Source organism: Ylistrum balloti, unplaced genomic scaffold (assembly GCF_031769215.1).
Source record: "Ylistrum balloti isolate Yb309-2 unplaced genomic scaffold, AGI_CSIRO_Ybal_v1 Utg369972, whole genome shotgun sequence".
NCBI classification, from domain to species: Eukaryota; Metazoa; Mollusca; class Bivalvia; order Pectinida; family Pectinidae; genus Ylistrum; species Ylistrum balloti.
Window position 1 is genome coordinate 605437 of NW_026782064.1, and position 64711 is coordinate 670147.

Below are 64711 nucleotides of genomic sequence, written 5' to 3' on the forward strand. Positions count from 1 at the left end.
AACATAAACGTGAAAAGCTTACAATCCCAGTTATAATGTATATACAATATCATCATATTATTTAATAAAAATATTGTATAAATTGACCATTGTAAAAGATTATTCTTTGGTGAATATGGTGCTTAAAATCCTTTTCTGTTACTGTTTGACATCAGTCAACCATAAAAATATTCAAAAAGTATTCATTTTACTTAACAGTCCCCCCAATCATTGATTTTAATCATTACTAAACAGGAATATCAGAAAAACAATATCAGTTTTAACACAAAAATAACTTGAATATACATGAACCCATCATTGACTGGGTTCAGTTCACTTCACTTTTTTTAAAATTCATCATTTATTTCACTAAAACTACCATATTTAGTGACAGTAAGCTCAGGGACTGGCTTATGACTTCATACTCCAAGTCAGAAATAATTGAATGGGGGTACTTTATCTGTTAAATAACATTTTATAGACAAAGAAATACACTTTAAAATGTTTTTAAGCATTTTTTATTTTAACAATTTTTTTTTTCGTTCATTTCATACATTGTATATAAATAGATATACATTTTTATCAATATAAAAAAGATAAACAATTTCTGATTTACGATAATCAGATCAGAAAACAGGTTTATGGTCCGGATGAAATGATGTCAAATGTAAATTGATCATTCAATATCACAAGTCTTTTAAATCACACTGCTTCACAGACAGTTCTAAATGTATGCTCTATGTATTTTTACAAAACATTAGCACTGATAGTAAATAAACTATGTATCTCACAATCCAGGTAAGATTCTAATATTTTGTTTTAAAATATTGTTATCAATTTAGATAATTTGAAATTTGTCTGCAATAAATACATGAGCACTTCTTTACCTCTGAAATCTGCCCGGAGGGAGACATTTTTTCTCCGTCATGATTTAAAAACTTCAGTCTCTTTAATTTGAAGTCATACTGTCTTCTTCCACTGAATGTGACCTCAATCATTACAACTATTTGCAAGAATCTCTCATATTATTTATTTTTGTTCTACATTTAAACGTTAGTTTATTTTTTGGTGTCTGATTTCTCCTCATTTTCCGTTGGTTTTTCCTCTTCCCCTTCCTCTGCTATCGGAGACTGTTTCCCTGTGTCTGCCTTGTCTGTGTCCGTCTGATCTGCTTGTTTCTTTTCCAGATTTTTCTTTTCTTTCTCAATGACATCATAGAATTCCTTTTCTGCCTTGGCATACAGATCTTCCTCCTCCATATCATTGTCTTTGTCTTCATCCTCCTGTAAGTCAAGAGAGTTTAAAATCAACATTTGTAACAAAAAATACAAAATTTTTGCTCAATATATGAAAGAAACCATGAACATTTTTACTTGGAAACAGCAAATGGTATAAACTTAGATCCATCCAATTTTAGAAAAAATATTTTAATGAAATAGGATTTAATTGCAGTGTCATATAGGGCTATTTCACTAAAACATGTCTCCCACCTGGACTTTAGAAAACAATACAAAAACATAGAGAAATTTCATTCTGTTCCCATTTACATTTTTAGGTCATCTGACCGAAGGGTCTAATGACCTATTGCGATCGTCTTTTGTCTGGTGTCGTCCGTTGTAAACATTTTCAACTTCTTCTCAAGTTCTACATGTCTCATTGAGCTGAAACTTACCTGAAATGATTGTGACATGATTCTGACCAAAGTTTGTTAATTTCGGGTTGGTCTGAAATCCAACATGGCCGCCATGGCTGCCATCTTGAAAACACATTTTCCACTTCTTCTCATGTTTGAAATCTAGTATTTTATGTCAGATGACCGTTAAGGCCCATGGGCCTCTTGTTGGGGTTAAACTTTGTCTTCTATCTTTATACATTCTTCAAAATGCTGTCTGTGATTGAAATAATATTCATTCTAAGTATTTTGAGAAAATTTGGACATCAATTTATAGGGAAAGCCTTTTATATGGTTACCTTGTCTTTGTCAGCTGAGCTCTTAGATCGTTCCTTAAGTTTCATCTCTCTGTGGCGTGAGTCAAGAATCTTTTCCCTCCTTGTCTCTCTCTCAAACATCTGTATAAAGATAAAATATAGCATGTCAGTGGGTTATGAAAAAAACTGAAAGATAAATTATGAAAATCATGACAACTGTAAAAATTTTCTGTTCAATTTAATTTTTAACATTACAATTTTGTTGATATAAATTATATCATATTTACACAAGGTAAATTCATAATTTTTTTTATATGGATATATTGATATGACAGTCATGAAAACTTGCAAACTTCAAAATCATAAAAGTATGCAAGTATCTTTAAGAAAGAAACACATTTACAGATAAGGAGAATACATACTGCTGTGACCAAGTTCTTCTCATTTCTCTGTAGCGTACATAGGCCCTCAGAGAGTTCTAGTAGTGTTGTGGTACCAGTGTGTGACCCACATGCAATCAGACGTCCTGACTCCTGTACTCGTAAACTGTGAAGAGGCTCATCACAAACCTGAAACAAGCATCCAATGCTTCAATAACATGAAATTTAAGAATCACAAGACAATAGCGTTTTAAAAAATTCTGCTCTGAAAATCTCGTTTTAAAGGCATTTCCTGACTTCCCAATAGTCTAAAACTTGTTTTCTTCAAAGCTTTAAGTATATTTCATTATTGTTTTCATTTTTATCAAAGATATTAAATACTTCATTTGGAAACCAAATTGACATTGGTTTATTTTCTTCTTTATTGTTTTATGCAGTATTTATGCCCTCATAGTCAAAATTAACTCTGCCTTCATCAATTCTCGTCCTTAAACAACAACCCAATCTAAATGAGATATTGTGATATGAGAAACAAGAGTTTAGTTTCATATGGCTTAAGTATATGACTTGTACCTGTAGACTGAGTGTCGGGTCGCTCTGTTTGAAGATGATATCCCAAACATCCAATGTACCATCCATTTTGGTAACAAAGAACACGGAGGGCCTAACAGGACTCCATGAGCCGTCCGACAGGTAGGAGGAGTATTGTCTACAATATAAATGCACAACATAAATTTGAATACTTCAAGAAGTGTTGAACCATTTTTGCTGAAATTGAATGACTATCATAAGCTGCTACTTTTAGAAATTATGCATAAGATAAGCAATTTTAATGATTTGAACAAAATCACAAGCAAAATCTTTTATATTTTCTTTGGTTTTTTTTTTAAAGAGTTAGAGATGTGTTTAATTTGGTTCATCTAAAATTAATTATAAAAAGAACTAATTATGTAGATAAATCAGATGAAGATTTCTTTTTAAGCCCAGGAATTATGAAACTGTAAAAAAAAAAGTTATAAAGACGATTAGATAAACAAGAATTTGCTTTATATTAAGAAATACTGCCATTGATGAGATTCTTACCGTGTCCACATGATTGATGATTCCCTGATGTCTTCAGACCAGATCTACAACGCAATGCCAACAATCAATATACAGAGACTAATATAGGCCTGGCTGCTGTGTGTTCTTTGATGTTGTAAACTGGTTTTATTTTCATGGTTTTGACATTATTATAACAGCCACCTCCACATGAGATGGGTGTCAAAAGAGACACAAAGAGTGGAAAATATCTAACTATTGAAAAACCTTATTAAAATAATCTTGTTATCATATTAAGAGCAAGAAATTAACCAGTAACCACATTTAGATAACAAATTTAAGTAATTTAAATGCTGGATTTTTCATTTCTGTTGTCATACAAATCACACTAGTAACTAATTACAAAGTTGTAAAAGTATTTTCTTACCCTTGCTTTCCAGTCACCCACGCTAAGGAAGTTTTTGGGGAAAAATGGATTCCTTTGTAAAGAGTACACTGGTCCTAAGTGACCATGATATAATGCTACAATTTTTTCTGCTGGTGTCTTGGCTTTTCTGTTACATGACATTATTGTTCCTGTTTCACATCCAACCATAAATTTTGTTGGCTGAAATGATTAGAAAAGATGATAATTAAAACGGTGAAATCCAAAATTGTAAACTAGAAACAAATTCAGGTGAAAAATTTTTCAAAAGAAACACTTACAAAATTTCTATATAATTAAGTGTGTAATCATTTCAGATAACTGAACATATTACTCAAAACATATTACATAGTATTAAGACTGACAACAAAATTAATTTGTTACTTAAAAATAACATCATTTTTATTTCATTTGATGAATTCATTACTCTTCATAATTTTATTCAAATGTATATTGCTGATGTGACCTACCATTGTGGGTTCATATTCCAGTGCCATGGCACCTTGAGCTTTTGTTGGGTCTTGCTTCTTTGTTGGATCCAGGTAAAGTTTCTCAGTGGGTTCACCCATTTTACGAGTATCCCACCAAAGCACCTGACCATCGGAGGATGTGGAGAAGCACTCTGTGCCTGTCTTGGATTGGATCCAGATGGCTTTGTAAGCTGGATCTCTGTGACTGTGCTCTATGGGTGACATTTCCACTGGCTGTGAGCCTTTTCTTGTATCCCAGTAAGCTAAGTACATATAGATACAAAAGTTATTACATAAAATCCTCATTTTCAGATTCAAGAAATACTTGAACCACTGCTTTTTCCTAATTTTATTAGCATTAGTCAGATTATTTTTGTCCTTCTTATGTCTTGTTTATAGAATTGATAGAATCATGGAAATTTGAAGTATTCTGGTATTTTTCTCTGGGTAACTGGTGTAGTTAAAACAATATGGCAGGTGGGGGTGATTCTCATATAAACACACCATTATATTAACAAAACCATCGATATGGTCTGTTTCTTAAATCAGAAAAAAAAATCAGTGATTTAATAGTAAAAGGGAGATAATTACATAACACAGCAGACAAAAAATAAATAAATAAATAAATAAATAAATAAATAATAAAAAAAAACAACCTGAAAGCTTATTGTAGAGATTCTCCTACATCATTCTCTATATTTGCAGAGAATTAAGAAAAAACTTAATCCTTAACTCTGATATGATAAACTCACCGATTTGACCATTGTAACAGCCGCCAAGCAAGACATGGGAGTCTTTAGGATTGTATTCTAAACACACTAATGGGGACACTGGTTTTAGTGTCATCTCTGGTTTGTTTGGATTCTCTGTAAAAGTAAACATTTATCAAGATTAAAAATGAATTATCACTAAAAGAACAGTAATAAAAAGTTATTTAAATCAAACAAGAACAAATCATTATTTCTATAATTCTCAACTGAACTTTGGAGGTTAAGATAACTGCGTCAATATTTTAGGATTCCAACCAATGTTTGAGGAGCTGTAGTATTTTCAATTGAACCTGAGTATGAGGAATATTTTTTTTTTAAATTCCAATGACACAAGAAAGAAAAGCACCAAATTACATATAAAGCAATCTTATACTGATATGATTAACTTCTCTTTCAAATGAGATATAAAACATCATCATCTATCTTGAGTGAGATACCATGGTACCTTTTCTTGATGAGCAATGATAAACAAACAAGAAAGATATAAAGGCAACATACCAACATCCCAGATGTAGGACTCCATACTGGTGTCTGGACTGGAGCCCTGAAACTCCATATTACAGTAGGCTACTGCTAGTTTCCTTGGACCATCTGGGAACCAGGAAAGGTTTGTTGCTGTTCTTTTGATCTCATTGGGATCCCTTAAAACACATATATATTCTCAGAATATTTCATAGAAAATTGTATTATAATTTTAAACCTCAAATATCTCAAAACATTGAATGAACATTAATTTCATTATTGTTGTCAGCTGTTTGTCAATTATTTCTTATGTTCAGCAAAATGTCTACAATGTAATATAATGATACATGTATGTTCTCATTTTAATGAAGCCCTGTCAAAGCTGACACATGTATATTGCCCTATGGGGTGTGCAAAGAACAGGTTCCTTTATGAATAAGGTGCTGTAAGCTTACCTGAATACATTTATAGTTTTGGCTGATGGAACTTCGTCCACAGTGTCTATTTCAATATCATCAAAATATTCCTCATAGATATCAATGGCATTGTTTTGCTTAATGCAGTGTTCCATAACCTAAAAAAATAAAAAAAAAATCACAATAAAAATGTTTTAGTAGAAGAGGGAGTACTAACTCAAAATTTGATGTAAATACATGTAGAACAGAAATTTTCTTTCAAACTTGAGATTCTAAACTCATTTTTGGGAGTCAAAACATGCTCATAAGGGTTACTGAGTGCTCTGGGTTGTGTTAAAAATAACTTACTGTTGCAAGTTGCTGAATTGTGTTAATGTACATTTCATCTTTCTCAACTTTCTTCCTGTATCTGGTGACTTGTTCCACTTCTTGTGAGTTGACATCTTTGGGCCAGCCACCTTCTGTATGGTTCACTCCACGTGTGCTTGTTTCAAATCTTTCTGTGTTGACCTGTTGAAACGATTATCTAAAGATTATCCAAAACTGAGGTTATTTCAAAATAAAACAGAACAAAAAATGTGTTTGAACATACTTGTGTAATGTGATTTCTTACCAATTATTGAAATAAAATAACCATGACAGTATTTATATTTCATGATAGTGAGGATTAGATTAGACAATGTAAGAAAATAGCAGTCATCAGGGTTTTCCATAAGAGCCGGTTGCCGGCCCATTTGACCGCCTACTTTGATCATTTGGCCGCCTACACCAATCCAGTTCCGTAATAATGTTCCGTACACGACTACACGTACACGGCAGGCCAGCCTCCTACTTTCACTACACAGCCTACTACTAACAAAATTATGGAAAACCCTGAGTCATGTTCAGAAATACTATAGAACCATCTTACTTCTGTAGTGTTGTGATGAGAACGAACATAAAAACATTATCACTCACTGAAGTACTTATTCTATCTGGTATCTACTGAAGAATCAAGAAAATAGGACCGACCAAGGAAGATATATAATGAATTTTCATTTTTAGCACTGGCCTAGAATATATCAACTTCAGTACATGTGGTGGGCACAAAGTGAATGTTTATAGAGGTGCATTTTGTGAATATGCATGTCAAATACCTCATGCTCGGACATCTCTTGTACATGTTGAAGTCCATTGTCAACAGGATTCCTCTCAATGAAATTTTCTGCCTGTGATGAATCTGGTATGATATCAACATGAAGTTCAGCTGGTCTGTCACTAAAGTTGCACTGGCGACCAAACTCACTTCTCTTCTTTGTATATACATATACTATCTCCATGATGGCGACTTATCTGTTAAAGATAAACATAACAAATATTTAAAAACGATTAATTTAACTTCTCCATCAAAAACTGTGCATGGTGACTTTAATTGAAATCAAACTCGAGCTCTCTTTTACACATATGTAATCTTACTTTTTCTATTTCTTTAATTTTCTACTTAATGCAATATGCTCACAAACTACAACGTCTGGCGGATCCGTACACTTGATAACCTGCATAATACATTTGTCCTACAGTATACCTTTACATCGGAGCATCCACTTTACAAATTTGTAACATTGTAACCAAGGAGGATTCATACAAAAATACTCTTTCTCGTTAAAAAATTCAGAGTGAAATTCATGTTTCTTAATCTTAAAAAGTTCTTAGTGTAATTCTTTAAATCTATATATGCATGATAACGATATATTGTTACGATGACCGAAGAAAATATTCGGCCACAAAACTAGCGTTTATATTTTGCACGTTGTCAGTGACATGAGTTCAATGAGTATTTTAAAAAGAAAATAAAGCATATATCAACATATTGATGAGTGACGTAAATAAAATATAGTTAAACGTAAATATCAGTATGAGTGTTATGTGTAAAAGACAAATAATAATGCACTTACCCCGTTAAACAACTACACAAATTTTGTTTTTATCTGCTTCATGGAGGCAGGGATAGCGTAAAGTTGTCAATGGATACGAGTCTGCGCACAGACAATTTCCGGTGTATAGTAAATACATTTTACATTTCAAAACTATGGCAAACTGCGATAATTATTTACCGTTAAGAATTTGTACAAGTTACACCTATAGCAAGGAAATAATTTATATTAAATATGTTTTTACTTAGAACGTCAGAAAATCGGACAGATTTATAGATATCAACGAAACAATAAATTTTGTTTCGCTTCTCGTAAGACAGGAACTGTTTCGATTTTTGTAGATAACAAAATGGCGACGTCCATCATTCAGATGATTGATAATATTTTTCATCAAGCAAAGTAAGAATGGTGTTTTCTCCCTCACAGCAAGCTTGACAATTCTTTCAAATGAATCATTTACGTGTAACCTTTTATTCTGTTGGATGTTTTTCTGTGAATTTCAAGCATCATACGTTTATACACTTGCACCAAAAAGTGGGTGGGTCCCAATAGATACGAAGATGAGAGGCTAAGGACGGTGGAGCACCAACACTTCTTCTTCTTCAACCTAGATCGACACCTTTCATCAAACTGAAGAAAGTGTTGATGTATTGATTTGTCCTTTGCGAAGCCAATTTTTTTATGACACACCTGCATACAAAGGATTCAAAAAGTCTGTGTTCAAAAGAGAAAAAAATCTTCAGTAATGATATCTAAGACGTGTTGGATATGCAGTGCATCGTCTCAAGTCCAGTGGTGTTTCCAGCACTCTTGAATGTAATATGAGTCAGGCAGTGCAAATAAAAAGAGCAAAACTGTATTGTTACAATGACGGTCTCGGTTGAAAATGTTGAAAACAAAACACCAATAGATTTTGGTTTACTGGTTAGTGCTTCAAGAAATGAAGAAAACTTGGTGCACTACAGTCAGTGATCAGTCATGCAGTTATTGTGGCGTTGACATTTTGTGAACTCGCATATATTTTATACGTTAGTAGTGGGAGGAATGGTGAAATTTTAATTCATGCTAACTTCATTTGTGTAAGATCATCTTTATGTTTAGTAGAAATCGAAAGTAAGTCGAGCAATTTCTGGAATGCAAAAATACTGCCATGTTATTTTTTATTAACATTAGCTAGCGATAAAATGTAGAGCACCTATGCTCCATGCCTTTCACTTCCAGAAGAATTTTTCTTTGATGGATCAAGCCCTGGGATCTAGGCCTTGAACAAATGTAGTCGTGCACACGTTACTGATATAGAGCTTTACTAAGGCACCTTTGGTACCCAAAGTAGTCTCTATCACATGTTCTTTCCTTATCTGTCAATACACCTACATATGTTGTATGATAATATATGTAATTGGTGTTTATTGACATACAAGGCAAGTACCTACGGACTTGACTCCAGGAGGCAGCATTAAAACAGATCTAGAGCCCATCATATGAAATGAATATTGGTATCTTTTGAAATACTAATAATTTGGTAATAATATTAACTGTGCAGACAGAAAGTGGTTTGATACAAATTTAGGGAAATAAAAACTTCACAATATAGTTCATTTCTGTTGGAAAGATGATTAGATTAATCACAAGCATTTGTATCTGGTATTGAAAATTCAAGTGAAAATCCCAAATAAATCACAACCACTTGTATCTGGTATTGAAGAATACTGAATAAGAATATTGAAGAAAGTGAAAATCCTAAATGCACATGATATATAAGATACAAGTGACCAAGAATGTAAAAAACCTGAAGAAAACAGTTGAACATGAATTTATTGACCTACATTGCAAGAAAGTTTGCATTGGAAATAGCATATCTATCTCTTTGAGCATGTACAAATGTACTTGTGTACATACATGTTTTTCTGTTATATTCTGTTTGATGAAAAATGTTTATCATATTACTTAATGAATTATTATGAAACTTTGTATATTCTTTTATGCATCTTATTATTGAACCAATTTTTTTAAGTGTAACTATCAGAGAAATATGCTTTGGAAAAGTTGGCATCACTGTTCATAGAGGACTTGTTTGTGCTAAATGGAGATTTAATTGCAGAATACAATATGTGCATGTAATTGTGTTTTCTTTTGTTATACCAATATTTTCCTCCTTAAATTTGCTAATAAGTGTATTACTTTTTGTTCTTTCTTTTAGAGACACTACTCAAGAAGAAATTGATAGTATTTGTTCAAGGATCCTCAACAATCTCTATGTTCCAGAGCAGTCTGGAGAAAGCTTGAATCTTTTACGACAACTTTTTCTTATCCTGCATGTATCACTGACAGAGCCATGGTAAGCAATCATGAATATATAGTTCATACATTTTTATCTCATGTTTTTGTCACTATTGTCACCTTGGTAAATTTCTAGTTGCTTCCATCTGGTAAAGCTATAGAGATCTTTCAGTAGATAATTAGTCTTGTATATCAGAGGCCACTGGTTTCAAAAGTTAGTAGCAAATTGAAAAAATAATGACTTCTGTTGCATTTTTTTGTTTTCCTATGTGAAATATAATTTCATGGGGTGCTGCAAAGTTTACATGCATATGATATAGCTTGATGAGTAATTATGATTTTTTTTCAAGATAACCTTTCAAAAAATAAAGTTATACTAGGGTACATGTATTGTGTTTTCTGTGAAACTACACTTATTAAAGTACCACATATTTGAAGTACACTGCAGTACATTGTCTCAGTATGTAGCGATATACTAATTGTACTAATGAAGACTGGTAATTTTTTTCTTGGCAGAATGATATTGTTTTAGAAATAAGCAACATTACTCTAGGACTCATCATTCAATTTCTTTATATACATATTGATGTAATAGGTCATCTTCTCATTTGCTGGAATGTTAAGTTTTAAACACACTTAGAATACCACACTTGTCATAAATTGATTTGAAAATTATGCACAGTAGTCAGCTCAATCAACTTTATACAAGGCCTATAGTTTTAACAAGGAGTGAGTGAAACTTCTGGATTTCAAAATTTTTGTACAGGAAATAAATGAAGAGTGAAAATATTTTAAAAAGAAACAAATAATTTGTTTATCATTTTTTTAAATTTTAATTTTTTCTCAGCTTACCAAAAAAGTTCATTGCAACAATGGTGAACATGGTGAGTTCTATGGACAGAGAAAAAACCAAGGAATGTTTATTGTGTGAACAAATGATGACAGAACTGTTACCAAGGGATAGAGAGGAACTTGGAGCAGATTTCTACACAGAGGACGAGCGTGTTGACCCTAAGTCTGTGGCCAACTCATTTACTGTGTACCGAATCCAGGTGAGTGTACATCTTCATTGATTTTAGATCAAAGTAATTGTGTAGTACCAATTATGATCTCAGGAAATGAAACACGACACTATGACAGTAAAGAAAAATGTTTTATTCATCACTGATTTAATTTTGCTTAATTTCTTTTGTGTGATTTATTTTAGGGAAACAAAAACAGATGCATTGAAAAACTGATACCACAAGCTGTCAGGTAATATAAATTTATTTACCAATAAGAGATGTTAGATCTTTGTTTGAGATGCTTCAGAAATTTGTATACATATAATGTGAAAAATTGTAAAACACTTTGAATATGTATACATCATTTTATTATAAATGAGCATTCATGTCTTGATATATAGTTGTAAAAGGATTTTTGTTGAGGCTGAATCATTATTCGCAGAATAAAGATAATCTGCATTACATATATGTACCTGTATGTCTGTCTGGCATATGCAAGTTTCATTTCCAATCATTATTGGTGGTAAAATTGTCTATAGTAATAAATGTTTCTGTAAAATAATGAATGGTGTTGATGTGTTAATAAAATGTCTTCCATATGTTGAACTTACCTGATGAAACCTGATGTAAAATTGGATGAAACCTTTAACTATCAAAACCTGTGATTTGTAATAATCTACAATTTATGTTCTTACCTGTAGGTGGATGTGTGGTGAGAATGTGGAGCCCATCGTACAGAGACAGACATTCTCCTTCCTAGTGGCAGTGTCTCTCCAGCATCGACTTCTCCTAACTGAAGGTACAAGATAAATTTGGCACTATGTCCATGCCTGGAAATAAGTCCAGTTGTATTTATATTCTTGTTCTGTAGAATAAACAACTACCAAATGTCCTTTAAATGTCCAATAATAAGCCCACCCATGCCTTTGAATTTGGAGTCAGAGATAATGAGTTGGCCCCAAGTTTTACTGCAGAATATGGATATGTTATGTGGACTGACATGATAAATAATATACAAGATCATATTTAGATATTTGTTTCCTCTGTGTTGAAGTAGTGACAAAAGATTAACATTTCCTCTATCAAAGAAGTTATAAATAAAGTCTTTCTTCTATGTAGGAGCAGTGATAAAATTATGTTTCTCAGTGTAGAGGCAGATATACAGATATGTTTCTCAGTGTAGAGGCAGATATACAGATATGTTTCTCAGTGTAGAGGCAGATACACAGATATGTTTCTCAGTGTAGAGGCAGATACACAGATATGATTCTCAGTGTAGAGGCAGATATACAGATATGTTTCTCAAGGCAGATATACAGATATGTTTCTCAGTGTAGAGGCAGATATACAGATATGTTTCTCAGTGTAGAGGCAGATATACAGATATGTTTCTCAGTGTAGAGGCAGATATACAGATATGTTTCTCAGTGTAGAGGCAGATATACAGATATGTTTCTCAGTGTAGAGGTAGATATACAGATATGTTTCTCAAGGCAGATATACAGATATGTTTCTCAAGGCAGATATACAGATATGTTTCTCAGTGTAGAGGCAGATATACAGATATGTTTCTCAGTGTAGAGGCAGATATACAGATATGTTTCTCAGTGTAGAGGCAGATATACAGATATGTTTCTCAGTGTAGAGGCAGATATACAGATATGTTTCTCAGTGTAGAGGCAGATATACAGATATGTTTCTCAGTGTAGAGGCAGATATACAGATATGTTTCTCAGTGTAGAGGCAGATATACAGATATGTTTCTCAGTGTAGAGGCAGATATACAGATATGTTTCTCAGTGTAGAGGCAGATATACAGATATGTTTCTCAAGGCAGATATACAGATATGTTTCTCAGTGTAGAGGTAGATATACAGATATGTTTCTCAGTGTAGAGGCAGATATACAGATATGTTTCTCAGTGTAGAGGCAGATATACAGATATGTTTCTCAAGGCAGATATACAGATATGTTTCTCAGTGTAGAGGCAGATACACAGATATGTTTCTCAGTGTAGAGGCAGATACACAGATATGTTTCTCAAGGCAGATATACAGATATGTTTCTCAGTGTAGAGGCAGATACACAGATATGTTTCTCAGTGTAGAGGCAGATATACAGATATGTTTCTCAGTGTAGAGGCAGATATACAGATATGTTTCTCAGTGTAGAGGCAGATATACAGATATGTTTCTCAGTGTAGAGGCAGATATACAGATATGTTTCTCAGTGTAGATGCAGATATAAAGATATGTTTCTCAGTGTCAGAGGCAGATATACAGATATGTTTCTCAGTGTAGAGGCAGATATACAGATATGTTTCTCAGTGTAGAGGCAGATATACAGATATGTTTCTAGGCAGATATACAGATATGTTTCTCAGTGTAGAGGCAGATATACAGATATGTTTCTCAGTGTAGAGGCAGATATACAGATATGTTTCTCAGTGTAGAGGCAGATATACAGATATGTTTCTCAGTGTAGAGGCAGATATACAGATATGTTTCTCAGTGTAGGAGCAGATACAGATATGTTTCTCAGTGTAGAGGCAGATATACAGATATGTTTCTCAGTGTAGAGGCAGATATACAGATATGTTTCTCAGTGTAGAGGCAGATATACAGATATGTTTCTCAGTGTAGAGGTAGATATACAGATATGTTTCTCAGTGTAGAGGCAGATATACAGATATGTTTCTCAGTGTAGAGGCAGATATACAGATATGTTTCTCAGTGTAGAGGTAGATATACAGATACAGATACACAGATATGTAGAGGCAGATATACAGATATGTTTCTCAGTGTAGAGGCAGATATACAGATATGTTTCTCAGTGTAGAGGCAGATATACACATATGTTTCTCATTGTAGATTTAGATATACAGATATGTTTCTCAGTGTAGAGGCAGATACACAGATATGTTTCTCAGTGTAGAGGTAGATATACAGATATGTTTCTCAGTGTAGAGGCAGATATACAGATATGTTTCTCAGTGTAGAGGCAGATATACAGATATGTTTCTCAGTGTAGAGGCAGATATACAGATATGTTTCTCAAGGCAGATATACAGATATGTTTCTCAGTGTAGAGGCAGATACACAGATATGTTTCTCAAGGCAGATATACAGATATGTTTCTCAAGGCAGATACACCGATATGTTTCTCAGTGTAGAGGCAGATACACAGATATGTTTCTCAAGGCAGATATACAGATATGTTTCTCAAGGCAGATATACAGATATGTTTCTCAGATATGTTTCTCAGTGTAGAGGCAGATATACAGATATGTCAGTGTAGAGGCAGTTTCTCAGTGTAGAGGTAGATATACAGATATGTTTCTCAAGGCAGATATACAGATATGTTTCTCAGTGTAGAGGCAGATACACAGATATGTTTCTCAGTGTAGAGGCAGATATACAGATATGTTCAGTGTAGAGGCAGATATACAGATATGTTTCTCAGTGTAGAGGCAGATATACAGATATGTTTCTCAGTGTAGAGGCAGATATACAGATATGTTTCTCAGTGTAGAAGCAGATCAAGGCAGATATACAGATATGTTTCTCAGTGTAGAGGCAGATATACAGATATGTTTCTCAGTAGAGGTAGTAGGCAGATATACAGATATGTTTCTCAAGGCAGATAGACAGATATGTTTCTCAGTATATGTTTCTCAGTGTAGAGGCAGATATACAGATATGTTTCTCAGTGTAGAGGCAGATATACAGATATGTTTCTCAGTGTAGAGGCAGATATACAGATATGTTTCTCAGTGTAGAGGTAGATATACAGATATGTTTCTCAAGGCAGATATACAGATATGTTTCTCAGTGTAGAGGTAGATATACAGATATGTTTCTCAAGGCAGATATACAGATATGTTTCTCAGTGTAGAGGTAGATATACAGATATGTTTCTCAGTGTAGAGGCAGATATACAGATATGTTTCTCAGTGTAGAAGCAGATATGTTTCTCAGTGTAGAGGCAGATGATACAGATATGTTTCTCAGTGTAGAGGCAGATATAGATATGTTTCTCAGATGTAGATATGCAGTGATGATACAGATATGTTTTTCTCAGTGTAGAAGATATACAGATATGTTTCTCAAGGCAGATATACAGATATGTTTCTCAGTGTAGAGGTAGATATACAGATATGTTTCTCAGTGTAGAGGTAGATATACAGATATGTTTCTCAAGGCAGATATACAGATATGTTTCTCAGTATAGAAGCAGTGATGAGAGTGTGTTTCTCAGTGTAGAAGCAGTGATGAGAGTGTGTTTCTCAGTGTAGAAGCAGTGATGAGAGTGTGTTTTTCAGTGTAGAAGCAGTGATGAAAGTGTTTTTCTCAGTGTAGAAGCAGTGATGAAAGTGTGTTTCTCAGTGTAGAAGCAGTGATGAAAGTGTTTTTCTCGATGTAGAAGCAGTGATGAAAGTGTTTTTCTCTATGTAGAAGCATTGGTTAATGTGTGTGTCTCAGTGTAGAAGCATTGATGAAAGTGTTTTTCTCGATGTAGAAGCAGTGATGAAAGTGTGTTTCTCAGTGTAGAAGCAGTGATGAAAGTGTGTTTCTCGGTATATAAGCAGTGATGAAAGTGTTTTTCTCAGTGTAGAAGCAGTGATGAAAGTGTGTTTCTCAGTGTAGAAGCAGTGATGAAAGTGTGTTTCTCAGTGTAGAAGTAGTGATTAAAGTGTGTTTCTCAGTGTAGAAGCAGTGATGAAAGTGTGTTTCTCAGTGTAGAAGCAGTGACGAAAGTGTGTTTCAGTGTAGAAGCAGTGATGAAAGTGTTTTTCTCGATGTAGAAGCAGTGATGAAAGTGTTTTTCTCGATGTAGAAGCATTGGTGAATGTGTGTTTCTCAGTGTAGAAGCAGTGATGAAAGTGTGTTTCTCAGTGTAGAAGCAGTGATGAAAGTGTGTTTCTCAGTGTAGAAGCAGTGATGAAAGTGTTTTTCTCAGTGTAGAAGCAGTGATGAAAGTGTTTTTCTCGATGTAGAAGCATTGGTGAATGTGTGTTTCTCAGTGTAGAAGCAGTGATGAAAGTGTTTTTCTCAGTGTAGAAGCAGTGATGAAAGTGTTTTTCTCAGTGTAGAAGCAGTGATGAAAGTGTTTTTCTCAGTGTAGAAGCAGTGATGAAAGTGTTTTTCTCGATGTAGAAGCAGTGATGAAAGTGTTTTTCTCGATGTAGAAGCATTGGTGAATGTGTGTTTCTCAGTGTAGAAGCAGTGATGAAAGTGTGTTTCTCAGTGTAGAAGCAGTGATGAAAGTGTTTTTCTCGATGTAGAAGCATTGATGAAAGTGTTTTTCTCGATGTAGAAGCATTGATGAAAGTGTTTTTCTCGATGTAGAAGCATTGATGAAAGTGTTTTTCTCAGTTTAGAAGCAGTGATGAAAGTGTTTTTCTCAGTGTAGAAGCAGTGATGAAAGTGTTTTTCTCGATGTAGAAACATTGGTGAAAGTGTTTTTCTCAGTGTAGAAGCAGTGATGAAAGTGTTTTTCTCGATGTAGAAGCAGTGATGAAAGTGTTTTTCTCGATTTAGAAGCATTGATGAAAGTGTTTTTCTCGATGTAGAAGCATTGGTGAATGTGTGTTTCTCAGTGTAGAAGCAGTGATGAAAGTGTTTTTCTCGATGTAGAAGCAGTGATGAAAGTGTTTTTCTCGATGTAGAAGCATTGATGAAAGTGTTTTTCTCGATGTAGAAGCATTGGTGAATGTGTGTTTCTCAGTGTAGAAGCAGTGATGAAAGTGTTTTTCTCGATGTAGAAGCAGTGATGAAAGTGTTTTTCTCGATGTAGAAGCAGTGATGAAAGTGTTTTTCTCGATGTAGAAGCAGTGATGAAAGTGTTTTTCTCGATGTAGAAGCAGTGATGAAAGTGTTTTTCTCGATGTAGAAGCATTGATGAAAGTGTTTTTCTCGATGTAGAAGCATTGATGAAAGTGTTTTTCTCGATGTAGAAGCAGTGATGAAAGTGTTTTTCTCGATGTAGAAGCATTGGTGAATGTGTGTTTCTCAGTGTATAAGCAGCATTAGAAAATGTGTTTCCTGTGTCTTTTTGAAAGTAGCCATAATTTAACATATTTTGGCTACTTTCATGAGCTGATTGAGATGATTGCGATTACAAAAAAGTATCTTTATGTTTGTTTTTCTTTCCTGAAATATCCATTTACATTTGCCTTGTTTTATTCTGAAATTCTGCTGACTAGCATTAGTCAGCCATTAATTGTGAACAGACACTGCAAGACCTTACACTCTGACCCTGCCCTTGCATGACATCAGTCTCCTGTCCCAATCCTTACTTGTCCTTGTCATCCAACATTTAAACTGCATCATCCCACAAGTTATATGAAAGTAGCTGAAATCTGCCATGCTAAAAATTAGTTTTAGCTGTACTCGTAGACCATACTTATACCTCAGTCATAGACTTCCTGTGTCCTCGTTTTGCAGGCAATATAAAAGACTGTAGTAGAAGCATTTCAAAATGGATGATGTTGGCCAGTTTACAACAGGCCCCCAACCCATACAAAATGAAAATATTCAAGAAGGACCAGAACAGTGTGGTAACGGAGGTTGATGGCACACCAAGCCGAAATTTCTTCACTGTTCTCAATATTGGTAAATTTATGTTAAATCATTAAGAATTGGTAGTTTATGAAATACCTACTTCATTTCACCTATATATTTTACCTACTTCATTTTACCTATATATTTTACCTATATATTTTACCTATATTTTTTACCTGTATATTTGATGAATTTGCGACACCAATATCACTATTTGATTGAAATATAATGAAATACTATATATAACTGATGAAATGTGCTAAATATTAAAATATTTAAAACAAGAATCCACATTACTGGAATTTTACATGATTTATAATTCTAAACATAATAGATTTATTAAAATTATTGTTCTGGTTGCAATTTGTTTTTTTTTAATTTAATATTTTAATGGTTTTTCATTGTTTATATTCACAAATTTTAATTTTCCTTGTTCATTGGTAGTAGTCAACACTATACATCTGTTTAATAATGGTTTCCCATAATCCAATCTGTTTTTTTCTTTGCTTTGTTGATATGAACACAATCATATCCATGACAACTGTTGAGACGTTGTTTATATATACCACAGGTCAGTATTACACAGAGGACCAATTCCTGAATATCTACAGTTTTTCTTTACTGTATAAATGGTTACACCAATGTTTTACTGTGGAGGCCTCGTCGTCAGCTGCAGAGAGTGACCGCTCTCATGTAAGCTCTACTTCATCACCAGCACACAGAGTATTTGATGTCCTGGTCAACAAGTCCATTGACTACTGCTTCAGAATCCTTGACCAGTGTGACAGAAGTAAGCCAACTCGTGCTATAAGCATAACAAGAAATCACACTTTTAGTTTTCAGTGTAAATGCAAATTTTTCTGTTGAATGTCATTTTTTTATGCTAACTTAGAGCTCAAGAAGAAGTGTGAATAACAGGTTACCAGTAAGTCACCACTGGGGTTTGTATGTATGAGTATATATACAGTAAAAAGTGTAAAAGACCATTTCTCTTACAGAACCTAAAGTTCAGTCTGACCAGGATTTACAGAATGCTGTAAGTAAAATTTTGTATTCTTAAAGTCAAAAATATACTGTCAAGGTCAAATGGAATCAATACTCAGTTAAGAACAGTGATAGGTAGTCCCATGTCAATTGTTTGTTTATAATCTTTATTTATACATAGAGATCACTGAAGGGTAACATTGTTTGTGTACTCATTAATGAAGTTAAACAAACTTGAACATCTATTTAATTTCAGACAAAATAAAAATCAGCTGTATGATAATGGTAGGTCATCACATCATAAATCACAGAGTACTTATATTCACATCATACATTTTAAACATGGGATATTGATTAACCTTTGTGAGACTGTAAGTTGCATATCAAAAGTAGGTCACTCTGATCTATGTTTTGACCTCTGACCTACATAAAAAAAAAAGCTTGTTTGGGCCCAATCTTCTGTACAACTAATCAATGGGATCTTGATCCATTATTATGTTATCTTTAAGTAATTGATTTATTTGGAAAAGCTAATAAAAATATTTCTAATCAGTATATTAGAAGTAAAGGCCCTTTGGCTATATAGCTTATATTTGGCTGGAAGGTTCCTTTGATGGAGCCCAACAAAGTTTGTAAAAAGAAATGACCTTGACCCATATTCAAGGTCAAAGATGTCAAATGTGTTAAAACCTTTAAATGACTTCTTCCAAACTACTGGAAGGCCTAGAATCATTATATTTGGCAGGAAGGTTCTTGTGATGAATCAGAACAAAGTTCGCAAAAAAAAATAACCTTGACCTATATTCAAGGTCACAGAGGTCAAATGTGTTAAAACCTTTAAACGACTTTCCCCAAATATTGGAAGGCCTAGTATCATTATATATGGCTGGAAGGTTCCTTTGATGAAGTCGAACAAAGTTTGCGAATAGAAATGACATTGTCTCATATTCCAGGTCACAGAGGTCAAATATGGTAAAACATTTAAACGACTTTTTTCAAAATACTGGAAGGCCTAGAATCATTATATTTGGCTGGAAGGTTCCTTTGATGAAGCCCAACAAAGTTTGCAAAAAAAAAAAATAACCTTGACCTATATTCAAGGTCACAGAGGTCAAATGTGTTAAAACCTTTAAGCAACTTCTCCTCAAATACCGGAAGGCCTAGAATCATTATATTAGGCTACCATGTTCCTCTTCTGGTGTCCTACAAAGTTTGCTAAAAGAAATGACCTTTACCAATCTTCAAGATCACAGGGGTCAAATGTGTTTAAACCTTTAAACATCTTTTTCTGACTAACCAAATATCTAGGATAGGTTCTCAATGATGCCCAATAATATTTGAGAAATTAAATGACCTTGACCCATATTCAAGGTCTCAATGGTCTAATGCATTAAACCTTTGAACAACTTCTGCTTAACCAAAAGGCCTAAAATCATAATAGTTGGCCAAAGGTTCCCTTTATAATGCCCACATAGTGTGTGAAAAAATAGCTTGACCCATGAAAATATTTAAGGTCACTGGGGTTAAATTTGGTAAAATCATTAACAACTTCTAATTGACCAAAGGCTGTCATATTTGGCCAGTTAAAAGTTTCACAAAGGCTTGTGTACAAATATGTAGAACCTTCCAATTACTTATTAAAGGGATATATTTGGCTGGAAATTTTCTTGGCATAATTTTGAATAAATTATAAATACCTTTCACAGTGATGTCACACTGTTCCGTCCAGCTATAACTAAGAGTTTTTCTGCTATATTATTTGACCATCTTCTTTCCTTGATTTAAAAGAAAGCTGTCAGTTATATTTAAATGGAAACAGCGTAAGAAAGTCTCAATTCAACATTGCACAGGTGAGGGGGCTGACTACTAAGTGACAGAACCCATATGCAGTAATTTGTCATATTGCTTTAAGCATCTAAGGTGGAACATATGCACAGATATAGTACTGTTGGTCATAAAGATTCATATGAGCGATACAGGCCCTCTGGACCTCTTGGTTAACATCTAAGTACACAGAGAGATCAAGAGAGTCTGCCTGAGTTAGCACAACTCTTCACCTGAACTTTAGCATTGTAAAGGCCTGGTTACTGTAAATGCTTACCACACTGTTTACATGTTTAGTATATAATTTACATGTGTATTGTATAAATAGATACATATATCAAAAATTTTAATTCTTCAAACAAGGACTAGACTTCATCATCAACTCTACTTTCAACATATTTATAAAAAGACTGGATTTCAATCATACTTTCATCACAGACTTTCAACATATTCAAACTTTATCAAACAAGATTTTTAACATAATTGATTTTTGATTATAAACTTAATACTTGAATGTCCTTGATTTTATTATACTGTCAGATTTAGTATGTGAATGTCCTTGACCTTATTTCAGCATGTACTTGAGACTTTGACTGTCCTTGACCTTATTTCAGTGTTTACTTGAGACAGTGAATGTCCTTGACCTTGTTTGTAAGATTGACACGGGTCAGATATCCAAGGTATTCCAGGAAATGCGTCACCTATACAACAGACTTTCCCAAGACTTAGGCAAGTCTCGCCTATTGCTACCCATCTTACAATTCTATATGAACCATAGTAAGTGTACTTATAGTTTTTTATTTGTGTATTTCATTTTTGTAAGACTTATTAAAAGTTATTCAATAAATGATTTAGAAATCTAGGCTTTTTCCACATTTTTGTTATTAACGCTTGTGAAATTATAACTTATAAAGATAAATTGCCTTTCAAATTTGCATTTTTGTGTGAATTGAGGTCATAAACAAACCCCTCTCAGCTTAATTGAAAAGAGCAATTTGTATAAGTGAAGTAACAAAGATTAAACATTAAGGATACAGGAACATATTTTTTGAGGACAGTTGTTGACAAAACTTACCAACTGGTGTGTTTTTGTTAAAGGTAAGGCAGTGCTACATGACCCTCAGGAAGCCTACAGGCTCATCTTTCACACAGTGCTCTCTCAGAGTTTCATGGACAATGCTTTGATGTTTGACATGGTCATGTTCCTGCGACAGAATCTAGAGGCTTTGTGTCACAACACTCAAATCCTCACCACTTTCTTCCCCAACATCTTTAAGGTTTGGTTGAGAGTCATATTCAACATAGTTCACAGAAAAAGTATTGATTGGTTGTGATAGATATATATATATAATATGTATATCATCATCATTGTCATTTAATACGATTTGGTATGATATTTATCTTTGTGGTATAACATGATATATATCAATATAATATTATCTTTATCTTTGTGGTATAACATGATATATATCAATATAATATTATCTTTATCTTTGTGGTATAACATGATATATATCATTATAATATTATCTTTATCTTTGTGGTATAACGTGATATATATCAATATAATATTATCTTTATCTTTGTGGTATAACATGATATATATCAATATAATATTATCTTTATCTTTGTGGTATAACATGATATATATCATTATAATATTATCTTTATCTTTGTGGTATAACATGATATATATAAATGTAGTATTACTTGATATTTGTCTTTTCCTTCATCATATATCATGATTAGTAACTGTATACCAATATGATATGGTGATATTAAGCATCATTATATTAAGCAGCATGACAGTAAATGCAAGAGTATGGATTGTAAAAGACATTGGAAGTTATTTTATGTTTTTATTGAATGTCAGATTCTAGCATGGAACCCAAGGACCTATTTGAGTGAGTTTGAAGAACTACTACCAGCTCTGATGTCATCTTCTACAGCACTAGAGGTAAAGCATTGGTCTCCAAGAATATTTTTAGGTCATCTGGACCCGAAGGGTCCGATGACCTATAGTCATCATGCTTCGTCCGTCGTCGTCCGCCGTGCGCCGTGCGCCGTCCGCCGTGCGCCGTGCGCCGTCCGTAAACTTTTCATTCAAACGACTTCTTCTCAAATACTAGAAGGTCTAGGGGGCTAATACTTGGCACAGAGGATACTGGCATGGAGCTCTACCAAGTTTGTTCAAATGAATGACCTTGACCCACTTTAAAGGTCACAGGGGTCAAATATGTTAAAATCTTTAAACAACTTCTTCTCATTAACCAAAAGGCTCAGAGTGTAGATATTGGGCCTGTGACATGCTGGGATGAAGGACTACCAAGTTTGTTCAAATGAATGACCTTGACCCACTTTAAAGGTCACAGGGGTCAAATATGTTAAAATCTTTAAACAACTTCTTCTCATTAACCAAAAGGCTCAGAGTGTAGATATTGGGCCTGTGACATGCTGGGATGAAGGACTACCAAGTTTGTTCAAATGAATGACCTTGAACCACTTTAAAGGTCACAGGGGTCAAATATGTTAAAATCTTTAAACAACTTCTTCTCAATAACCAAAAGGCTCAGATTGCTGATATTGTGCCTGTGGCATGCTGGGATGAAGGGCTATCAAGTTTGTTTAAATGAATGACCTTGAACAACTTTCAAGGTCACAGGGGTCAAATATGTCAAAATCTTTAAATAACTTCTTCTCAAATACTAGAAGGCCTAGGGGGCTAATACTTGGCCCATAGCATGCTGGCATGGAGCCCTACAATGTTTGTTCAAATGAATGACCTTGGCCCACTTTCAAGGTCACAGGGGTCAAATATGTTAAAATATACAAAGGACTTCATCTCAATAAGCAAAAGTCTATGAGTGCCGATATTGGGTCTGTAGCATGCTGGGAGGAAAGGCTACCAAGTTTATTTAAATGAATGACCTTGAACAACTTTCAAGGTCGCAGGGGTCAAATATGTCAAAATCTTTAAATAACTTCTTCTCAAATACTAGAAGGCCTAGGGGGCTAATACTTGGCCCATAGCATGCTGGCATGGAGCCCTACAAAGTTTGTTCAAATGAATGACCTAGGCCCACTTTCAAGGTCACAGGGGTCAAATATGTTAAAATATACAAAGGACTTCATCTCAATAAGCAAAAGTCTATGAGTGCCGATATTGGGTCTGTAGCATGCTGGGAGGAAAGGCTACCAAGTTTCTTCAAATGAATGACCTTGAACAACTTTCAAGGTCACAGGGGTCAAATATGTCAAAATCTTTAAATAACTTCTTCTCAAATACTAGAAGGCCTAGGGGGCTAATACTTGGCCCATAGCATGCTGGCATGGAGCCCTACAAAGTTTGTTCAAATGAATGACCTTGGCCCACTTTCAAGGTCACAGGGGTCAAATATGTTAAAATATTTAAACAACTTCTTCTCAATAACCAAAAGGCTCAGATTGCTGATATTGTGCCTGTGGCATGCTGGGATGAAGGGCTATCAAGTTTGTTTAAATGAATGACCTTGAACAACTTTCAAGGTCACAGGGGTCAAATATGTCAAAATCTTTAAATAACTTCTTCTCAAATACTAGAAGGCCTAGGGGGCTAATACTTGGCCCATAGCATGCTGGCATGGAGCCCTACAAAGTTTGTTCAAATGAATGACCTTGGCCTACATTCAAGGTCACAGGGGTCAAATATGTTAAAATATACAAAGGACTTCATCTCAATAAGCAAAAGTCTATGAGTGCCGATATTGGGTCTGTAGCATGCTGGGAGGAAAGGTTACCAAGTTTATTTAAATGAATGACCTTGAACAACTTTCAAGGTCGCAGGGGTCAAATATGTCAAAATCTTTAAATAACTTCTTCTCAAATACTAGAAGGCCTAGGGGGCTAATACTTGGCCCATAGCATGCGGGCATGGAGCCCTACAAAGTTTGTTCAAATGAATGACCTTGGCCCACTTTCAAGGTCACAGGGGTCAAATATGTTAAAATATACAAAGGACTTCATCTCAATAAGCAAAAGTCTATGAGTGCCGATATTGGGTCTGTAGCATGCTGGGAGGAAAGGCTACCAAGTTTATTCAAATGAATAACCTCAACCCACTTTCAAGGTCACAGGGGTCAAATATGTTAAAATATACAAACGACTTCTTCTCAACAAGCGCCTCTTGTTTCTTTTATATGATACTGAAAGACTCTAATGCTTAGATATCAGAGGATCATGTGTCAAGCTTTTTTTACATAAGTACTATGTATAGGTACTGTTGTTCTTTATAACTTTGGTTTTAAAGGGTTTTTTATTTCTGTGTCTTTTCAGACTCTGCACAACCTCCTCCCCAGATTCCCAAGCAGGAATCAGGCGGTCAAAATTACAAGGGTAAGTCTGGTTGTGATCGGTCAAGTTCTGGCTTTGATCTTTTACATAGATGGGTCACAATACCAGAGGTCTTTGAACAATTTTTTCATCTGCGAGAAGACACAAATCTTGCGTGTTTTTGTTTAAAAATTTGTGGAGAAAATTTTAATAGCACTTATGATTCAGATGAAAAGAACTCTGGAATGAATCATAGCTTTCATAAGTATTTTAAGAATGCTTTAAGGAGGAAAATGTTCACTAAAATAGAAAATCCATTGAACACTTATTATACTATGGAATTATGATGATTATGTCCGGACATGTTCCAGGGGTGCAGAGAGCAAAATTGTTTGTGACTGCTGGAGTATTTTTAGGATGATACAGATCTAAACTGGCAATAATCACTCTACTTACCTTTCTATGATGTCACAGTGCTAGGGTTGGAAATAGGACATCACAATCTTCGCCTAATCACAGTTTGTTTTGTAAAACTTGTATCAAAGTTATCACTCTTATAATGGTATCCTATGTGGTCCATGTATATTCTGCTGAACATAAACTTCTGTACAAGCAAGAAGTATTGTGCAGAAAACATATCTTCATTGGACCATGTTTACAACCTAATGAAACATTTTTGTTTGTGCATCAGGTATTGGGAATCAGAAGCCAAACACCATCAAGCAGTCACCACCAGCAAACCCATACAAAGGTACTGAAAGAAGAATGATTATCCTGTATAAAACCATGTAACATATATAGTCACTGGTACTTTACACAGAAATAGTAGGGAATGCATTCGAGTAACCAGGCTGTCCAGCTATCAATAGATATATATTGACATAAGTAAGTCTGGTATCTACACAGTAGGATACTGACTTTATGATACGATATTGATGTGATACAATGAACAGAGAAGGAAACATTAAGTTTTGGAAGCAATATCACTTACTTGTCAAATAAAAGGTTCACGGTATCATCCATAGTCAATATTACAGGAAAAATTAAAAAGAATTATCAGGCAGTATGGCTACCAAAAAGTAACCTGAATTTAGGAAATTTGTCTGTTAATAATGCTGAGGAATTGCAGTAGAAGATATAGGAATGTAGTTATAATTCTCTAGTGTCCTAAAGTAATTGTTTAGAATTGATGCTATATTGGCTGACAGACATTGTGACATTATGCTAATGATAAATATAGATAAAGCACTGTCTTCATGATTGGCTTTTACATAATAAGTTTAAAAACAGACTGATATTCCCTGCAGGAAACGCCAACAAAGGAGGTAACTACAGTATGAAGGGGTCTTCTACACCATCAACACCTGGCAGCAATCGTGTTCACACCATCTCATCCCTCACACCCTATCAGAACAGGTAAAGCACATTTCTTAGAACTTTCTTTTTTTTTATTACTTGGATATTTATTGTAACGAAGACAATTGTTCAAATGCATTATGAAGAAGCAAACAAATTGCACATTTTATTTATTCTGTTGTATAAAAAGAACTCTTGTAAGGGACACAAGTACAAAACTGTTCATTTGATCAAATTAATTTTTGTTAATTTTATTTTAATTTTGACATTTGTCTTGATGAATTAATGTTAAGTATGTAAAGGTGTTTGACTTAACAGTATAAACATCCGGGATCCTATATTAACTTGTTTCTTTTTTTATAAAAGTTTAAGACTGGATTACTGTGACTTGTAGATGGAGAATCAGGGCGAGAATAACACAGAAAGGTAGCATACGGACATGGAGTAATTCACGGGGTGAGGGAAAGCTGTTCAGTGTGAATTTCACAGATGAGTCTGGAGAAATACGAGCAACAGGTTTCAATGAGGCTGTAGACAAATACTATGAAATGCTGGAAATGAATAAGGTATGGTCTTCACAAACAAGATGTAGTGTTTGTTGGATAATTTATTTAGATATGAGTTCAATTTAAATGTGCAAGTTTTAAAATAGTAGGTATTGGTAAATGTTATGAATCTCAAAGTTCCTGTTAATTTACATATGACTGAATACTGTTACTAGTATTATATATCTACTGGTGTTTGGGGAGGGTTTGTGGTATGACTTCCATAATGATATGAGAAGAGGTTTAATAAAATAATATCACATCGAACAGTGAAGAGTAGGTAGGACTTTTAATGATGAATCGTAATTACTATTGAAGGTTTACTATGTGAGCAGAGGAACACTCAAGACAGCCAATAAACAGTACAGCAATGTACAGAATGACTATGAGATGACCTTTAATCAGGACACAGTGATAGAGCCTTGTACAGAGGAAGTAGATCTACCTGGCATTAAATTTCAATTTGTTGCTCTCAATGAACTTGATAGTAAAGCAGCTAACTCCTTAGTGGGTAAGTTATTCAATGACTCATTGTAGGGAAATCTTGGAACAGGAAGTCATTATTTTGTCTGATTTTGATGTGAGATTTAATTGTCAAACAATTTAGAAAGTCAGAATGACTAACTACACTTTAATAAAACATCTGATACTACAAGTGATTGTGCTTTGTTAGAACATGAATTCTATGCTTTTGGTGTTGTTCTGTGGACCTGTAGATGTGATAGGAGTAGTAAAGAGCTGCAATGAGGTAGGAACAGTGACTGGGAGACAGAGTCAGAAGGAAATCACAAAGAGGGACATATCCATAGTCGACCAGTCTGGCATGGCTGTCAACTTGACACTGTGGGGAAATGATGTAAGTCATCACATTGTACTTCATACCTCAGATTGTTTGATCCAATGAATTATTCTGTTATAAACAACCACACATATGTCAGATTTGATAATAAGGCATAGCTAGGTTTATTGTTGATTAATCTGTTGTAAAATAGTTATCAGTTGGATGGTCACTTAAACACTTACTGTTATAAACAACCACACTGATGTCAGATAAGGTAATAAGGCATAGCTAGGTTTATTGTTGATTAATCTGTTGTAAAATAGTTATCAGTTGGATGGTCACTTAAACACTTATTGGTTGGATCATTAATTACCAAGAATTTCCGTAACTTTGTTAGTGTTCAAATATTGGTTTTAAGTTATTAAGCAGTCTAGAGGCAATGGGTCATAACATTTTTTCTGCAGCATGCTAGGATGAAAGTCTATCAGATGCTACCTGTCTCTCAATTAAGAATTGTAATTTTCTGTAACTTTTATGTTGCCATAGCCATTATATTCTTTTGCCATAGCTATCATATTATGTTGTCATAGCTATCATATTATGTTGTCATAGCTTTCATATTATGTTGCCATAGCTATCATATTATGTTGCCATAGCTATCATATTATGTTGCCATAGCTATCATATTATGTTGTCATAGCTATCATATTATGTTGCCATAGCTATCATATTATGTTGTCATAGCTATCATATTATGTTGCCATAGCTATCATATTATGTTGTCATAGCTATCATATTATGTTGCCATAGCTATCATATTATGTTGTCATAGCTATCATATTATGACAGGATCACTTGAAAAAGTTCTGAAGTATTAAATCCATTGAAATGCTTTCTTCAAAAATGTATTGTGAGGGCAAGTAACTTTTTAGGTACATGGGAAAAGATTCCATAGGGGGAAAAACAACTTGAAAATCTAGTATCATGCTTTCTAAAATGAAATTATTTTCTGTATCAGGCTGTGACATTTAGTGGTGATGGTCACCCAATCATGGCTGTGAAGGGAGCACGTCTGTCAGACTTCGGAGGAAGGTCATTATCTGTATTAGCCAGTAGTCAGGTGGTAATGAACCCCACTGACCTCAAGGTTGCCTTTCAACTGAGGAGTTGGTTTGACTCAGAGGGACAAGGAATGGAGTTCCAGAGCTTCCGGGGTGAAGGTGGCAGTGGATCAGGTGAACAAAATTAAAACATTTTCCCATTTTCAATAAAATAATTTTCAAAATTTAACGAATTACCAATAAGTTGTTGATTTCGACTGCATTACAAAAGGTATTAAAATCCTCAGGGAAGTGTGATCCTATAGCCTATTGTATTCTTGTTTAACTTATTTGTTTGATCCTTAAAATCTTTCTATTATCATTTAAGTCTTTTTGGCTTTTATAGAGATTAATATATAAATTTTAAAGTAGATCAAATTGATTTAGCTTTCTTATTACTGTCAGGCTATCTCTAAGTCATATCTAGATTTACATGGACAACTTCAAAAGATATGTACATGTAAAAGAGCTTGTGGTGATATGTCTTTAATGTGTTCCCTGGCAGAGGATATCTGAGTAAGGAGTAGGGTGTCAACTCAGTAGTGAAAACCATGGTTAGACATAATACACCAGCTTATGTTGTGAAATTCCATATACAAATCTGTTTCTGCAGCCTTTTGCTCATATCTGTTTAATTAAATACACAGGAAGCGGTACTAATTGGATGACATTTGCTGATGTCAAGTCTCAGAATATTGGTGGTGGGGAGAAGGCAGACTACTTCACTTCTAAAGGAACTGTGATATTCCTCAGGAAGGAGAACTGCATGTACAAGGTGTGAAAACGAACTTGTCTGCCAAATGAATGGCAAAAAAAAGGAAACAATATTAATTAGATTATATACAGTGGAAATAATGTAGGAGTTTATTTTGTGTTAGATATTTGTATGTATACAATATTTATCCCAATCTTTGCAACCTTTTTATTACTTCTTATAGAATTTAATACAAAGTAAAGTTACTTTTATGATGTGAACTTTTCAATGCAGAAATATATTACAAAGGGTAATGACTGCCATAGGTCTTATAGATGTATGTTTGAATCAGGGCAATCCTACAGTATCATCATTTTAACTGGAAGTTTCAAAACTTGTAGCAAAGTTTGTATGTGACTTCAGATTTGTTCTGTTTTTAGGCCTGTCCAACAGAAAGCTGCAATAAAAAACTGATTGACCAAGGCAATGGCATGTTCAGGTGTGAAAAATGTTCCAGAGAATTCCCAAATTTCAAGTGGAGGATGATTTTGTCTGTAAGTTCATGACGGTCAAATATTGGATTTCCTCATTTGTCCTTGCTTTAAGATTGACTAAGGACAATCTGTATAGATAAGATTTGTGTATACATTTGCCTTATACTCTTTTTCCTAGATAGTTTCTTTGAGTATAGTTTAGTATGGTTTGTGATATGCCCTCCGTATAATCAGACAAAAGTTTAGGATGCTCTCATGCTTCACATCTTTGTCCTTGACTTTTTTACTTCAATAATAGGACTCAACTTCTGCTCCTATATGCAGAAGAAGCAATGTCATATGTAAGTAAGGCTTGTTCACAATCTAGCTGCTTTTCAACTCCCAGTAAACCATTTCACCAGATAGGAATGAGATTTGACTGTGAAAACAGCTCTTTTCTACCATGTACTCCACCATGATAATGACTCTCCAAATGTGCTTTCACACAGCTCTGTTCACATAGATTGCCAAATCATCTGATATGTGAACACAAAAGAGGTCTATGAATCTGGTTTATTTGTTTATGCTAGGCTAAGACATGATTATGTTCTGTTGGAAAAACTAAACATTTAGGCATTGATAACTGTTTAATGGAGTGAAGAACCTTCTGTTTAATGGAGTGAAGAATGTCTACCTTCATGTTAATCTTATTCCAGGCCAACCTTGCTGACTTCTCTGACAACCAGTGGGTGACATGTTTCCAAGAATCTGCTGAGCTATTGTTGGGGAAAAATGCTCAGGAACTGGGTGACATGAAGGACTCGGTGAGTGTCTAAGAATCAAGGTATCACACAAAATTTTAGGTGCTTACATAAAGAGATGCAGGTTTGTCATTTATATTGGACAAATATAACACTTCTGTGGCATACAAATATGGCAGACAATAAACACAGGAGGAATGATTGGATTTTGTTCAAATTTGGTCTGAAGCATCGTTGGGTGAAGGGAAATTTATTTTTATAAATATGGGTTCAGCCCACTTGGGGCCTGAGGGGTGAGTGAGGCACAATAGGAAAAATCATATTGTTGGAATAAATGGATTTTGCCCAAATTTGGTTTGAAGCATTCTTGAGCAAAGGGGAATCAGTCTTGTCTAACAGGGTTTCAATGCTGCCATGAAAATGGGGAAATCTTTTGAAAATGGCAAAAGTACTTTCTGGTCTTCAAGCATGATTCAAACACTGCACTGACACAGATCTGGTAAATCATGTACTTGCTGGTAGAACTATCCAGAAGAGAAATTGGAAATAGTACTGTTTTGATTATTCCAGGGATAGACATAACTATAACAATATATCACTCTCCAGGTCATGTGGATTCCCTCAGTATCAGAATGATAGCCATCACCCCAATCTGTGCTTGTATCCATTTTCTTAAGAACTGTGTGGTTAAGCCCTGAACAATTAAGTTTAATTATTGCATCATGTCTGACATTTGAAAATTCCTCGTTCAGCCCCTCATGACATCCGAAATGGGTTGCCTGGATCACCGTTTTTCAAAAGAACAATGAAATAGCTCCAACCGACTTTCACACTCTAATGATCTCATAAAATATAACACATAACGAATGATGATAATATGTACTATATTCCATCCACCTTGATAAATATTCAGTCTTTAAATTTTGTTTTTCCAAGTCTGAGATGGTTTCATATTTAATGTGTGCCCTTACTGACAATTTGATATAAACCAGGAAAATTCTTTTGAAAAACAGGACATGACCTGGAAAAAGCCTTAAATTTTGCGTGTTGAAAAGTGTGGGAGCCCTGGTATAAACGTTAGGCCTCTGTGCCTTGAGGCAGGAGTAGGGGGGCCAAATAGGGAAAATAGAGTCAATTCATTAAAATACTTCTCCTGTAGGAAGGAATGTGATATTGCCCAAATTGAGTCTGAAGCATTTTTGAATGAAAGGGAATTAATCTTGTATAGATGTTAGGTTGCGTCCCTCTGGGGTTGGAGGAGCATGGTGTAATAATGGACATGATGGGAATGATTAAGGTTGTGACCCCCTGGGGTGGGAGGAGCATGGTGCAATAATGGACATGATGGGAATGATTACCACTTTCTAGAACTATAAGGCTTTGTGAGCTACTCCCTGAAGATGATCTGGCTTATCAAATGTTTCTATTTTCAGGATGAAGCTTCTTTTGATCAAGTGTTTCAAGATGCCATGTTTAAGCCCTACATATTTAAGCTAAGGGCAAAAATGGAAACATACAATGTAAGTTACCAATTTCTGAAATAAATTTGTCACAATCTCTGAGTTATATGTTAGAAAATTTTCAGTTATTGTTACTGAAGGCTTCTCAAGTAAAATACATTTTCAGTTATTGTTACTGAAAGCTTCTCAAGTAAAATACATACCCTGTTACTGTAGATCGTCCATTATTTTATCTTGCCATGATACATGAGTGGAAAGGAGACAATCATAACATTTTCATAGCTTGTGAGGATCTCCTTCAACAATGTTCAAAATGACCTTATGATATGATATAATTTTGCATTCATTGTACACTGTCAGATGTAATGGGTATTGATTGGGGGGGGGGAGGGTTTTTGTCCAGTTAACCATATCACCAACTAAATGACAGGAAGACATTTTGTATATGCAGCCTCTTGCGTTTCAATATAATTAAATGAATGATTTAATTTCATTTTCTTATCATTAGGATGAAACCAGATTGAAGACGATATGTGTGAATGCCAACCCCATCAACTGGAAAGAATACGGCCACCGATTAGTGGAAGAAATTAACAAACTTGCAGTATGAACATGGACCTACGATATTGTGATGATTGTAATCAAATGGAACATAAACTTGTCATTTGGTGGAATATTTAGATGGTGACTTGCTTTTTAATATGTGTTAATATAAGTTAAAAAAAAAGACAACAGAACAGAAAGCAAGAACCGTTAGGTATACTACACAGTGATATAAACCAACAAATGATCTCTGGATTGTTTTGATTGGTTATTGTGACAGATGCCAGCCCTTGTATCGTAGTCCGTATTTAAAGAAGCGTGGTTTTGATTGGTTACTGTGACAGATGCCAGCCCTTGTATCGTAGTCCGTATTTAAAGAAGCGTGGTATAATACAGTGATATTCTGAGGTATTTGTAATGAATGTGTCTGTATACAAAATGTATATAGAAGAAACATATAATATTCATTTGTTGGTAGTATTGAAAAAAAAATCCTGGAATTTGGTCTTATAATGTTTACTTTAGCTTTCAGGAATTCTTGGGCATTTTCAACCTGGCAAGAAAATATTTTTCGTTCTGGAGGGTTGTACAGTAATATCTTATTTGCATGTTAGTCATTTCATATGAAGCCTTTGTTATTGAGGATGATAAATTTTGTGTTGGGATTTTATACTTCATATTTTGTTCAAAATGGCTTCCAATGTAGCCAGTTAGTGCTGTAGATTATATTGTTTGCTAATCTCAAGTAGATCCAAAGATGTTTCTATTTCCTAAAACTGCTCATTGATTCCAGGTGTCAGTATATAGCTAAAATAAATATCTGAATACAGCTAAAGTGTTCTGGTTTGTTTAATTCAATGAAGATTAGTGAATTTTACCAGAACTTCTCAGAAAGTTTTATGAAAGAATCCAAAATTATACCACTTTGACATGAACATAAAGAACTACATATCCCCCATCAAAATTTTAAACTTGATGTATCTCTTCCGCCTTTCTTCCTCCTCCTCTCCCTCTTCACCTTCTCTCCCTCCTCCTCCTCTCCCTCTTCACCTTCTCTCCCTCCTCCTCCTCCTCTCCCTCTTCACCTTCTCTCCCTCCTCCTCCTCTCCCTCTTCCTCTCCCTCTTCTCTTCCTCCTCTCTTTATCAAAAATAGTTAACACCTAACATTTTTCTCAGTAACTTGAAACAATTTTCTGTATTGAAAAGAAAAAAGAAATTAGATTAGATCAAGTCATAACAATGTGAAATATGAAGAACATTCACTCCAAAGGCAACTAAGAAAGGATTTTTTTTAATGGAAAACTAGGTGATGCAAACAATATTGAGTTATGAAAAAGTCTTCTTGGATTAAAACTCGTGAACTGGAAAAGAATTGGGTCAAGGATATGTCTGAAGTATTGATAAGGACATTGTAGTGGAAAATGTAAAAAAGAAACTATATTGAAAAGTCTTAACGAAATAAGGTTTTTGTATTTGGGACAAGGGATTTGCAAAGAGTACAGATATTGGTCATGATGTTTAAACCTGATATTTAGATGTAAAAGTATGGCGATTTGAACAGCAATACGTAACTATACTGTACTTCACTCCATGCATGATACCAGGGTCACCCGCTGGAAAGAGTAATTCGTTCTAGCACAGTTTAAAATATGTCATTCGGAATTTTATACCGAAAGATACTAAGACATAAAAATAAATCAAATTTTGAGTCGATTTAGAGGGAGAGAAAAGTAGATTTTATATAGGAGTTATCTTTCTTCGTATTATGGCCTAACAACGCGTACAGCTTCCCACCTGGCAGAAACGTATAACTGTCCATTTCCTTATTTGGCACCTTTGATGATTTCTGTATAGTGATGGCTGTCCATTCATGTGTTCGTTAACGACATCGTGATTTTCGTGCTGTATTTTGACTAGTATGGCGGTATTTTGATCACCGTCACCGCAATCTCATCCGGAAATATTCCATTTCCTTGTGCGATAAGAAGTTAAATATGTCAAGTGCTTGTTCAAGGTTTCGTTGTTGTTAACTCTGTTATGACTTGAGAAGGTGAAGTTAATCTCATCTACCGAGGTTGGAATGACAGATGTTGATAAGCAGAAGACACTTGCCCAGTACGCCTGGTCTTGTGTTTATACTTTTCGTTGACATGAGAATGGTTTCGTTGAGTTTGAAGTAAGATTCTATGGGTATGACGAAAGGGTCTTGTTGTTTTAATGATATAACAACACTCAAAACCTATTTCACATTTATCCCAATAGCTTTTGGCAAAGTGGATGTTCAGCGATGTCTGGCAACGACATAGCCTCCGAGTAATAAAACCATTCCCAGATCCACTGGCCATTTTGATGATTCTTTTCCAGTGTTTTCTCGGTGATGTGATTGGCTGGAGTACTATTGTACGTCCGTCTTCATCCGCTTATTTTTATATCTTAAGATTATGTTTTGGAACGATCTCTTTGAAACTTGGTAGGTTTATTTATGATGACGTCAGATTTGTGCTGTTCTTGTTTTCAAATTTTTTTTTTTAATTTAATAAAACATGGCACTGTAAAGTGTAAAGTTGCCTGGAGGTTGAACAATGTCAAATGTTTCCATGCACAAGATGTATTGACAGAGCAGGAATACTTGCAGCAACCAGAAATTACAACGTAGGCGTGTTGGTTATACGAAGGTCTCGTTAACAGGTATAAAATTCACTCTGTTACTGGAGTCCGTATGTACCTGAACATCACGTGATATACATTGGTAACATATCTGTCAAATCAGGCAGAAAATTGACCGATGAAAACCAAGAATAGGCTTTTGTATGCCTGCAATACGTTGTATAGTGCTCTCTGTGAAATCGATAGCTCTGTGTTAGCTGGGCGCTGCACTGTAACTGTTACAAAAGTTAGTAAGTAAAACTTCGACGTGTCAATTATTACAGATATTCAGCAATTGTGAAATAATTTATTTCTTTAAAAATCGTTACCTTTCACTATATGACTTTCGTAACCGAACCGTTTACAAGAGTTCAAACGGAGCGGTCTTCATAAATGCCAACTTAATCATTAAAACTTGACCTGCAGCGTCAGGGGTCAGTTGAGGCGGCATTGCAATGACTTGTTATTGAAACGGTTTGTTTCGTTTTTCTATCGATACGTCAGAAATAAGCATTCAAGTATTTAAAAAAAACGAAATCGCTTCTGACTTATTGCTGAGTACGTAAAAGTCAATTATAGATCTTTTTTCTTTCTGAACTTTGAAATTACTCTTTGAGGGCATACTAACATTTCTTTACCTTTAAAAAGAAGTTTCCGTGGAGATGAGAGTTCTCCGTACAAGACAAAAACTTTTGATGGAAGACCAAAGACTACCTTTAGAAAAATAAAATAAAATTCGTTCATAATTTTACGCAGTTGGTTTTTTTTTAACAGCAAAATTTAACCTCGAAGTCGCATGTTCTCTGCGATTGCCGAACTGATGGAATATTACTTTTTATGAAATACATATATTTGTGCATGTATGTTGTTTTGTCGTTACAAGTGAAACTGTTTATTGTAAAATTCATGACTAATGTATTACGTGATTTGGCAAACATCCAGAAATTGTCGTTATTATTATTACGGCTTTTAACGACGAAGACGTCGTCCAATTCCTCGAATTTATTTTATACGTTTTGGCATATTATAAACTGACTGTGGATAACCATGAGTTTGAAATCACTTCAGATGACTCTGTTTTTCCTGCCTCCGTCCCCGGAACATACGAGCCTTACGGGTACAACAACACAACTATTTTGATAGTTTTCTGTCTGTCTATTACATTTTAGTGTGTTAGGGCGTAGTGCCCTCACCATGTAAGAGTTATTCCCCCGCCTTTAGATGAAATCACTGCATTGATACGAGGTCTATGAAAGGTCATGGTATCTGACTTGTTCACGTAAGAGAGAAAAAAAATCCTTGAAATTCAAAACTCCAGAAAATGAGAATAACAAAACTCTTGTATTTTAAACAAACTTCATTTACTTATAGAATATCGGGGACAGATATCGGTACCGGCTTGTTCACAAAAGTTGACAGTCAGGAACAAACTCGATGAAAATCGTACCGTATCACGAATCTTGAGGCTAAATGGATTAGCACATGTAAGTCTATGTGAGGGTGTCGCCAGTTTGACTCGCCAGCCACACCCCCATTAAATCCATCTCTGGGTGGATACCTACATACTTCAGACAATGCACCAGTTATATATAGTGAATGTAATCAAGTTAGTTGTCGGTGGAACATCCCGTGGTAGTCATGTTTCCTTAGTATCAATTTACTGTTACTCGTCGTTTTACTTTTGTTTCGTGAACATCTCTTGCCGAAGTTACGGTCGCATTTTGGACACTATCATTTTTTATTCTGTCCTGCAGAATAAACTTTGTATCGTTAATTTTATAGCGGACACAAGAATGATAAAAAATGTATATTAAATTTCAAATATTGATATTTTTTAGTGACATGAGTTAACGTTTTACAAATACTGATCAGATAACACTTCTAGTCATTTATAGGCCACAGTTCCAGATTACAAATCACATGCTCTGGTTAGGTCAATTGATGCTAAGGAGCACTTCCGCGCTGTATTGCGCGTGATAACATTGTATAACTGGAATGCTATTGGTAGTAATCAGATTAACTCCACTTATATGGATTCTGTGTGTCATTTTTTATCCGTTACTTTATCGTCAGGTATAAAATTGATGCATTAAGTTAGAAGTTAGTGCCTAATAATTACACTATAACACAACAGTAGTCATTATTTATTTTAATGCCTCTGCTAGGATTCGAACCCAGAACACCAGGCTTACTAGCTTGACGCTCAACTGATCCAGATAAAGAGAAGTCCTCTCTTGCCGAGTAGTATATCGCGGCTGGTATTTTACCTAGGTTACTTTAATAAAGAACAATATGTTGTGGCAGTCAAGAATTACACACTCCATTCGAGACAATGGTCATTTTAAGGAAATATATGATATTTACACAGCTATGTTGTTTAATTTCTCCTTCTAAACAGTTAAACCATCTTTATATGATAAATTTTCTTCACGATTATTCTATTTCTGGATAACTACCATGCATGAAGTTGATTCGATATTCAAGGGCTTGTTCTTTTTATCACGATTACGTGTAAGATGCTGGCCATTGACAAACAAGCTTACAAACACAGGGTTTCAGGAGATGCAGGTTGATAAAGGTTGAAACTTTACGGTCACCATAAGATTCTTATTGGGAAATGATTTATTTCCTTGGCGTGTTTGATGCTCGTCACTTTGCCTGAAGGCTCCGTTGTCGCTTACCTTGTTCTCATTTGGGAACATGACATTATTAACTTGGGTTGACCAAGATTTAAATGGCGGGTGTCGTCGAAGAAGGAGAGACTTACCCTTAAGGAATCACCTTGCGCTTTTTTATGAGTCTCCATGTAAAACTTTCTTTCGTTCATATTTTGCCCTAGTTCCATCAAATTTGCATTCAAATTAAAATTATGTTAACATGTCGGTTTTTCTTGTGTGTGTTTCTTGTTAAATTAATAATATACTCACGATTACTGTACCGGAGATACCAGTACTCACGATTACTGTACCGGAGATACCAGCACTCACGATTACTGGACTAGAGGTATCCATACTCACGATTACTGTACTAGAGGTATCCATACTCACGATTACTGGACTAGAGGTATCCATACTCACGATTACTTGACTAGAGGTATATATACTCACGATTACTGTACCGGAGATACCAGCACCCACGATTACTGGACTAGAGGTATCCATACTCACGATTACTGAACTAGAGGTATCCATACTCACGATTACTGGACTGGAGATACCAGCACCCACGATTACTGAACTAGAGGTATCCATACTCACGATTACTGTACCGGAGTTACCAGCACCCACGATTACTGAACTAGAGGTATCCATACTCACGATTACTTGACTAGAGGTATCCGTACTCACGATTACTGTACCGGAGATACCAGCACCCACGATTACTGGACTAGAGATATCCATACTCACGATTACTTGACTAGAGGTATATATACTCACGATTACTGTACCGGAGATACCAGCACCCACGATTACTGGACTAGAGGTATCCATACTCACGATTACTGGACTAGAGATACCCATACTCACGATTACTGGACTAGAGGTATCCATACTCACGATTACTGAACTAGAGGTATCCATACTCACGATTACTAGACTAGAGGGTATCCATACTCACGATTACTGAACTAGAGGTATCCATACTCACGATTACAGAACTAGAGGTATATATACTAACGATTAATGGACTGGAGATACCAACGCTTACGATTACTGTACCGGAAATACCAGCGCTCACGATTACTGGACTAGAGGTATCCATACTCACGATTACTGAACTAGAGGTATCCATACTCACGATTACTGAACTAGAGGTATATATACTCACGATTACTGTACCGGAGATACCAGTACCCACGATTACTGTACCGGAAATACCAGCACTCACGATTACTGAACTAGAGGTATATATACTCACGATTACTGTACCGGAGATACCAGTACCCACGATTACTGTACCGGAGTTACCAGCACCCACGATTACTGGACTAGAGGTATCCATACTCACGATTACTGTACCGGAGTTACCAGCACTCACGATTACTGGACTAGAGGTATCCATACTCACGATTACTGTACCGGAGTTACCAGCACTCACGATTACTGGACTAGAGGTATCCATACTCACGATTACTGTACTAGAGGTATCCATACTCACGATTACTGTACCGGAGTTACCAGCACCCACGATTACTGGACTAGAGGTATCCATACTCACGATTACTGGACTAGAGATATCCATACTCACGATTACTGGACTAGAGGTATCCTTACTCACGATTACTGGACTGGAGATACCCATACTCACGATTACCATACTGAAGACATCAACACTTCCGAATAATGTACTGGAGATACTCACACTCACTATTATTGTACTGGAGATTATCCAGCGTTCGCGTTTTCTGAACTGAAGCTGTTCAATTGTTTAAGCGGCTAGACTCTGGTCTGTCAACGATTATCTGCGGTACAAATTGAGATGGAGCTCTCACATTGTGCAATTATGTATCTGAATATATTGAATAATTGTCTAATCATTATTAATAATAATGAAAGTAAACACTTATGTCGATTTCGATTTATGTATTTATATAGGCAAAGAGAACGGTATCATCCACATAAATACATTTTCTCGTTAAATCGTTACGCATTGCGTCGAATCATTCCCGTTCGTCTGCGTGTGATCAGGTATTAAAGGGGCGCTTTACTATGAAATACCTTCACACTACTATCAATGGAATACCTGACCGCAATCTACACACTTGTCGGAAATTGGCAACTTTCCATATTATATTCCTGAGTTCTCAATAAAGTTATAACTAACTGATACTACCTAGCAGCTTATGTTGTTTTAAATACTGTTAATAAGTGAGAGTGTTCTCTTGTCATACCTGAGGAAAGAGTGTAAATATATCAACCTATTGATATTACTTTGCCAGCCAGGTCGAACGAACCAGGTGTGAAACGCGAACACACATACCATTAATATCAAACGTGATTCATGTATACGGTGTAATGTTTATAACAAAATATACTCTTCGATCATAAGTAAAAATGCTATCATGTGCTGGAGTTTCCCGCGTTTGATAGTCAAACCACGCCCCCTTTTACTGACCACACGTGGTTTCTGTGACGTCACAGTGTCAATTTACTACACACAAAAATTCACAACACAGGCCAGGTTGACAGCATGGTTCAAGTGTACGCCGGTGTTTACGTTCAATAGGCCTAAGAAATGTTGATTTTCTCTAAAAATGGATTACGACGAAACATAATACATTGATTGGCGGCCAACATGTATGCATTAGCTTTCTTGGATTTTAATTGTTTATTTTTAATGAAAACAAGTTTGAGAAGAACAGCAGCCCAGCGACGAAGTTTGCGGGATTATCGTGGGTTTGACAGTGCCACTTGTCGGCACGGGTAATATAACAATGTTCTGGAGTGGCACAGTTTTACTTCTGACCTATATATATTGGAATGGTGTAGAAAGTTCAGGTGAGTTTTTATTTATCAGCTTTAACGAAAATCACATGTTTAGCAAGTTAATTTCGCAACAGATACATTCACCTGTGAAGTACGCGGTGACTTGTAAGGTCGGTCTCGGATCGCTGACTGATCGTCCCACAATGGGATGGTATCAAGGAAGGTCAAGAATTTGGTCACTCACTCGGAAAAAAGGTACATATCTATGAGATTATCAATAACTGGACAGGAATTAACTGATTGAGGGTTCAACTATTTTTCATGCGACAAGATAAAAAACTATTTTTTGATTGCAGAAGTAACAATTTAAAACCAAAGCAGCAACAATTTATTTGTTTGTAATTCATGTAAAAATATACATTATAATAACTTACTCATCCAATGATATAAGTAAAATGTAGACACATTGTTACAATTATTATCAATCCACAGTAAGTCTGTTTACATTTGTTATACTTTTATAGAGAGTATTTCACACTAAAACATTTAATAGTTGTACATATAGACATTAAAGTAGCCAACTTTTAAATTATGAAGCCATTAATTAACATACATTATGAATAATTAATGAATCGGTGAAAATGAATTTTACAGATAGCCAACATACAATGTAACATTAATACAGTGATAGTTTTAATATTGTAAACACTGGTTGATGAGAAATCTGGGCCCACACACAACCAGATGCTAGACTGAGAAACAGTTATTGATCTACATACTTAAAGTAATAGGCTGTTGTATGTATTTTTTTCTGATGTAAGTATATATACTAAGGCTCAACATGTGTTTTCACCAGTAAGTAGTGATTTAGTACTATATGTACAGAAAGCAAAGTTGTAGTGATCAATAAACTTGTTATATGAGTCAAGGCTGTTATGTATACTATTCATACAACTTAAATTTCAAGTGTGTTGAAGAAATGGAGCCTTATTTTTACATGTTATTAAACATAGTTTCTTTGAATTCCATTGTCCTCTGTTGTTAACATTATGGGATATTTTGTCCCGTGTCAACACTAGTTAAATTTTGTCCAGTCTTGACACTTTGTGATATTTTGTACGGTGTTAACACTGTGGGACATTTTGTCCAATGTTGACACTATGGGATATCTTGTCCTGTGTAAAGACTGGGATATTTTGTCCAATGTTGACACTATTGGATATTTTGTCCTGTGTCAACACTGTGGGACATTTTGTCCAATGTTGACACTATTGGATATCTTGTCCTGTGTAAAGACTGGGACATTTTGTCCAATGTTGACACTATTGGATATTTTGTCCTGTGTCAACACTGGGACATTTTTTCCAATGTTGACACTATGGAATATTTTGTCCTGTGTCCTATTTTCATGACTATATGAACTAAACCAACAAATAGAACCAAGGAGTTATGAGCCTGTTACCCCAATAAGAGGTGTATTGGAGACCGTTATAATGTAACTGGTTACCTGTACTTTCAGGTGTAAACTGTTGTACCCTTGGTTGGTCAATGTTGTTTGTACCTCGTTTGTTACCTGTTTGTTTATTATGTGGTATAAACATGTTATAAACTAATAAAAAAAGGGAAATGGATTCCTAATGAGCAGGCTGTATGTAACAAACAACTCTTTATGATAAAGTTTTATTTGTATGAGAGGTTACATAAGGCTTTGTGTAAATATAAATCATAGCTGTCCAGTAGTGTGTTATCACATTTAACTTACTTCAGCATATTTATAGTAACACAAATAGGAACATAAAATCTCCATTAAAATCCTTATTTAATTTTAATTGGAATTATTTATTAAAGTTTATGCATTAGGTATTTTAGTAATGAGAGAAGTAGTTATGAATATTTTACATGCACCAAATGCTATGTATGTAAGCATCTGATAATCTTTTCAATTAATGACCAACAGCAACAAGTCATATGTCTGTATAAATGTCAAAATTTAGTGTGATAAAGTTACTTGTGTGGAGATGGGATTCGTATGGATTGTAAGGTCTGACATTATTCTAAATGTACTTTATATAGATTGGTGGTAGCATATAGATTGCAGACAACATTTGGCAGGTGCTAGTTTTAGACCTTATTGATGAGATCTATGTATATATATAGTTCTGATGCCTGAGGGGCCAAATACACTCAATTAGGCTAGCAGAGCCAGCTGCTCCCAACAAGGGAGATAATCAACAAATATGTTATATATCAATAGCAATGTGTGTATTTATATGCCATTCTAACATTTCAGGATTTCATTACCTGAAATGATTGCTTCATGGTTGCCCATCCTTCAAATATCAAAAAGTTCAGCTGAAGAAGAAGCCAGTATATATTCTACAATGAACCATTGTGTTTTCCTTTTGATTGGTGGTGGCCATATATCTGGTATATTTCATCCAAACAAACAATTATAGCCATCCTTGATAATTAAACTGTTCCATCCATCTCCTGTACCACCAGAGATCCTTGTACTGTGAATTGTTAGCCTTTCTTGTTTTCTTTACATACCATTTTTATTCCACTAGAATTCTAGTTGTGTATTTTTTTATTTAAAAAAGTTACGTAAATGTTTGATCTCAAGCCCTGTCAGGATTCCTTTTTTTTTAATGCACTAGTTGAGGAACATTGAATGACAAAATATTAAACAATTTATATGGAGCTGACTGTTATAAGATGAACTGAGTGTTGTGTTGGTCTATAGTGTACCCATCTTTCTTGTCATCAAAGGTTAAGTCTGTTCTTTCATATTCATGTAGGATAAGTTTGGGCTGAAGTGGTTAGATATAATCTAGACACTCTCTAACCACATACACATATCTTGTGGTTTTTCTGGTCAACCCCACTTGTGTGGTTTATCCCAATTAATATCAGCTGCTCTTAAACGTTCTACAAATAGATAAATCAGTTTACATTTTATATCCTGACTGTATTTTATTTTAAGAAGGAATTTCCAAACATAGAGATATAGAAATCATTTTATTTATTCAAGTCACTAAAAAGTCTTATTTTACATAAGTGTTCATAGTTGACAAATTTAATTTACATTATTCACATGCACAAAATGTGGTTTGGAGTTCTGAATTTTTATTCAAGGTGTTGCATGTGATTTGCATATGAAAATGTGAATTGTGGTTTACATGTTTCACTACATGCTTCAAATCATTAAAAAGACAGTATTTTGTTAATAAACAATATTTTGATATGTCCGTAAAACTCTGATAATGTTTATGATTATTTAAACTGTTCCCTGGAGGAGACAGATCAAGGATAGTCTTAATGACTATTTAATGACTTCAGCACTGTGTGGGGTTATGGACCAGACCAAAGGGTCACAATAAAACCTTTGACTAACTCAACTGACCATCTGATTTTAATTAGTACTTGTGCTGTTTTATGGTCAATTTGAATTGATCAAATGGACTGTTCACTGTTATTACTGATACATGTCACACCTGTTGGTGGTGACCTTGACACTATTGACCTTGGTATAATAAAATGTTTTACACTAGTATATGGCATCCATCAATACCTACCTGTTATTTTTGATAGGTAATCCCTAAATTAAATTTATGTTCAGTCATACAATGGAGCCTAACGGTCACATGCTCACATTTACCTGTATATAAATTACAGGTAATATTTCCTGTACATGGGTAAATAAATAATTCAGATATGTCTATAATGTGGCCCTTAGGTGACCTTTGTAGTGTTGTAAGAGATCTGATAAACTTACTAAATAAGATACAGATTCAACTCCTAGGGGTCACCTGTCTCAAAAGCATGTTTACTTCTAATTACAGTTTTCTTGATTTACCTGAACATAAACATAGGCCTATACATAGACGTGTATACCTATGTATATATACAAACACACCTATATATCAGAAGTAGGGCAATGAAATAACAAACTCTGATGACAAAGGTATTTTCCTATCATTGTTTGGACCTTATAGTCCTAGCATTTTGTCCTCAAGGTATGCTAGTTATGTGTAATTTCTGTGATTATGGTATATATTCATCAATGTAAACAAAACAGGAAATTTAATTGGTAACACTGTAAAGCAGTGTGTAAGAATGATGGATTGCCTGTCTTCTATCCTATGTGTAAATTACCAGGTAGATATACAAAAATGTTAAAAACAAAGACGGAATCAGTGGTGATCTTTTAGTTATTAGAAAGGATCACGTTGGACGAAATTGAGAAGGGATTGAGAAGAAAACTTAGTGACAGATAAGGTTTTTCTCAGCCCTTTGTAACAAGTGTTATAGTGATGATACTGAAGTCAACGATTAAAGTATTCCTTTCTTTCACAGATTTGATGTTTTGTCTACTGAATAACATTTTACATTGATAGTTATCCCCCCCCAAATAAAATGAGGAAATTAACTAGAGGGGAAATTTGTAAAGGGGGTCCAAAGAAGATAAAACCCCTATCTGATCCTGGTTTGTGTTGTTTCACAGATAATAGCTTAACTAAGTTTCTTTGAAAGTTGTATTTTACAATCAGTTGGTGACTGAGCTGTAGTCATCTTCAAAATAGAAAACTCCCTTTGTGAACTGAAGAGTTCCTTAATTGAAGAGAAATCTTTGTCTTGTATATGTTGATTAATAAGTTTTAAAACTAAATTTTTCCAGGATCAAAATGCATGCAAGTTGCCAAGCAACCTTAGGTGGTAATTCAGGTTTTCACATTCTCAATTTTTTTTATCGACATATTTTTGTTAATAAGCAATAATGATTAAGCATATGTCTGACTTCCTTTGAGATTCAAGGTAATTATGAAGATGTTGTTGAGATTGCAGACCTGTAAATCATAGGATCTGTGTTTTAACAATACTGTATTGCTATGTATATTTCTTTCTTAACGATGATTATTAATAATGGAGCACGATTAATCATTGTCAACTGTTAGGAAATTTTCAATTCAAATGTCCTATAAAGGTTGAAGGTTGGCTGAGATCTTGGCATGACATCATCATCTGAGATCAGAGCAGTAGTAATTAGCATGACTTAAGACATTAGCCATAATCCCTTGACCTCCTGAGGTCAAACTTTACAGTGGAAGATTGTGTAGAATTACATAGGGTTTATATTGTTTGGAAATGAATATTTTACCTCGTACATGTTTGTGAATTTTCGTAGATCATACATTTGTGTTTTGATATTTATGTTATGTATGAAATCTATGATATGAAATTCTGATTTTTTTTTACTGATATCAATATGTAGGTCTAATAAATTAGAGTTGTGTAAAACAATGTTAAATGTGTGTTTTCCTATGTGTTTTTTTTAAAGTTTAATTCAAAAGAAGAATGCAAAACAAGCCATTTTACACTTTTAAGTTTACAATTCACAGTTTGTTGAGATGCAATGTGTTAAAGGTTTTCAATATGTAGAATTAATATTTTATATATCTTTTTATATATAATGTAATAATATACACATAGCAATAAATACCTGTAGTGACTAGCTAAAAAACCCCAAACATTTTACAAAAACAAATAATATTGCCATTGAATCAGTACTGTAGAATATAATCAAATATCGACTGTGAAATAAAATCATGTTAAAATATTTTGTATCCAGTCTGGTGATGATGGCAACATGCAGGTTATCCTGTTGTCAGGTATAGTGAGGTTATTGTACCACTAGTATTAGCTAACAAGGTCACTCTAAGACATTATCGGGATGAGGGATTTTCTGAATCAGCTATCAAACAGAAGAAGGCAGATAGCTTAGGAAGATAGCTTTGACGTCCCGGTTGGCAGAGTCGGTATCACAATCAAAACAGAATGACGACGCTATCGCACAATTTATCAATCGGATCCATGTCTATTTGGAAACAGGAAGACGACTGAGACACAAACGATGCGAATCCCATTAGAGTTGACGCCACAGTGATAGAATATCTCCAGCTATTTTAATAGGTGTCACATGACTACTTTAAAAAAAAAATTCAACGGCATTAATCTGGTCATGAATGCCTGTACTTGAATGAGTTTAGCATTGTTTATGGTGAACTCTCAAACTATGCTACAGTTCATGACTATGACCACAAAAATGAATCCCCATCTGGCATGATTTAAGGTATATGTTAAGTTTCTGATGAAGTTTGACTTCATACCATAGTTAAACTAATCAAAAGTGCTGATGTCAGTCAGGTTTGGTTTATTGCTGTTTATGTCCATTTGATAGCCAGGGTCAATTAAGGATGTGCTAGGTTTGGGTGGTGAGCAAAATCACCAACCTGTAGCCAGTACCTGGCGACTAGCACACATAGGACAGAACCCATGACCCAGAGATGGATGGTTAGTGATAAAGAGTCAAATGCCTTAACTACTTGACCACTGTGACCTGAGGTCAATCTAGCAGACACTGATAGCAATACTGACATCATCTCAACTGGCTACTGTTGTTAGTACAGCTGAATCTGATCAGTAGTGTTGTTATCAGTAAAGCTGGCTCTGATCATTAGCGGTGATGTCAGTATAGCTTACTCTGATCAGTAGTGCTGTTGTCAGTATAGCTTACTCTGATCAGTAGCGCTGTTGTCAGTATAGCTTACTCTGATCAGTAGCCCTGTTGTCAGTATAGCTTATTCTGATCAGTAGTGCTGTTGTCAGTATAGCTTATTCTGTTCAGTAGTAGTGTTGTCAGTATAGCTGACTGATCAGCAGTGCTGTTGTCAGTATAGCTGACTTCAGTCAGCTGCACTAATGTTGAATCTGCAGGCTCTAATTAGCAGTACTATTGTCAGTCTACATCACTCTCATCAGAAGAACTGATGTTGATCCAGCTGGCTTTTATCAGTCAGTCATACTGTTGTCAGTTCATCTATTTTATTCATTTCAAATTTTCTGCATTTGAACTTTTTTTTAATGCAATTTTTTTAAAGGTATTTCCTTTATTATCAAAAGCTGGGTCAATAAAGGATTTTCTTGTTTAAAACGGTTACACATCAAAATTGATCAGAAATGGTCTGGAAACCTGCTATAGCCTAATCATGAAATTTGATATCACAAAGTACACTTTCCTCTTTTGAAATTCAAATTTGCCGTTAATGTTACACAAATACTTTAAAAACCATTTTTAATCCTGCTATACATCATTTGAATGATAAACCTGTCAATCTTCCTTGATCATCAGTGTATTTTTATTCACATTCTTATCTGGCTTTGGTGTGAACAAAATGAAAAAATGTCCGCTTGTTTTATCAAGATCTATGTAAGAATATATGGGTGAAGCCTTTGAAAGTACTTTTTTCATGAACATCAGATGTTTGCAATATAATTATGATAAGTTATGGTCTTTTGTGAAAATGTTGATACATATCAGTATAGATTTATAGATGCGGTTGTGACTTCACACTTAACACTTTTGATGTAGTCCTAGTCTTCCCTGAAATGTAAATGATGAAAAATTGAATTAGGAGTTTGAATTAAACATGAGTGGTTTTGTGGTATTTTCTATCATTAGATTTTATTGCTCAGTCCTATAAGCTCAGGGGAGAGGCAGTTTTCAGTTAATATAACCCATGTAAATCTTCCATTTTTTTTTAATTTGGTGGGATGTTTATCATAAATCAGAACCAAACTTGATCTAAGTTTAAAAGCATTGTTAATAAATGATGTCAGATTAATTCAGTAATTATGGGAATCCAATATTTGAGTCCCACACTCACTTTTCCTGTGAGACTTATTTTGACATCCTTTATATGAAAATTTATGACATTATATAAAAAAAACCTGTAACATGACATCATTTATAAGAAACTTTGATTTCATAATGTCATTATATACAAAAATCTCTAATATAACATCATTTATATAAAAAAAACTTTCATATGACATCATCTATCTCTTTCATAACATAATTATGTAAAAGAACTCTCTGTAATATGACATTTACATAAAAGATTTGTGTAATATGACATTTATATAAAAAATTGTGTAATATGACATTTACATAAAAAAGGTGATATGACATCCTTTATATAAAACAACCCATGTAACATGACACAACCTTGAGACCCTTTGAGATATGTATTTTTATATTGGCATCTCAGTGGTATGTCTTTCATAAAAGACCTGTATGACAACCACCAGCATTTGTCAGTCTGTGTGACACGACATTCACTGTGATATGTCAGTCTGTGTGACACGACATTCACTGTGATATGTCAGTCTGTGTAACACGACATTCACTGTGATATGTCTGTGTGACACGACATTCACTGTGATATGTCAGTCTGTGTGACACGACATTCACTGTGATATGTCAGTCTGTGTGACACAACATTCACTGTGATATGTCAGTCTGTGTGACACAACATTCACTGTGATATGTCAGTCTGTGTGACACGACATTCACTGTGATATGTCAGTCAGTGTAACACGACATTCACTGTGATATGTCAGTCAGTGTAACACGACATTCACTGTGATATGTCAGTCAGTGTGACACGACATTCACTGTGATATGTCAGTCAGTGTAACACGACATTCACTGTGATATGTCAATCTGTGTAACACATCATTCTTAATGTGATATTTGCTGTCAGTCTGTGTAACACGACATTCACTGTGATATGTCTTTCTGGTATGACATTCTTGTTGTACATCATTCTTAATGTGATATTTGCTGTTAGTCTTTGTACTTTGGTGTTTTCTGTCTGAATACATAAGGTGACTTTAACTGTCATATGTCAGTCATTGTAATATACTATTCAGGATGTCATATTTCAGTCTGTGTTACAACATTCCCTGTCTTAGCTGTGTTCTGAAACATTCTCTTTTCATGTGCCAATCTGTGTAATACCATGTTCTGTACCCTATGTTGGTCGTGGCAGTACATTTTTGTCCTGATCTGGACTGGTTTTTACTTGTTACCTCACCTGAACAGGTAAACAAATACCTGCAACAATGTTTGCTGTAGTAATGGTTAGCTCTTATTTCAGTCACACATTTGCTTAAATAAATCACAGATAAATAAATTGATACACACCTTTAAACAATTTAAATGTTGTCTTTAGGCACTTTAAATGGATCTGACAAACCAATAATGTTACATAAATCATGTTTTCTTGTATAATCCTTTAACATCTCATTTTCATGATCAGAGGGTACTTTAATACTTTAACATCTTACCTGTATTTGAGATTACAGACTGGGGTGACCTCTGGGAGATCATTTAGGAAAAGACATTTAGAAAAGGATATTATGCAAGAATTTAAGACATTTACCTTAAGCTTGAAGCTAGTCCAGAGTCTTTTTGCCAGAATCAATTTATTCTGATATTACCTCAGATTGTTATTGTGAAGATCTATGATTAAGATATCCACTTTCCTTTGCTGTGAAAACATATCAAGATATTGTGAAAACGTGAGGATAATTTGGATAACAACAGCAAGTTGTACTGCGACAATGTAGTGCTATTTTGTCCTACAAGACTCTTTTCATTTGGTATTATACAAGAAGTGTTTTATGTAGGCTCCAGCGATCCCTTTTATGGTAAATTTTAAAGAAATGTGATAAACATAGAACTAAGAAAAGTAGCAGTTGAAATAGCAAGACTCTGTAGTTGTATGTTATTTTACTTTTTTTAATTTAAGTTGTAATTTTAAGTTTTAAATTAAATAAAAATTTTGGTTGAATTTGAACTTGAGTAACTTTTAAGGGGATGGTTACAGCACGATGACATCTGGTCTGTGTCATATTACAGGAAATATTGAATGTTTGTAGAGGCCTGGGATTGTTAAATGAATAACTTCCATCAGAGTAGACAAACTCATGTTTATTCATGTATATATATATACTGTGAACATGAACATGTTGCCATTTCATTGAGAAAAAAAGAGAATAGAATAGCTTGGACAGGTGTCTTTAAATGGTCAATAATGCACCAACAGAGATTGATTCATTTGAAGCAGGCATGTGTTTATGAAATATGAACCTGAAAATTATTCCGATATCCGAATTAGGTGCCTAATGAAACAGCTTGAAATAATGTCCGGGGGTACATAGAAAATTGAAAATATTATCATCCATAAATAGACTGACCAGAATGCTGGGTGTAAAAATGGAAATAGGAGCCGCTGTCTATTGTAGCATACTGGGGTCCTCTCAGAAACCTAATTAACTGATTAATTGGAATGTTTGTGGTTAATAGCTGTAAAACTGTCAGTTAACAATACTAAACTGTCACGCTTGCTAGTGGGCTTGTTGGTGTATTGATTTAAACACTGACCTCACCAGGGACACAGTTTTTCCTACCCTTTGTGTGTCTGTTCAAACATGGAAGCAGGTGTGTGGAATCCCTGACAGTAACTGAGGACATATAGGTCCCAGGAGGCTGGTATTAGGTGGTCATCTCTGACACCTGACCAATCAACACAGCGGTACCAAGCTCCTTTTCCTCTGGTCTGTCACATATACACAGCTGCTGTTTGTAAGTGATTACATGATGAAAATTAAAGGTTTCATTTCCCAGTAGATAATAGGTGACAATATGTTGTGACCTCGAGGAAAGTTATGTCCCCTTGTATAGACAATGGTGTGACATATGTCTTCAGCACTGTCACCTGCCAGCTTTATTTGTTAAAGTGTTATCTGATAGTGATGAAAGATCTAATTATCTCGGAGACACAAACCAGAAAAAACAGTCTTTGTATAACAAAGGAGAGCATATGCAAATAAGGACTGGGTTATTAATATTATTATAAAAAAGTGTTGTTATTAAAGAAAGGTATTGTTGAACCCAATGTTATGAGGAGGGGGCCCAACGTGGAGTAAGGGGTGAGGGGGCAAGGTGGAAGAAGCTCAAGGTGGAGAGGAGCCAATGTGGAGGGGGTGGCGGCCAATTTGGAGGGGAGGCCCAAGGTCGAGGGGACCCACGGTGGAAGGGACCAAGGTCAAGGAGAGTTAGCCTTTAACATGGAATATATGCTTGAGGCAATGAGCTAGAATATGTTGTTGTATATTTTGTTTAGAGAGTATGATGGGCTGAAATGATTTAGAGGGATATATGGAAGTGGTGTCAACCTGTCAACAGGGAGATGTGATTTGCACTGGCTATGGATCAAAGGAAGGCGTAGAAGACAATGTGTCACTTTTCATGTATATATAGACAAGGAAGTGATATAAACTGTATCAGTATTGATAAGTGTTACTTTACACTTCTTCTGTAGTGTCATCATGATCAAAAACCTGCTGTTGATATTAAAATCTGGTTTATGATGGACCAGCGGTAGAGGCACCTACAGCTTATAAGTGAATAATGTTTACACAGACTGGTGATGTATTGTATAGTTTTGTAACATGTAAGTGTATCTCAGGCCACTGACAATTTTACACTTTCACGTTTAAGACCTCACATCCTTTTTTCCCGTCTCGGTTTAATGATTTGAACCAAGCAGAGGACAGTTTGACCTTCCTCTAAGATTCTTTATTGTTCTTTCCACCAATAAGCCAACGTTTTAACCCAAATCAGGGTCAATAAAATAACATTTATTTATTTTTATGTGAAGCAGTAACTAGTTGTTAGTCGTATTATTATTAGGCATGGACTTATTGATGAAGAAATATAATATTGTTTGGCCTTACAGCAATTTAAGTGAACACAATACCAGTCCTGCTTCATCTTGCCCAATAGATCTCGACAGTCAAATCACCCATTAGGGACTCCACTTTGTGATAGAGGGTGTCTTAGGACTCCACTTTGTGATACAGGATGTCATGTAGCCCTGTTACCAACCATTCTGATAAACAAGCATTATACCAAAAAAATCATCACAAAATGTATGTTTTATTGTTTTGTTTGCATTTTCTGCTGTTGTTAAGGTACATTTCTGTATATGTAGATGACTGTTGTTTATGTCTGAGCTTTGTTATAGGGTCACGCTGGCATAAAGCATGGATGTTTCTGAACAACGGTCAGTCCTATTAACGACAAACTTACTTGTATATTTAGCAGTGTGTATAACTCCTATGACAATGATAAATGATGACAATTCATGTCCTGTGTTTCAATGGTTTGTTTTTTATTCTGGTATGTATATAAATTGTAAATAGAAATGCTAATTGGGATACTAATGTAGAGTAATGTAGAGACTCTTCATAAAACAGTTCATTAAGTGAGAAATACAGGATAAAAATAAAAACAGCTGAAGTTTTGTTAATATGTGGAACAATATGTTCCATGTATAGATGTAGTACAGAAAGGAGGTGTAGAGTGAAATACATGTGGTACAGAATGGAGGTGTAGAGTGAAGTACATGTGTTACAGAATGGAGGTGTAGAGTGAAATACATGTAATACAGAATGGAGGTGTAGAGTGAAATACATGTGGTACAGAATGGAGGTGTAGAGTGAAATACATGTGGTACAGAATGGAGGTGTAGAGTGAAATACACGTGTTACAGAATGGAGGTGTAGAGTGAAATACATGTGGTACAGAATGGAGGTGTAGAGTGAAATACATGTAGTACAGAATGGAGGTGTAGAGTGAAATACATGTGGTACAGAATGGAGGTGTAGAGTGAAATACATGTGGTACAGAATGGAGGTGTAGAGTGAAATACATGTAGTACAGAATGGAGGTGTAGAGTGAAATACATGTGGTACAGAATGGAGGTGTAGAGTGAAATACAAGTAGTACAGAATGGAGGTGTAGAGTGAAATACATGTAGTACAGAATGGAGGTGTAGAGTGAAATACATGTGGTACAGAATGGAGGTGTAGAGTGAAATACATGTGTTACAGAATGGAGGTGTAGAGTGAAATACATGTGTTACAGAATGGAGGTGTAGAGTGAAATACATGTGTTACAGAATGGAGGTGTAGAGTGAAATACATGTGGTACAGAATGGAGGTGTAGAGTGAAATACATGTGGTACAGAATGGAGGTGTAGAGTGAAATACATGTGGTACAGAATGGAGGTGTAGAGTGAAATACAAGTAGTACAGAATGGAGGTGTAGAGTGAAATACATGTAGTACAGAATGGAGGTGTAGAGTGAAATACATGTGGTACAGAATGGAGGTGTAGAGTGAAATACATGTGGTACAGAATGGAGGTGTAGAGTGAAATACATGTGGTACAGAATGGAGGTGTAGAGTGAAATACATGTGGTACAGAATGGAGGTGTAGAGTGAAATACATGTGGTACAGAATGGAGGTGTAGAGTGAAATACAAGTAGTACAGAATGGAGGTGTAGAGTGAAATACATGTGGTACAGAATGGGGGTGTAGAGTGAAATACATGTGGTACAGAATGGAGGTGTAGAGTGAAATACATGTGGTACAGAATGGAGGTGTAGAGTGAAATACAAGTAGTACAGAATGGAGGTGTAGAGTGAAATACATGTGGTACAGAATGGGGGTGTAGAGTGAAATACATGTGGTACAGAATGGAGGTATAGAGTGAAATACATGTGGTACAGAGTGGAGATCAAGAAACATTGTAAGATTTTTTTTTAATTTTTTTTTTCTTCTCAGAGGTATATCATGAATTCAATATACAGTGAATAATAAACATACAAAGATGTTGAATTCACTACAAGCATTTACAAATGTATTAATACATATATATATATATATATATGTATATATACCTGTATATATAAAGTGTTGGATAAACACCTTGATAACTCTGATCAAAGGAATGTTATGTCCTGGGAGTTGATAATAAAGATACAGAAGTATTTCACTGGTACAAGAACTGTGAGGATATTATCAGAATAGCTTCATATACCTTACTATAATCAGTAAAGACAATGCTGGTGATATATGAAAAGCCATGGATCCAATACACAGATGTATTGTGTGAGATATACACCAGTTTTAAATGCTTATATGGATTTGTGGTACTCTATGAGGTATATATGTGTGTAGGTGGGAGAACTCTTATGATAATTTCCTATTTCAATCATCACTGAAGAAAAAAATTGGATTTTGAAATTGACACTGATTGTGGTGTATATAATTTGATCTTTTTAAATGCACCAGTAATCAGACTTCTCTGATGTGCGATGTATAAAGGGGGATATTCTGTAATGTTATTCATTGAAAAATTACTTTCAGTTTCTTTTCAATAAGGATTTCACATTTTGATAGATTGATGAATTACCATACCTTTGGTTGAAAAGTCCAATTTAAGCTCTTCAGAATTTAAATTACGATAGGAATTTGGTCAATGGCCCAATTGCTTTTGGACAAGGCTGTAGTCTTTTCAGACAAACAAAGCTGTTCACCTCAGATTCACTAATTGGGAAGGTGAATTAACTCTGAAGTCTGGAACAACATATATCTCATAGAGATTGTATCTATTTTCTGAATTTGTATTGAGGGCAACGAGTGCATGTTGTCCAGATTTGACGTATTTCTGTGTTTGAAGGTCATTCTGGTAGATCCCAGGCAATCCTGTGTATCAGAGAGGTGATGAGGTCATCATAACTGTAAGAAAGGTGGTAAGGTCATCCTGCATATCCAGAAGGTCACAAGGTCATCCTATACATAGGGGGGTAATTAGAACATCCTTTGCGACAGTAAGGTTCTCAGGTCATTTTGTGTATGAGGAAGGTCATGAGGCCATTCTTTTTGTCAAGGACATTGTTATATAAGGTCATCTACTGTGTCAAGGACAGTGTTATATAAGGTCATCTACTGTGTCAAGGACAGTGTTATATAAGGTCATCTACTGTGTCAAGGACAGTGTTATATAAGGTCGTCTACTGTGTCAAGGACAGTGTTATATAAGGTCATCTACTGTGTCAAGGACAGTGTTATATAAGGTCATCTACTGTGTCAAGGACATGATTAAGTTGTAATTATCTGCTGTATGGAGGCCATTGTGAGGTCATCCTCTGTGTCATGGACATGATGAAGTTGTAATTATCTGCTGTATGGAGGCCATTGTGAGGTCATCCTCTGTGTCATGGACATGATGAAGTTGTAATTATCTGCTGTATGGAGGCCATTGTGAGGTCATCCTCTGTGTCATGGACATCATGAAGTTGTAATCATCTTCTACATTACAGACATTGTAAGGTGCTAATCTGTGCAAAGAGCATGATGGTAGGTTATCTTTATGTGTCAAGTTAATTTTGTTTTGTCAATAAATTGAAGAATCTGGAGAGATGGAAATTAAATCTGTAATTATATATTGATATGCCTGGAATTAGGAAACATTGTCAGGCTTTGTATTTTACGTAGAATCAGTGCCTGGTAAGTGAAACATTTAAATATCAAATACCTAACAGGGAAATGAGGACAATTTTAATTGCTATAGTCTCATTTTATCTCCCTTAAATGACAAGTAAAAATGTTTTGATGAAGAAAGCTGTTATAGATACCATCTTTTATATAAAGTATCTTCATTTTATTTTAAGAATAAAATGTAGCTTGTGTTAATCTTAAAAAACAAAAAAGAAGAAATCTTAGCATATGTACAGGAATATAAATTATTGTTTTAACAACATTTCTAGAAGATATCATGTCTACTTGTAAAAAATAAGAAAATCATTGTTGTGTTGCACTAAACAACCCCTGACAAATGAAATCAATTTTTGGATGAAATACTGAATCTTGTGAGATAACAATATAACACAGCAGTAGAATCTGATGTCCTCCATTTTAAACTGTCTATCTTGTGTTACTGATAAATGTTAATCTTGTGATGATAACCTGTGCTCCACCTTCTCCTTCAACATACAAGAAATTGATTACGTGTGAATGAGTTTGACTGAAGTGTTATTATGATTATGCTGATAAATCTGTCTACACTGACAAAAGACATATCTACTGTGCAAGTATGCAGAAAAATCCATTTATAATTTGCACTGTTGAATATTTCAACTCCATACCTGTGATATTATTGTTTTTATCAATAGATTGTCTCCTGTCAAATTTGTGCAGTTTGATTTATTTACAAGTGCTAAATAGGTAACAACACTGGATAACTCCCCTTAAAAATTGCAAGAATGATTACCATTTACCATAGAGATCTTTCATTATTTACCCTACTGGTGAAACTGGGAATAGGGTGGGGGTACTTGGTTGTCCTCTTTATTTTTACATGTGTGTGTATGTTTGTAACAGCAAACTTTGCATCAAATTTCACATATTTACAAAGCATCAAAATATCTTTTATATATATATATAGTTTGAGAAAATCATTGATAGCACTCTAGTCACCTCACTTTTTCAGGGATTGCCATCAAACTTTTTATAGCACTGAAATGTTTTCAGGGTGGTTGGGTTAAGGTCTTGGTGAATAAAAACATTGTCAATTCTCTTGTGGTTTTATTCCTTGAAATATTTTCATCAAACCTCATACACTGACAAATAACCTTAATAAACTATATTGTCAGAATTTCATACTTATTTATTGCATTTTCCCATTAAAATCACTTGCAAACTAATTGTGTATTTTTTTTCTAAATCAGTTCCAAGCATCACCATCTTTATAAATCATAAGTGTTATTGCTTAAGGTGGCCAGTAGGTGACATTGCTTAAACAACACTCTTTAAGCTAGTTGAATATGTGCTTTAAAGTCATATGATATTACATTGTTAAAAGTCATCTTTTTATAGAAAAAAAGTAAAAAAAAGGATGTTATTTACCTTGTGTTACAAATGTGGCCCTGACTTGAGAAAACCAGAAATTTTAGTATTTTAACTGATGAGTTAATGAGAATTCCTTGACAATATCATGTCTTGTGCTGTTATATATAGCTGGTAGTCGCCCTCACAATATCTTTTTCTTGGGTGGAAATTCAAACTGTTTCTGCTGCCTATCAGTGATTGTATCAATGGATTATTTACTGCTGTGTTATTGAGCATTCCATGATTCAAGCTTTTAGCATAAAAAAATATATTTCAATAATTTTAAATTACATTTGATATTTTAAAAAATGTCTACAGTATATGACCTTTTCTGTGTGGTAGCAGTATGGTTATATACTTTTCACAGCATTTGTATGTTGTAAATTATTGAAGAAGTCTTAACTTTCCTATTGTATCCATTGGAATGTGAATGTGATATTTGGAGTGTACAGGTGTATGTAGATTGTAAGATTGTACACCTGGGGTCCAGTCAGTACTTAATACAGTAGATATCCTTGGATAAGCCCAGAGGTTTCAAACCTTTGGATGGTCGGTTGTTGTAGTAATAATGCAAACATGATGGGGATTCAGTTCCGTGATGGGGCATGAAAAGGGATATGGGGTCAACTGCAATGGTGACTACAAAGTAACCATGTGGGTTTTCCCTGGGTACTCTGGTTTCCTCTCATAGTAAAGCCCCTAGCAAACTTTCATCCTTCCATCTTGGCCATTAAGAGAGTTTAATGTAGGGTGATAACTTATTTCCCAGTTGTGTTAATAAAATAAAGTTTATAGTTAAAGCTGATAGCCTCTGAGCCAAAGTCAGTTAGGGGATGGACTACTCTACTGACGCCTCTGAGCCAAAGTCAGTTAGGGGATGGACTACTCTATTGACCATGTATTTTTATAACCAGACAATTTACTGGATAATACTACATTGTATGGGAAACTTAGTTCGATACCCACAAATACCAGGATACGCTACAATGTGTCTCCCAACACAAATTTACCTCATTAGATTGTAGTCCTCTGTAAGTTTAAGCTCTTTGCTTCAGAAAAAAAAAATTGCCAGTACTTTTCTGATGTTCATGGTAATTACATCTGTTTGATTATGTACTAGTCCTTTGCTTGGTGTTTTCCCAGACTTGTTAAAATGATCTTTGATATTACTCTGTCTGGTTCATGAATGTTCTCACCTTTTCTTCTTAAATTTATTGATTTTTAGTATTTTTTTTTTAAAACTCCTGGGAGAAATTTCTCTGTTCTGTCACCGATTAGAAGCTCTTGTGAAGCATGAAAACCGATCAAGGCTTTAAAAGAGAACAGCTTTGATATGGTTGAGCGGTGATACACGAAGATGTTCAAACTGTTTATCAGAGAAGTAATTATCCACTAAACAAACTGATACTATTTCAATTATTGTGTCTGGTGTACAATGCTGGAAATTTCAAATTCTGTTTCTTACTTTGAAATTGCATTCATCCAAATGTCAATGAATGAAATACTTAACAATTGTACATGGATTCATTGATTAAATTGTGAATGTTAAAAAAATATAGGTAACAGTTGTTTAAAAGTATACATTTGGAAGAAATAGTGATATCTGGTGCCTGTCAAGGTTACAAAAAGTTTGAAGGTCATATTCATGATAGTTCAAGGTTGCTAAATGTTTAAAGGTACAAGAATGACACTTTAGTATAATAGTACAACGACAAGATAGAAAACACATTTACTGGTGAAGATAAGATTTTAATGATAGAGGATTGACGCCAACAGAAAAAGGTGTTATTTCCAAACTGAAGTCCGGAAGGGTTTCAACAGATAACATTGTCTGTACCTGCCGTGACCTACATTCATGAAAAGGAAAATTGTACAGATCTACGACCTACAATTCTGAATGAGACGATCTTGAAATCAGAATGATCCCTCCAAGTATCAGTTGTCCAGTGGCTTTTTCAGGTGGTCTTGGTTTAAAATCCCTAAAGTCAAACATGTGGCTTGTCCTGCCATATTGATGACAACAAATTATAGGGTTTCTCTTACACAGATTGCCCAACCATGTTTGACTATCCTGCAATTTAATTCTCTCCTTAAACCCCACCCATCCCACACCAAAAATATCTTGTCAACATGGGCTGTAAGAGGGGTGCATCTTTACCTGAGCATTTTTGTAATAGACAGTAACACGATGGAGGTATTGAAGGAGGTACTGTCTATGACTAGCCTACAATTACCGTCATTGAGCACAGCAGAATGGATGGTGATTGAGTAGGCTGTGATATTGTGTAAGTCATGAGCAGAAATGTTGAAGTGAGGATGAATAGTCATAAAATAACTATGATTACATTGTATCTTACCTGTGACAGGTAAAAATCTCAGGTACACTAGGCTAGCCCCCCTCGTCAATTACCAGCCTGATTACGAAGACCAGAAAACACTTCATTGAAAGAAAGGTGTTGTGAAGTGTTGGCAACACCTACATCCTGGCTCCGTCTAGGCAGGTATCACACATCCAAATAAAATAAACCAACTGTCTGTGTAAGATTAATATAAAATGTAAGTGAAAACGTTAAAGTACAAGTAACAATAACAGGTAATTGTCTTATCAGACATAAAGTAACAAGTGTGATTTGGTGCAGGTGACAGTGTAGAAACCTATCAAGACTGGGAAAAGATAAATAAAAAGAAATAAGGTCAAGGTGCACATCAGGTGAGATAGACTTCAGGTACACATATGGAAATAGGGTTCTTCTCATTTTGTTCTTTCATTTATATAGTACAAATCCCATTTGTTACATTTCAAAAGATGACAGTATTTATGTGTAATATATATACTAGGTATTTATACAGAGTAGGTACACTAGGTATTTTTGTAGAATAGGTATACTACAAGGGCTGATTGATAAGTTGTGAGCCTTGTATTGGAGAAGTTAAGCAGGGATGTCCTTTTTCAGCTCTACTATTCCCTGACTATTTAAGGCTGTATACCTGAAGATTAGTGACATTTGGTCAGTTTATGTCGAAGAGGTAGCATTCAAAAGTAAACAAGGCTAATTACTTTTGCAAAATGGACAAAATTACTGAAAAAGCAGTGATTTGATATCTGCATAAGAAAGGTGTAGCACCTAAGGATATCCATTCTGATATGGTAGCAACACTTGGGAATTATGACACTTCATATGCTACAGTGAGAAGGTGGGCTGTGGGATTAAAGCATGGCAGGCAGAGCCTTGGGGATGATGCCCTTCCTGGAAGGCCTGTCACTCTTGCAACCTCAGAAATGGTCAATAAAGTACATGTTATTGTTATGACTGACAGGCGAGTTACATAGATATATATATATAACCAGTACAGTTGGGATTTCACAGGAAAGTGTACATTCCGTTCTTACGGAAGGTTTTGTAATGAGAAAGCTTTCAGCTTGTTGGGTACCAAGACTTCTGACACAAGACATACTTTGTTGCGTGCTAATCTGAACCTTTTAGAGGGAGATCCTGCTGACTTTCTGCAGAGGTTTGTGACTATGGATGAAACATGGATTTATCATTTCACCCCAGAGGCCAAACAGCCTAAACAATGGAAGCACCCTGGTTCACCCCCGCAAAAGAAGGCAAAGACTGTTCCATCAGCTGGAAAGGTTATGTCCTCGGTTTTCTGGGATGCTAATGGTATTCTGATGGTAAATTATCGGCAAAAAGAACAAACAATCAATGGCACATAAAATGCATCATCTCTTAGGCAGTTAAGAGAAAATATTAAACTCAAGCGTGGTGGTAAATTCAGTAAAGGTGTGTTGTTCCACTAGGACATACCCCAGTTCACAAATCTGTCATTGCCATGGTTGCCATTAACAATTTTGGCTGTGAATTGGTTGAATATTTGCATTATTAATCCAATCTCACTCAGTCAGACATTTATCTATTTCCAAAATTGAAAAAGGCCATTTTCAGTGCCCACTTTCAGTCAGATGATGTCATACATGCAGTAGAGAACTTTCTGAACCATCAAGAAAAGGACTTATTTTGAAAGTGGTATTGGGGCTCTTAAACATGACTGGCAGAAGTTTATAGATACTGAAGGGATTTTTTTTGAAAAGTAATGCAATATGGCCGCCACAATTCCAATCCTTGAATATGAGGCTCACAAATTATCAATCAGCCCTTGTAGGTATTTATAAACAAATCTAGATACAAGAATTTTGGGCAAGATACAGTATTAGATGGCCCATTGCTATAGTGTCACTACAGTATAAAGCTTATTATTGATGAAGAAAATAATATGGTGTACTTTGAAAAGGCACAAATATACTTGAACAGATAAAAATTGAACTGTAGAAATGTTTTGACACTTTGATGTAAATCGAAAAAGAATATTATTGATTGCTATATGCTATGCACATGTACATGTTTCCAGTGTTTACGTGTAGGCTATAAGAGGTTTTATAATTTTGATACTCTGTTTACATCATATGCATTTCCCTTGTAAATAACACTTAGAATTTCTTTACAAGTTTAATTGAAGCTGACATGCTATTGGACATTGATATTTGAATATTTACTTTACATATATGTCGGGCAGATTCAATTTCAATGCACTTTGTATCTGAGATCGTGTTTAATTTTTGCATAGTCATGGTGGGTGTATGATTGGCATTCGTGAATAATGAATGTAACTGTGAAGGATTAAGGTTAATTGTAGGAAATAAATATACTGCTAAATCCATGACATGGACTTCTACAAATGTTTAGAAGAATGAGATATGTAGAAAATTAACAAGGAAGAAACAGTTCTGGTGTAGACAGTGTGTGAGAAACATTTCTGGCATACTCGGTGTGTGAGAAACATTTCTGGTGTACACGGTGTGTGAGAAACAGTTCTGGTGTACTCGGTGTGTGAGACACAATTCTGGTGTACTCGGTGTTTGAGAAACAATTCTGGTGTACTCGGTGTGTGAGAAACAATTCTGGTGTACATGGTGTGTGAAAAACAATTCTGGTGTGGACGATGTGTGAGAAACAGTTCTGGTGTACATGGTGTGTGAGAAACAGTTCTGGTGTAGACGGTGTGTGAGAAATAGTTTTGGTGTAGACGGTGTGTGAGAAACAGTTCTGGTGTAGACGGTGTGTGAGAAACAATTTTGGTGTACTCGGTGTGTGAGAAACAATTCTGATGTACATGGTGTTAGAAACATTTCTGGTGTAGACAGTGTGTGAGAAACATTTCTGGTGTACATGGTGTGTGAGAAACAATTCTGGTGTAGACGGTGTGTGAGAAACAATTCTGGTGTAGACGGTGTGTGAGAAACATTTCTGGTGTACATGGTATAGGAAAAACAATTCTGGTGTACATGGTGTGTTAGAAACATTTCTGATGTAGACGGTGTGTGAGAAACATTTCTGGTGTACATGGTGTGTGAGAAACAATTCTGGTGTACATGGTGTGTGAGAAACAGTTCCTGTGTAGACGGTGTGTGAGAAACATTTCTGGTGTAGACAGTGTGTGAGAGACAGTTCTGGTGTAGACGGTGTGTGAGAAACATTTCTGGTGTAGACAGTGTGTGAGAGACAGTTCTGGTGTAGACGGTGTGTGAGGTGTAGACAGTATGTGAGACACAATTCTGGTGTACATGTGTCATTATTATTATTGTTAGACTGATATAGACATACCAGTGGTTAAATAGATTTGTTGGACAGGTGGTGCCTAACGTGTTGAATATAAGGATTAAAACTTTTGTGATGAGTTCTCCAATGCTACCTGTACAAGGTAAATAGTGGACAAATGACCCTTCCGTACCTGTAAACATATGGCCATGTCTAATTTTTGTTTAAGTAAGGAGAGTTTTCAAATCCACCTGAAGTATGTAGATAAGAGAAAGATTTCTCGTGATAAATCCTCCCATGAATTGGAAATTTGACTTTACCTGAGTGAGAGAGTTTGTGGTGCTAGCCCTTCACCTCTAAGGTATGTGGTAAACAGACAGTCAAGGGTTTGTGATAACTGTGATAAAATCCCAGTTATCAACGTTATATCAGGGTTATATGAAGCATTATTTTACCTTAAGTTATTTAATACTGTTGACAGATAGGCCAAAATCTACCCAGCTAATATCTACCTCTGGTTAAGCCACCTGTACAAGTGAAAACCCAAGTTGTCTAAAGTTGTTGACATACTCTGAAGTGTAAGTGATATGAACCTTTGTAGTCTTTGATTTATATAGACATATTGTCATTAGATCACAGATAAGTTACCGTATAAATGATTCTACATTTAATTAACAACCTTATGTATTTATCTGATGAATAAGAGCTTCAATCAGTGACCTTGCGTACATTTGGACTGTAATAAGTGACCTTGGGTACATTTGGAGTGTAATAAGTGACCTTGGGTACATTTGGACTGTAATTAGTGACCTTGGGTACATTTGGAGTGTAATCAGTGACCTTGGGTACATTTGGAGTGTAATAAGTGACCTTGGGTACATTTGGAGTGTAATAAGTGACCTTGGGTACATTTGGAGTGTAATCAGTGACCTTGGGTACATTTGGAGTGTAATAAGTTACCTTGGGTACATTTGTAGTGTAATAAGTTACCTTGCGTACATTTGGACTGTAATAAGTGACCTTGGGTACATTTGGAGTGTAATCAGTGACCCTGGGTACATTTGAAGTGCAAAAAGTGACCTTGGGTACATTTGGAGTGCAATCAGTGACCTTGGGTACATTTGGAGTGCAATCAGTGACCTTGGGTACATTTGGAGTGCAATAAGTGATCTTGGGTACATTTGTAGTGTAATCAGTGACATTGGGTACATTTGGAGTGTAATAAGTGACCTTGGGTACATTTGGAGTATAATAAGTGATCTTGGGTACATTTGTAGTGTAATAAGTGACCTTGGGTACATTTGGAGTGTAATCAGTGACTTTGGGTACATTTGAAGTGCAAAAAGTGACCTTGGGTACATTTGGAGTGCAATCAGTGACCTTGGGTACATTTGGAGTGCAATCAGTGACCTTGGGGAAATGCAGACTGTAATAAGTGACCTTGGGTACATTTGGAGTGTAATAAGTTACCTTGGGTACATTTGGGGTGCAATTAGTGACCTTGGGTACATTTGGAGTGCAATCAGTGACCTTGGGGAAATGCAGACTGTAATAAGTGACCTTGGGTACATTTGGAGTGTAATAAGTTACCTTGGGTACATTTGGAGTGTAATCAGTGACCTTGGGTACATTTGGAGTGTAATAAGAGACCTTGGGTACATTTGGAGTGTAATAAGTGACTTTGGGTACATTTGGAGTGTAATAAGTGACCTTGGGTACATTAGGAGTGTAATCAGTGACTTTGGGTACATTTGAAGTGCAATAAGTGACCTTGGGTACATTTGGAGTGCAATAAGTGACCTTGGGTACATTTGGAGTGCAATCAGTGACCTTGGGGAAATGCAGACTGTAATAAGTGACCTTGGGTACATTTGGAGTGTAATCAGTGACCTTGGGTACATTTGGAGTGCAATCAGTGACCTTGGGGAAATGCA

The 64711-nt window shown here is 35.1% G+C and overlaps 2 protein-coding genes across 2 annotated transcripts; one reads left to right on the forward strand and one right to left on the reverse strand.

Annotated features, from left to right (window-relative positions):
• Positions 1 to 619: 619 nt before the first annotated feature.
• LOC132547699 (dynein intermediate chain 3, ciliary-like) lies at positions 620 to 7190 on the reverse strand. Its single transcript, XM_060211500.1, has 12 exons — positions 7008 to 7190; positions 6220 to 6381; positions 5911 to 6029; positions 5492 to 5634; positions 4976 to 5089; positions 4224 to 4486; positions 3757 to 3936; positions 3372 to 3415; positions 2862 to 2997; positions 2331 to 2477; positions 1951 to 2049; positions 620 to 1262 (listed from the first exon to the last, which is right to left on the reverse strand). Exons 1-12 carry the CDS (start codon positions 7188 to 7190, stop codon positions 1038 to 1040), a joined length of 1815 nt encoding a protein of 604 aa, XP_060067483.1. The 3' UTR covers positions 620 to 1037.
• Positions 7191 to 8133: 943 nt separating this feature from the next.
• LOC132547719 (replication protein A 70 kDa DNA-binding subunit-like) lies at positions 8134 to 33295 on the forward strand. Its single transcript, XM_060211523.1, has 23 exons — positions 8134 to 8183; positions 9985 to 10122; positions 10912 to 11116; positions 11272 to 11318; positions 11770 to 11867; positions 17515 to 17682; positions 18203 to 18421; positions 18630 to 18667; positions 21054 to 21216; positions 21538 to 21716; positions 22313 to 22427; positions 24751 to 24810; positions 25439 to 25498; positions 26055 to 26163; positions 26498 to 26669; positions 26967 to 27159; positions 27365 to 27504; positions 28448 to 28664; positions 29177 to 29304; positions 29664 to 29777; positions 30413 to 30520; positions 31891 to 31977; positions 32426 to 33295. The coding sequence occupies exons 1-23, from the start codon at positions 8134 to 8136 to the stop codon at positions 32525 to 32527; spliced, it is 2910 nt and encodes a 969-aa protein (XP_060067506.1). The 3' UTR covers positions 32528 to 33295.
• Positions 33296 to 64711: the final 31416 nt, after the last annotated feature.

Excerpts from the sequence above, each read along its gene's own strand:
- LOC132547699 (XM_060211500.1), bottom strand. The coding sequence starts at position 7,190 with ATGGAGATAGTATATGTATATACAAAGAAGAGAAGTGAGTTTGGTCGC. Across the intron at positions 6,030-6,219 it reads CAATTCAGCAACTTGCAACA|GTTATGGAACACTGCATTAA; the intron begins GTAAGTTATTTT and ends TTATTTTTTTAG. Across the intron at positions 1,263-1,950 it reads GCTCAGCTGACAAAGACAAG|GAGGATGAAGACAAAGACAA; the intron begins GTAACCATATAA and ends CTTGACTTACAG.
- LOC132547719 (XM_060211523.1), top strand. The coding sequence starts at position 8,134 with ATGGCGACGTCCATCATTCAGATGATTGATAATATTTTTCATCAAGCA. Across the intron at positions 11,319-11,769 it reads CTGATACCACAAGCTGTCAG|GTGGATGTGTGGTGAGAATG; the intron begins GTAATATAAATT and ends TCTTACCTGTAG. Across the intron at positions 27,505-28,447 it reads TGACACTGTGGGGAAATGAT|GCTGTGACATTTAGTGGTGA; the intron begins GTAAGTCATCAC and ends TTTCTGTATCAG.